This window comes from Aegilops tauschii, chromosome 3 (genome assembly GCF_002575655.3).
Source record: "Aegilops tauschii subsp. strangulata cultivar AL8/78 chromosome 3, Aet v6.0, whole genome shotgun sequence".
Taxonomy (NCBI): Eukaryota; Viridiplantae; Streptophyta; class Magnoliopsida; order Poales; family Poaceae; genus Aegilops; species Aegilops tauschii.
The window spans coordinates 402,051,858-402,122,016 of NC_053037.3; the positions used below are offsets into that span (position 1 = coordinate 402,051,858).

General features: G+C 51.9%; 5 protein-coding genes across 5 annotated transcripts; 3 read left to right on the forward strand and 2 right to left on the reverse strand.

The window, feature by feature from the left end:
- Positions 1 to 4,023: 4,023 nt before the first annotated feature.
- On the forward strand, positions 4,024 to 9,708 carry LOC109761507 (subtilisin-like protease SBT5.6). The gene is made up of 10 exons (XM_020320327.4): positions 4,024 to 4,176; positions 4,372 to 4,466; positions 4,635 to 4,732; positions 4,855 to 5,016; positions 5,118 to 5,229; positions 6,213 to 6,777; positions 6,881 to 6,981; positions 7,080 to 7,437; positions 7,542 to 7,755; positions 9,033 to 9,708. Exons 1-10 carry the CDS (start codon positions 4,078 to 4,080, stop codon positions 9,563 to 9,565), a joined length of 2,337 nt encoding a protein of 778 aa, XP_020175916.1. The 5' UTR covers positions 4,024 to 4,077; the 3' UTR covers positions 9,566 to 9,708.
- A 5,657-nt stretch (positions 9,709 to 15,365) lies between these two features.
- LOC141042978 (uncharacterized) lies at positions 15,366 to 15,989 on the reverse strand. Its single transcript, XM_073511893.1, has one exon. It carries the CDS (start codon positions 15,987 to 15,989, stop codon positions 15,366 to 15,368), a length of 624 nt encoding a protein of 207 aa, XP_073367994.1.
- A 2,252-nt stretch (positions 15,990 to 18,241) lies between these two features.
- On the forward strand, positions 18,242 to 19,029 carry LOC109761512 (protein S40-1). The gene has a single exon (XM_020320332.4). It carries the CDS (start codon positions 18,498 to 18,500, stop codon positions 18,789 to 18,791), a length of 294 nt encoding a protein of 97 aa, XP_020175921.1. The 5' UTR covers positions 18,242 to 18,497; the 3' UTR covers positions 18,792 to 19,029.
- Positions 19,030 to 30,497: 11,468 nt separating this feature from the next.
- LOC109761508 (protein S40-3) lies at positions 30,498 to 31,196 on the forward strand. Its single transcript, XM_020320328.3, has one exon. The coding sequence runs from the start codon at positions 30,584 to 30,586 to the stop codon at positions 30,944 to 30,946; it is 363 nt and encodes a 120-aa protein (XP_020175917.1). The 5' UTR covers positions 30,498 to 30,583; the 3' UTR covers positions 30,947 to 31,196.
- A 384-nt stretch (positions 31,197 to 31,580) lies between these two features.
- LOC109761509 (probable complex I intermediate-associated protein 30) lies at positions 31,581 to 35,501 on the reverse strand. The gene is made up of 7 exons (XM_020320329.4): positions 35,097 to 35,501; positions 34,314 to 34,427; positions 33,283 to 33,345; positions 32,673 to 32,764; positions 32,346 to 32,426; positions 32,168 to 32,266; positions 31,581 to 32,095 (listed from the first exon to the last, which is right to left on the reverse strand). The coding sequence occupies exons 1-7, from the start codon at positions 35,146 to 35,148 to the stop codon at positions 31,907 to 31,909; spliced, it is 690 nt and encodes a 229-aa protein (XP_020175918.1). The 5' UTR covers positions 35,149 to 35,501; the 3' UTR covers positions 31,581 to 31,906.
- Positions 35,502 to 70,159: the final 34,658 nt, after the last annotated feature.

Here is a 70,159-nt window from a genome sequence, read left to right on the forward strand (position 1 = left end):
GTTCGGTGATGTAGAACCACTCCTGTTGCCACACCTTGACGGCCTCCACGAAGGCCCCTTTAGGCCAAACAGTGTTGGGGAGCTTGCTCACCATGGCACCGCCGCAGTCCGCATGATGCCCGTCGACCACCTCCGGCTTCACATTAAAGACTTTTAGCCATAGGCCGAAGTGTGGGGGGATGCGGAGCAGCGCCTCGCACACGACGATAAACTCCGATATGTGGAGGAAAGAATTTGGGGCTAGATCATGGAAATCTAGCCCATAGTAGAACATGAGGCCGCGGACGAAGGGGTGGAGGGGAAATCCTAGCCCGCGGAGGAAGTGAGGGATGAATACAACCCTTTCGCCGGGCTCCAGGGTGGGGATGACTTGCTCCTTGGCAGGGAGCCTGTGTGCGATGTCTGCAGACAAATATCCCGCCTCCCGAAGCTCCTTGACGTCCTTCTCCGTGACGAAGGAGGCCTCCCACTTGCCCTTCAAACTAGATCCGGACATGGCTGGAGAGGTTGGCGGCGGTGGGAAAGATTGAAGTTTGGGCGCTGGATCTCGAAGATGGGAAAGCAAGGCGTGGGAAAAAAGAGGAATCTTTATCCTCTTATATAGGCAGTGAATATTAGACGCCCCCCCCCCCCCCCCTCAAGCCTTAAAACTCGCCTGTTCCTGAGGGGTCGTGCGAATGGCACGGTTGGATTACCCAAAACCGTATTGATGAGGATCCCGCGATAAGCGGACACGATCTCTGTTTTGACAAGACGTGTCAATAGAGGTTGTGCCTCGAAACGCGAAGTGGGAGGCGAATAAATGGTTCGAAATGTTAAAGAGGCCCGACATGACGTTTCGCCGAAAAGTTGTCAGTTGACAGACATTATTTTGATTAAGTATTTTGCCTTCGTGGCTGAGGGTTGTGACTATTATACAGAGCCGGATACGGTTCTTCCGTTCAGAAGATTGCTTTGAAGTATTCAGGAGGAGGAACCTGCCTTGCAATGCCGAACACAACCCGCGTGCCGAACATATCGTCATTGAAGACTGGTTCAGGGGCTACTGAGGGAGTCCTGGATTAGGGGGTCCTCGGGTGTCTGGGCTGTATGATATGGGCCGGACTGATGGGTCGTGAAGATACAAGGCAGAAGACCTTCCCCCGTGTCCAGGTAGGACTCTCTTATGCGTAGACTTGGTGCGCCTAGCCCAATAAGGACAGGGCACCTCCCCGCAGCACATGCTAGCCCTTGGGTCATGGCGAACCCACTTGTGGACTTCCGGACCCCTCTGGAATCCTGCGGAACCTTCTGGAAGCTTCCCGGTACAATACCGAAAAAACTGCACCTTTTTCGGAACCCAAAATATGACTTCCCATATATAAATCTTTACCTCTCGACCATTCCGAGACTCCTCGTGATGTTCGGGATCTCATACGGGACTCCAAACAACATTTAGATACCACTCATCAAATATCCCAATACTACTCTAGCGTCAACAAACGTTAAGCGTGCGACCCTGCGGGTTCGGGAATTATGTAGTCATGACCGAGACACCTCTCCGGTCAATAACCAATAGCAGGACCTGGATGCCCATATTGATTCCTACATATTCCACGAAGATCTTTTATCGGTTGAACCTTGATGACAACATACGTAATTCTCTTTGTATGTCGGTATGTTACTTGCCCGAGATTCGTTCTTCGGTATCTCTATACCTAGTTCAATCTCGTTATCGGCAAGTCTCTTTACTTGTTCCGTAGTATATCATCTTGCAACTAACTCCTTAGTCACTTTGCTAGCAAGCTTCTTGTGATGTGTATTACCGAGAGGGCCCGGAGATACCTCTCCGATACACGGAGTAACAAATCCCATTCTCGATTCACGCCAACTCAACAGGCACCTTCGGAGATACCTATAGAGCATCTTTGTGATCACCTAGTTACGTTGTGATGTTTGATAGCACACAACCTCCGGTATCCGGGAGTTGCATGATCTCATGGTCGAAGGAATATGTATTTGACATTAAGAAAGCAGTAGCAATAAACTAAATGATCATACGCTAAGCTAACGGATGGGTCTCATCTATCACATCATTCTCCTAATGATGTGATCTCGTTATCAAATGACAACTCATGTCTATGGTTAGGAAACCTTAATCATCTTTGATCAACAAGCTAGTCTAGTAGAGGCTCACTAGGGACACGGTATTTGTTTATGTATCCACACATGTATTTAAGTTTCCGGTCAGTACAGTTCTAGCATGAGTATTAAACCTTTATCATGATTAAGGAAATATAATAATAACCATTTTATTACTGCCTCTAGGGCATATTTCCATCAATAATTTATTTTTGCCAAAGACCCAAACTCAGCTAACGTCTCTCTTATCTTCTGCAATATTTGGACTAAACTAGAGATATAAGACGCGAGATAATGTTCAAATTTGCAAACTGTTGATTATACTTCAGATTTGCAGACACCATTATATTGACGTTCGCATGGCTAGGTCAGCTTATTTATCATTTGGCAGTTTTTCCCCTTTAACCTTTATACAGAACAGGAGGAAGCGAAAATGGTTTAAAAATGGTTCTTGTGATTAAAAAAATACATAGTCATCACCAAAATATCTTTATTCATAATCTTAATATGTCATTTGCCTTTATTCAAGTGATCATTTTATCATATTAAATTATAGCAACTTTTGCAAGATCAAAAGTTTGATATGAACAATGAAGCATTTTAACTTAAATCGGAGTAACCCAAGTGTTCACACTAAATTGACACTGCACTCATATTGTTTAGATAATTTATACATTTACTATCACTATTTCTCCATCACACGAATGATGTAGTTGATTTTCTTTTCTCTGGTATTTTTGAAACACCTTTTGCTTAAATGCTCGGTTCAACACACGCGGGGCATATGTTAGTAATAACTTAATAAGTGCATTTTCCCGGACTTCATCGGCATCCTACTCGGCTAGCTCATGCTACGAGGCACTCTTCCTTGGTGCTTGCGAAGACCCCCACTGGAAGCTGACTTGGAAACCGTGGGTGCTGTTGTGCATCAAGTTCTTCATATGGCTGGCAATGCAGGACCGTTGTTGGATGGCCAATCGTCTTGCTTGTCACGGTCTACCCCACGAGTCCACTTGTGCCTTCTGCGACCAAGAGGAGGAAACCATGCAACATCTGCTGGCGAGCTGCTCATTCTGTCAGCAGGTTTGGCACGACATTCTTGGTTGGGCTAGATCATCTTCTGATCTACCGCATGACGACACAGCTTTCCAGACGTGGTGGGCTACATCTTGCGCCCACACACCCGCTTCTGCTCGCAGGGGTCTGGCGTCCCTCATCATCCTCACTGCTTGGTGGCTTTGGAAGCACTGGAACAACTGCATCTTCAACGACGAGCGGCCATCGGTTACCTGTCTCTCCACCACCATCAAAGACGAGGCTTGTCTTTGAGCAAAGGCCGGCTCAACCGGGATAAAAAACATCATCCACGATAGTTGGCCTCTATCCGATCGGGGATGAGCAACCCCTAGCTACCATGCCTCTTTGTGTACATGGTCTCATGAGCGCTTGTAATCCCATGTTGTTACTCTCCTTCTATTAATGAAAAGATACACAACCGTTGCGTATTCACGAAAAAAGTGCATTTTTTCATGACATGAGGTGAAAGACACTATTCTTGTCTGAAAATAAGATACTGGTGGATGCGATATCAGCGCCAGACTAGCTATTTTTGTTGGTGGTGAAAATGCCAAGGTTGCAGAGTTTATGTATCCAATCCAGACCACAATATCCAAGTTAATTAGCTCATCACAGCTTCAAGCTGAAGCTAGACACTAGGACGAATACCGGGAAGATTCTTTCGCCAAAAGGGAAAAAAGAATACTGGGAAGAAAGCAGGAAATTACAAAGAATAAAATACAAGAAGCAAAAGATGGTATCGTCTCAGAGGGCTAGAGACAGTCAAACTATTCCGCCGTGTCCCTTTCGCCCTATCCATCGCCTCGCCACAGAATCTGTATAGTGTATATATAAACAGCCTCCAAGCCGTCGAGGCATAGAGGGAGGTACCGCGCTCCGATGAAGACGGCAGGAGGAGCCATGTCCGGACTTCTCTTCTTCCTCTTCCTCTGTCTCTTCTCCTTCTTCACTGCCTCTGCCTCTACCAAGCAAGGCCAGGTCATCATCTCGATCGATCATTCTATTTTTCGATGTTAATCAACAGATTTCTCAAGGGTCTAGTTTGACTTTGATTATTTCATGGCCGGCAGTCCTACCCTTCATGATGCTTGATGCAGTTGTTTTGTTAGCTCCCTCATATGCTTAATTTTCCATGAACTTTCATGTCGCCGTTGTGGATAATTGGATATACAGGTCTATATAGTGTATCTGGGCGAGCACGCCGGAGCGAAGTCGAAGGGGGCGATCCTTGATGACCACCATGCCCTCCTCCTCTCCGTCAAGGGCAGGTACGTACGTACACGTCCATTAATCGATATGCATATGATACATGGCGCCGCCGTGCACTGCTCATATATACATCTATCGTCCTCGACATTTGCTGTGTGCTGCCTGCTGATAATGGATACTAGCAAGTCGCAGCTAATCATTCAGACGCTCTCTCTGTGGTTCACCAGCGAGGAGGAGGCACGGGCGTCGCTGCTGTACAGCTACAAGCACACCCTGAATGGCTTCGCGGCTCTTCTCTCCGAGGAAGAAGCCACAAAGCTTTCAGGTAATACATGTGCACTCACAGTGACACTAGGGATTTTCTCAAGATAATACTGTTATTTGTCCACCACTGTTGCCTATATGTCTTTGTGCGCGTTTGGCTGATGCATGTGGCATGACCTGCAGAGAAGACTGAGGTAGTGTCTACCTTTCGGAGCGACGGGAGGTGGTCCCCCCACACCACGAGGTCTTGGGAGTTTGTGGGCTTGGAGGAAGGGCTCAGCAAGGGCTGGCAGCCGTCCGGCGCTCACGCCGGCGAGAATGTCATCGTAGGCATGCTGGACTCCGGTGAGAAGGCTCTCTACTGACTTGCGTGCTTCCGGCCAATCAACTAAAGACTTCACGTGTCGACGTTTCGTTTGACAAGAAGCGGCTGTTTGAAACTGCAGGGATCTGGCCGGAGTCGAGGAGCTTCAGCGACGAGGGGCTAGGACCAGTGCCCGCGCGGTGGAAGGGAGTGTGCCAAGGAGGAGATTCCTTCAATTCCTCCGCCTGCAATAGGTAATTAAATCGGCTGCTTGTGGGCTTATTCGGGTATAATCAGCTCTTAGTACTAGTTAATACTAGATGATACGCATTCATATGTAATTATGTACTTGTGCGCACCGCATCATGCATTCGTGGCCCTGCTTTTCCGTGGGATTCCATGGACGCCTTGCTGGAACATATTGGTTAGTCGGTCTATTCAGGCTAGTATTTTCTGTGTGTTGTTGCTGAAAATAGGGGTCATATCCCATGGCGTCTTGCCATCTTCCATCATGCGACCTTATCGATCGATCACTTCGTCAGACTAAAAATCATGACAATACCAAACTACTCCATGCAACTTGAGATACAAGTATGTAGATACAAGTTAAACAAAAGGCAGACATACATGCAGTGCATCAACCTATGATTGAGATGACAAGACAGTGACGACTGACGACCAAAGGAGAACCACCGCCACCACACACACACACACATAGCCGGTCTACGATGTCGATGTATCCAAACTAGAATCTCCGGCGTGGGTGCCTGCACGCTTCAACCGGGACCAGACCGTGCACGTCCGAACAAAAACCCGAGATGGTGGGCCAGCTCGGGGGCAAGACTCCAGCTTGGCGCCTTCTCGACTCAGTGCAGTGCACAGCTTGTTTTATAATCTCTGCCTGCATGGCTTAGCAGACGTACAAACAGTCCGCCGTAGAGTAGTTTTCTATCTGATGCAACTGCGGCGGCAGATTAGGTAGAACCCCGTGACGCCTTCCTCGCAGTCCGTGTAAAACGAGATCCCTGTCAGCCTGACAGTGTCAGATGTTACTCCCTCGAGAGTTGCAGAAAAATCGTCGTGATATCGTGCAAACTTGTTTAATCACATGCTGTAAGCATAGGCCAAATCAGATGATTGTTAACCCCGATTTGCGTCACTGACACTGTGCTTGTCGATACGTACGTACACCTTTTTTTGAGATACAGTGATAATCATACGTACGTTACGTACACAGGAAGGTCATCGGCGCGCGGTGCTACCTCAAGGCGTACGAGGCCCACCACGGCAGGCTGAACACCACCAACGCGTACCGCTCGCCGCGCGACCACGACGGCCACGGCACCCACACCGCGTCCACCGTCGCGGGCCGCACCGTGCCGGGCGTGGCCGCGCTCGGCGGGTTCGCGGCCGGCACGGCCTCGGGCGGCGCGCCGCTCGCCCGCCTCGCCATCTACAAGGTGTGCTGGCCCATACCGGGGCCCAACCCCAACATCGAGAACACCTGCTTCGACGCCGACATGCTCGCGGCCATGGACGACGCGGTCGGCGATGGCGTCGACGTGATGAGCATCTCCATCGGGGCCACCGGGAAGCCGCCCCGGCTACCGGACGACGGCATCGCCGTGGGCGCGCTGCACGCCGCCAGGCGCGGCGTGGTCGTCGTGTGCAGCGGTGGGAACTCTGGCCCCGCGCCGGCCACCGTGTCCAACCTTGCGCCGTGGATACTCACGGTGGGCGCCAGCAGCATCGACCGCTCTTTCAACTCCCCGATCAGGCTTGGCAATGGCATGGTGATCATGGTAAGCGCCTAAGGAATTTGCATGTCACGTAACGTACGTTATTCTTGTTTTTTCTTCTAAATAAAAATGGACTGACGCGAGATTTACCGTTCTTTCATATCAGGGACAAACGGTAACACCATATCAGCTGCCGGCGAACAGGACGTATCCAATAGTTTATGCAGCACACGCCGTGGTTCCTGGCACTGCCGCCAACGTTACCAAGTAAAATATCTTTAAAAATATACAGCACTAGTACTAACAATCACTGAAGAGTCACACTTGCTAATCGAACAAGGTTCAAATTTCGTATTTGGGCGCAGCCAATGCCTGCCAAATTCACTCTCGCCAAAGAAGGTGCGAGGCAAAATCGTGGTGTGCTTTAGGGGGAGCGGCCTGAGGGTGGGCAAAGGCCTGGAGGTGAAGCGGGCGGGCGGCGCGGCGATCGTGCTCGGCAACCCGCCGATGTACGGCAGCGAGGTCCCCGTCGACGCGCACGTGCTCCCGGGAACGGCAGTCTCCATGACCAACGTTAACACCATCCTCAAGTACATAAACTCCAGCTCGAACCCAACCGCTTACCTGGACCGCTCGAGGACAGTCGTGGACGTGAAGCCGTCTCCGGTGATGGCGCAGTTCTCGTCGCGTGGCCCCAACGTCCTCGAGCCCAGCATTCTCAAGGTACTCCCGTGCGCAAACGGCATCCATTTGCATTTGCATCTTCTCAAGATGACTCTTGTCGAGCATCTGTGCTAACTGCATCTGCATGCAATGTGTGCGTGCAGCCTGACGTTACGGCGCCAGGGCTGAACATCCTGGCGGCGTGGAGCGAGGCGTCGTCGCCCACAAAGCTCGACGGCGACAATCGCGTGGTGAAGTACAACATCATCTCCGGGACATCCATGTCGTGCCCGCACGTCTCCGCCACCGCCGTTCTCCTCAAGTCAGCCCACCCCGACTGGAGCGCCGCCGCAATCCGATCAGCCATCATGACCACCGGTAATGTCTGCTTTTTTTTGGAAACTTGGGTAATGCCTTTTTTTTTGAGAAACCGGTACGCAACGTCATTTGTATTGGGCCAAGTTCTGATTTTCTTTTCCTTTGATTGAGAATGCAATTTGTGTAGTGATTTCGGTTTGGGAGCAACTAGTTAACGAGCGCTCCTTCGAGAGCCTCGCAACGATCAGCGCCACTTGGCGCGCTCTCAGCCATTCGCCACGTGTCGCGCTCTGGACGCTCCCTCCAGATTTTGTTTTTTTTATTTTTCCGCATGCGTTTTCGGCTTTTTAAACGGTTTTTTTGGGTTTTTCGACGTTTTGGTTTTCCCCCGGTCTTCCTTAACTTTTCGACCAAATTTTTTTTTCAAAAAAATAATTCTTACGCGAAAAAACGTGTTTTCTTTTTTTTTCTTTTGCGAAAAGTCACGGTTTTTCTTCCATGAGAGGCACGGTTGTGCTTTAGCGAGAGTCACGGCCGTGCCTTTTGGAAACAAAAAAAATGCGTTTTATTTTTTTTCTTTCTTGAGAGTCACGGTTTTGCTTCCGCGAGAGGCACGGTTGTGCTTTCGCGAGAGTCACGGCCGTGCCTCTCGGAAAGGGAAAAACAAAACGCGTTTTCTGTTTTTTTTCTTTCGCGAGAGTCACGGTTTTGCTTTCGCGAGAGGCACGGTTGTGCTTTCGTGAGAGTCACGGCCGTGCCTCTCGGAAAGGAAAAAAAATACGCGTTTTCTTTTTTTTCTTTCGCGAAAGTCACGGTTTTGCTTTCGGTAGAGGCACGGTTGTGCTTTCGCGAGAGTCATGGGCGTGCCTCTTTCGGAAAAGGAAAAAAAATATGTTTTTTGTTTTTTTCCTTCCACGAGAGTCACGGTTTTGCTTTCCCGAGAGGCATGGTTGTGATTTCGCGAAAGGCACGGGTGTGCCTCTTTCAGAAAGGGAAAAAAACCGTGCTCCCGGTTTGGTTTTTTCGTCCGGTTTTTTTGGTCCGGTTTTTTTCATAAAAAAATTCATCAAAACCTATCAATATGGGATCTAGTTTTGAAGATCTCGACGCGAGGAATCTAATGGTGAAAACGGTTTGAGATTTGGACACACGGTTTAAGAAATAAAACGTTTTGAATAAACGGATCTACGAAAAAAGGGAAAACTATCAGGTTGCAACAAGTGACGCGCTGCATGTGCGCCACTTGTCGTGACCTGGGAAGGTGAAGTGTTCTTTGCAAGGAGTACTCCTTAATTGCTTAATTGGTGATTTCGGTTGTGCGTGTGTCGTTTTTACAGCAACAGCAAACAACGCGGAAGGCGGCCCAATAATGAACGCGGACGGAACGGTGGCGGGGCCCATGGACTACGGCTCGGGCCACATCAGGCCCAGGCACGCGCTGGACCCGGGCCTGGTGTACGACGCGTCCTTCCAGGACTACCTCCTCTACGCCTGCGCGAGCGGCGGCGCTCAGCTGGACCGCTCGTTCCCGTGCCCGGCGAGCCCGCCGCGTCCGTACGAGCTCAACTACCCTTCCGTCGCCATCCACGGCCTCAATGGGTCCACCACCGTGCACCGGACGGTGACCAACGTCGGCGAGCACGGGGCTCATTACAGGGTCGCCGTGGTCGAGCCCATGGGCTTCTCCGTGAAGGTCTCGCCGACGAGCCTCGCCTTCGCACGCACCGGGGAGAAGAAGAGCTTCACGATAAAGATCGAAGCGACGGGGAAGAGAAGTCGGCGTCTGAAGAGGAAATATCTTGCAGGCTCGTACACGTGGAGCGACGGAGTCCACGCTGTGAGGAGCCCCGTCGTTGTTCTCGTCGCGTGATCGTTCGTTCTTGCCATTACTGGCCAATTTGAAGAATAGATGAACACGTACAAGACTATTGTGAAATCTATCGAAGTCACCAGTCAAAACTACTCCGTCGTTGTGCATATGCTATACGCCAAAAGGATGGTGGGTTCGTGTCCCGTTATGGAGTCTCAGGATGCCAATGGCTGCGCGCATCGGCATCCTTATCCACACCGTGCGTGCGCCACCGTCAGTTTTCACCGGCGCCCGTGGCCTGCAGGCCAACCACACTCATTGTCCAAACTGCGCGGCGTTACAGGTGTATGACCGGCAGCAGTAGTTCACGCCAACACGACACAGTCCGCGTGCTTTCGTGCATGCTGCCACAGTAGAAAGCCGTGGACGCGGGACTCGTCACTAGAGTCCAGGATCACAGGATATACCAAGAGCCCACGCATGTACGGAGCGCTGGTAGCCTGTCTTTTTCCACTCCAACGCGCGGTGAAAATTCAGAGGCTGCTTGGATATTCGCTGTCGACGTAAAGTTCACGAAAACGATGGGAAAGGGTGATGCTCCACTTTGTATTCACTTGCACAAGATTTTTACCAAGTTCATATACCTAGTACGCATATACCTAGTACTGCAGTAACATGCATGGTCCTTCAGTGTAATTTCTGAAAGAAAAAGAGAGCTGCCAGAAACTTTCGGCGCGATGATTTGGTGTCGGGATTTCTCAGTTCGTAGTGTCTGAACCCATCAATAACAAGCTTACACAGGCTTGCCAGCACTTGGAACTTTTGTTGAACTAGTTAAGCAAAACAAAGCACACGTATGTCCCGCCGGGCAAGCCTAACGTGCAGTGGCTTGCAGTTTTGGTAGGTCCGTACGTCAAGCCAAGCAGCGTGACGCGATCCTTTTGCTTTCGTTTTTCGGCCTTGGATATTGACGTGTCTCTTTCCCTTACTTGCAGTTAGCTGGTTGATTGCCACTTGATATACGTTAAGTTCGTTCCAGCTAGGCGGGCGTGTGAAGTGCAGCAGAACAAGTGTTCCTGTCATAATCACTACTCTGTTCATCAGAAAGTTGCGTGTTTGGTATGCTGCACGGAGAGCTGTGCAAATCCGACCTGCTGACACCTGTTTTCTTATTACTCAAATCAGTTTGTGTTAGATCTAGTTTATCTTAGATTAGTATAATGTTGCGTACAACCAGATACAGAGTAAATGAACCCACGAACACAAAAACGACTCAAAAATGAACAACTATGACTATATGACCAGAAATTCTTGCCAAAGGCGCAACTGAATTTGTAGTTGTTGCATAACCATAGTTCTCGTCAAATATGAGCAAAATCAAGAAATCCAGCCACTCGAGTACCCGCAAATATCTATAGAGGAACACATGATCTTGAAGGAGAGCCCTGTTGACATCAGGTTTCACAATGTTTTTTTTTTCGAGGAACCGATAGAAGCACTGTCTTTTCATATAAAAGAAAGATGAAAGTCCCATATTTACAGAGATGCACACGTTTTGAAGGCAACGTGGCCAACCCTAGGAAGATATCTGACCCAGTCTTAGCCCACACCTACAGTGGGCACTTCGACACAAAACGCCCTCTCTCATTGCTTGATGTCGTCGAAGGCTAGCATCGCAACCTCATAGTGCGTCATGCGGGACCCCGTGAAAATGCGCCGGTCTCTTTCCTTCCAAATATTCCACAACGCGTAGATAAGCCTGTTAGATTGGATCGATGGAAGCGTTCCTACTCCTCCGTAGAGGAGCCGCGGGTATTTATTGATTGTAGGCAGAAACAACCTCTGCGTGGTTTACAAGGAGTCCACCGATCGCAAGGATCCAGCGGGATAGAGATAGGAAGTTACACGGGAGAGAGAAGGATAGAGATGGTAGTTGAGATTACATAACGTAAATATCTCTAAGTCTAACACCCTTCCTTAATCTGAACTACCTATCCTAAATTGAGATTGTTCTTGAATGCTTCAAATGGCTTGTATGGTAGAGCTTTAGTGAACCCATCGGCCACTTGATCTCTGGAAGGAATAAAGTGGATCTCCAGCTTCTTCTCTGCAACTATTTCTCGTACAAAGTGAAAGTCTATCTCAATATGCTTGGTTCTGGCATGAAAGACAGGATTAGCACTTAAGTAAGTGGCACCCAAATTGTCACACCATAGGCATGAAATACGATGTTGTCTCACACCCAATTCTTCAAGAAAAGATTCAAGCCAAATAATTTCAGCAGTAGCATTTGCCAATGATTTGTACTCAGCTTTAGTACTTGACCTTGACACTGTTGCTTGTTTCCTGGCACTCCATGAAATAAGATTAGAACCAAAGAAAATAGCAAAACCACCTGTTGATTTTCTATCATCGCTGCAACCTGCCCAGTCTGCATCAGAGAAAGCACTAACAAGTGTAGAATTGGACCGTCTAAAATGAAGTCCCAAACCTACAGTGTGCTTGACATACCGTATGATCCTCTTGACAGCTGTCCAATGAGCAAAAGTGGGAGCATGTAAGTATTGACATACTTTGTTAACAGCAAATAAAATATCAGGTCGTGTCAAGGTTAAGTATTGCAAGGCTCCAACAACACTTCTGTATCTGGTGCTTTCTTCCTCCTTAAGTGGCTCTCCTTCATATGCTGACAATTGTTCTGATGAAGACAATGGTGTGGCTGAGGCCTTACAATCCTTCATTCCCATCCGAGCCAAGAGTTCAATGGCATATTTTTCTTGTTTCAACACTATACCATCCTGAACCTTTTTAACTTCAATGCCTAAAAAGAAGCACAAATCACCAAGATCCTTTAAAGCAAATTCTGAGCTTAGATCATGCAGAAGAGCATCAATAGCATTTTGAGAAGAGCTTGCAACTATAATATCGTCAACATATATGAGCACAAAGATAACAGTGTTTGCCTTATTGTATATGAAGAGAGATGTGTCAGCCTTTGATGCAATAAAACCAAGATGTTTTAACTGCATACTTAACCTGGAGTACCATGCTCTAGGTGCTTGTTTCAGACCATAAAGAGCCTTGTCAAGTTTGCATACATAATGAGGTTTTTGTTTGTTTTCATAACCTGGTGGTTGCCTCATGTAGACTTCCTTTTTCAGAACACCATGCAAAAACGCGTTCTATACGTCTAGCTGCCTTAGGCTCCATCCCCTAGACACAGCAATAGCTAGCACAAGTCTGATGGTTGCAGCTTTTACCACAGGGCTAAATGTATCCTCATAATCAATACCATAAAGCTGCTTAAAACCTTTAGCAACGAGACGTGCCTTATACTTGTCAACGGAGTCATCTGCCTTTTTCTTGATCCTATACACCCACTTACAATCAATAATATTTTTACCTTTCGGGTTTGGTACCAAGTGCCATGTTTTGTTTCTCATTAAGGTTGTATATTCCTCATCCATAGCCTTTTTCCACTTCTGATCTCCAAGTGCATCATCCAGTTTTGTTGGCTCGCCTGAAATACACAACATGCCATACGAAATAGTGCCATCAGTTCTTTTTTTTGGATTTTTAATACCTTTTTGTAGCCGAGTTGTAACTCTTGATGTGATTGGTGGAGGCTGCTGTACACGCTGGCGCACGGCATCGCTGGTCGCAGAAGATCCTGGAGAGGAACCAAGAGATGCCACATTGGATCCAGTGGCCACGGGTGTGGCTTGCTCATTCAGCGCCGCACCGTTTGTTGCCGCAGCAGATCCCGCGCCAGGTGAGCCTGTCGGCCGCATGTGCGAGTCGCGCCTCGCGGTTGGCTGCATGCGCGAGCCGTTCGAGGGGGATTCCCCGCGTGGAGACGTGGCGGCCGCGGATTGCGTCGCCCGCGCCTGGTCATGCAGGTTGGCTGGCTCGCGATCCGGGACGGATATCCGTGCCCGATCCGAGGAGGATTGACGCGCAGGAGTGGCAGGCGCAGCCAAATCGCCCTCATTCGCCGCGCCAGCTTCGTCCTCTTCTTGCACATGAAATATAGCATCGTTTTGAATGGGATTTTGATCATTTTGATCGTTTTGAACTCCATTTTCTTCAGAAACCTGCACACACGAAAGACAAGGACTGGTTCGAGTAGGAATATTATCATCATGTTGGTTAGTGCAATTGTTTCCCCCGTGATCAAAATCTTGAAGTGTAGATGGAAGAAGAAGAATCTCTTGACGAAGGAGAGCGCCGGCATTAGGATGAAGAGATTCAAACGGAAAAACTGATTTATCAAACACAACATCGCGAGATATATAAACTCTGCCTGTGGGAACATCTAGACACTTCACTCCTTTGTGCATAGAGCTATATCCCAAAAACACACATTTTTTTGAACGAAACGCAAGTTTGCGTGTGTTGTATGGTCTTAGGTTTGGCCAACATGCACAACCAAATACTCGAAGAGATTTGAAGTCTGGTTTGACACCAAAAAGGCGTGTGATGGGACTCTCAAATTTGATGACTTTGCTTGGTCGAATATTTATGAGATATGTGGCAGTGAGAAACGCTTCATCCTAGAATTTTAGGGGCATGGAAGCATTACTAGTAGTGCTAGTCCTACCTCAACAACATGACGGTGTTTGCGTTCAGCCGACCCATTCTGTTGGTGAGCATGGGGGCAAGAAACATGGTGAGAAATTCCAATCTTTTGAAAAAAGGAATTTAGTTTTTCATACTCACCACCCCAGTCGGTTTGCATAGCAAGAATCTTTGAGTCTAGTTGGCGTTCAACAAGGTTTTGGAAATTGAGAAAAACTTGGAAAACATCAGATCGTTTCTTTAGCAAATAGATCCAAGTGAACTTGCTATAACCATCAATGAAACTAACATAATAAGAAAATCTGCCAACTGATGTGGGAGCTGGTCCCCATACATCTGAAAAAACTAACTGCAATGGAGCAGTGGATACACTTGTAGATATAGGATAAGGTGGCTGATGACTCTTAGCTTGCTGGCAAGCATCACAAATTGACTCAACACTAGACTCATAGGGAAGATTATTCTTGCTAAGGACATGCTGAACTATGACTGAAGAGGGATGACCAAGACGACTATGCCACTTTGCCGAGGAAGGTTTGGTGACACTCCACGCTTGTTTATTCGACCATGATGAAGATGAAGATGATATGAGTGGATATAGGCCTCCCTCACACTTTCCTCTAAGGATGACTCTCCTCGTTGCCAAGTCCTTGATCACAAAAGAGTAGGGATAAAATATTATGAGAACATTGTTGTCAAGGGCAAAACGATGAACAGAAACGAGATTTTTGGAAGCATGTGGAACATGTAAGACATTATTAAGGTGTAAATCTTTTACGGGGTTTTTAACAATTGATTTACCAACATGAGTAATGTCCATACCGGTTCCACTTGTCGTGTGTATCTGATCACCGCCATGATACCTTTCCCGCATCGTCAGCTTGTCAAGTTCCCCGGTGATGTGCTCAGTAGCACTGGAGTCGGCATACTAGTTGGTGTCAATGACGTAGTTGTTGGTGACGAGGTTGGCTGCCTTCTTCTCCTCATGATCATCATCATAGCGATGCCAACAAGCTCTTGCGCCACCAATATGAAACTTGTAGCAGATCTGGCACTGTGGATAGTCTCCTTCTTGCTGTTGTTGCTGTTGTGGTTGGGGACGGAGTCGTTGCTGCTGATAGCCGCCACCATCACCGTGGCCAGGAGAGGGAGAAGAGCGGTTCCCTCGACCGCGTCCTCCTCTGGTGCTTCGGCCACGGCCTCCCCTGCCACGGGACTGCCCACGCCCCCTGTAGACGGCGTTGGCAGAGGAGCGGAAGCCTGCTGGTCCGTCCCCCATCATCTACATCCGCTGATCAAACACAGAAATCTGCGCGAAGAGATCGTCAATGCTGATGGAGTTCTTGATTGCGCCGATTGCTGCCACGATGGGATCATAGTCCCAATCAAGGCCAGCCAAGTCCACCATCTCTGGATCGGTTACTGGACGCCCAGCCGCAGCTAGCTCGTCCCCGAGGTTCTTCATCTTGGCGATGAAGGCGTTGCTCGACATGTTGCCCTTCTTGGTGTTGGAGATGGCCATCCGTAGATTGGTTATGCGGGATTGCGACTGCGTGGTGAATATTGTGGTAAGAGCAGTCCACAGATCAAAGGTGTTGTCCTTACCGATGACTTGTGCAAGGATTTCCTGGGTGAGAGAGTTCAACAGGTAGCTCAGAACCCGCTGATCCTTCGACAACCACGGGTCGTACAGAGGGTTGGGCTCGATGGCCGTGGTTTTATCCGCCTTGGTGACTTCTACCGTCTTTGGCGGTGCGGCGTCGCTGCCGTCGAGGAGGCCGGTCACTTGCGCGCCTCGCAGTGCCGGCATGACCTGCGCCTTCCACAGGAGGTAGTTCCCCCTTGCGAGCTTCTCTGTTGGTGGAGCACCTAGGTTGAGGCCGACGACGCTTGAGCTCGTAGCCATGGCGATGGAAGGGTGTTTAGGGTTTTGGTTTTGCTAGACGATAGGAAGAGACTTGGCTCTGATACCATGTTAGATTGGATCGATGAAAGCGTTCCTACAAAGCCTTCCACTGCGACGCTTGCGGTCTTGCTTCGTCTAATTTGCAATCAGCTCGTCCCACCATCCCGAGACATCGCCGGGTTCCAGAAGGTAACCGAGGCCGGTAAGTCCTCACGTGTCCACGCAGACACATGATTCCAGACGGCAACCACAAAAGGGCAATCCCTGCAAAGGTTGATTTGTGCGATGAAAATAATCGTTAAAGAGTAGGACATGGCCCCGTTCTCGATTCAACGCAGGTGCATGGCCCTCGATCGACCCCTGAACAATGGCGTTGCCTCACAAACCCGCAACATCACTCTCATTTTTGGATGATTCTTCGGACGATGATTAACATATTATGTTATTGTAAAGAAAAACTCATCTGAGCTATCCGTTGTGATCGTTCGAAGTGGTGAATCCATACCTTACAAACAGGCCGGATAAACGGCCGAACACCTAGTAGGCGTCGATGACCACAAGCATGGACGAGTCTCAGCCGGTGAAGACCCCATCCTATCCGGTTCCGGGAGCAGGGCCATCGAACTCCACGGCTTGCGGCGGTGGTGTCCCAAGGGGCAGTGGCGGCCCCTGAGTAGGGTGCGGTACACGAGCTGCACCGTTGACGGCAAAGAGGTGGAAACAACGCTGGTGGTGCGGTGTCGGCAGTGGCTGGGCCTGGGTGGGGGCGCTGGGGTGGCGGCGGTGAGGGCGAAGCGGACGGAAAGTCGAGCTCGGAGGGTTGGGGTGGGTTGGCCTGTGTGCGACCGAGAGGCGAGCCATGAAAGGATTGTGCAGGCATCCGCGGCATGTCCACGCGAACGCAAACCAAGCCAAAATTTAAGCCGGAAACGGATCGAAGCGGACATGAAAACGGGCAACAGTCCATTTGCGTCAGCGCGCTGGGCCATAGTATTTTTCGAGCGAACAAAAACGAACGCTTGCGGACAAAATTGGTCGGCCTGTTGGAGTTGCCAAAAACGTAGTTCAAGAAATCGGTAATTGGTAGTTGCTTGGTCTGCTTGGGAGTAACGATTAATCGATGAATCGGCCTATTAACTGGATTAATCGGTCGACCATTAATCCATACATTAAATAGGAACTTGTCAACATATATCTAATTTTCGTATTATACCATACATACTCTCATGCTCTCAGCTATGTAATATAGCAACATATGCTACTGTTTGGTCGAATATAGCTATTGAGGAGCGAGAGAGGGATGGGAGGGGTTACTGGCCAAAATTTCGAGCTTTGTTTGCCCACAAATTAATGGGCCAGCAGCGATTAATCGGCCTAACAACCGATTAATCGGTCTGACCGGCCAATTTCGGCCTGACAAGTTAACACGACGAATAAATGTTATTTGATTCGGTCACTAACGATTAACTGGCCCGTTAACTGATTAATCGGATGAATTGTGTGAAACACGGTGATGCGAAAAATCATTTGACGAGCCGTTCACAAGTTCATCGAACCTAGCCCTCTGGACGTCTACTTCCTCACCGTTTCCCGCTGCATGTGAGCATCGTCCTAACTGATGCTACCGTACCAAAGTATAGCAGTGAGTGAAGATCAATTTTCCGATAAAGCGGTCCTTTTGATGTTGGCTATGCTATACGCATCGCTCAGAGCGAGCGATCGAATACCATGCATGAAGCATGTGCCACTGCCAAGTGAAGCAGAGTTTCTGCCGGCGCGTCCACCCACAGAATCTGGCCGAGAGCAGCATGGCATCCTCGGCGCATGCCACGCGTGCAAATCCTTCCCCGGACGTCAGTGTTATCCACAAACGTGCACGTGCACGCTGCACGCAGACACACAGACCAAGAACACGTGGGGTATGCCACAGAGGCAACACAACCAATCAAGAAACGTGCACGTGCACGCTGCGACAAAACGCATGATCGCCGCAAATCACGTCCAGGTTCATTCAAGCAAGCGCCAAAACGAGCGATCAGATCAAAATCAAAATCAGGAGGTGGAGTGGTCGAGCCTGAAAGGCAAAGCCAACCGGCCACACCGATCCTACTAATTGAGCAACGCGATTACGTGAACGTACGGGGGAATATGAAGTGCCTTAATTTTGTTGCGTAGCAAGCCCAGCCGCCCAAGCCAGGCAGGCACTGGGGCTGGATCGCGGACGGGATTATGGAATTATTCCTTCCCTTCCCGTCAAAGCTCAAAACCGCATACTTATCTGTCACACAATGGTGCAGCTCCACACGGAACGTGCCTAGCTTAGCTTCGCCTACCTAAGGTAGCTGCCTGCCGGGCCCTATAAATCCCTCGCGCCGCGGCGAGCTGCGGAGGGAATATCTCGGCGAGCTGTCTGCCTGTCCGTCGTGTTTCGCAAGCTCTCGTCATTGGTTGCCTCATTCACAGCTAGCTAGCCCCGAGTTCGTCCTTTGCACAGCCGGCCGGCCGGTCATGTCGTCGACGACGCAGAGCGCGGCCCTGTCGGCGAAATGCGCGGCGTGGGCGCAGGAGCGGCGGCCGTTCACGCACCCGATCGAGATCCCGGCGGCCTCCGGCGCGCCGGACGAGCGGAGGGGCCGCGGCGAGGAGGAGGAAGGCGGGGAGGTGGAGCCGCCGCACGTGCTGATGGCGCGGCGCAGGGCGGCCTCCTCGGTGTGCTCCGGCCAGGGCCGGACGCTCAAGGGCCGGGACCTCACGCGCACGCGCGACTCCGTCCTCCGCATGACCGGCTTCATCGAGAGCTAGCCCGTCCTTGCCGCGCGCCCATCTTGTTCGCGGCCGACGGCGCGCGGCCGGGCTGCCCTGCGCGGCTTGCCGGCTGCAGTGATACATGCTGTCTGCTTGGGTCGTTGATCCAGTTTGTAGAGTAAATAAGATAGCTACGGAGCATAGGACGAATGTCGATGAATTTTCTTCAATCGGTCTCATTTGTGAATTGGTTGGAATTGGAAGAGCGAGATGAAATTTAATCCGTTGGTGTAAACTTACTCTGTGTGTACGTGTGTGTGTGTGTCATATAAATATAATACATCTGGTCAAAATGCAAATGCAATGTGGTTTCTTGATACTACGCTCCATCTACACATCGCTGACTCGCTGCTGATTCAGTAACTGCGACGCGCGCGCACCCTGCACCGGCATCTCTGTGGACTCATTCAAGCAACTACTTGATCAGGTGGTTACATGGGTAACTTCTGGAAATCCCCATGAAAGATAAGACAAAAATGGCTGGATGGGTAGTTGGGTAATCAGCTTAGAGAGTCCTACATATATACCCCATCCACCATGTAATACTACTCTACTACTACTTAATTCGTACTTATACCCTATCCTAAGTACACCAAGCTAGCTAGGGGGTCAAGTCAAGCCCAGCAAAAGACGATGCTACGGGAAGATCAAGATGAAGAATTCCATGAAGCAGACATACTGTGGCCAGATGCAGCCCAGGATCCCGTGGTAGCTCAGGTGCACTACTCTCAGGACGACGGCGATGAAGACGACGACGAGTACTCCGGCGAGGACCGCCGTCCGACCAAGGCGCCCAACCGGCAGAAAGCTTCTTCCCCCATCGACATCCCCGGAAAGACCGGTAGGGCTACTGGTGCAAAAGCGCCGGCTCAGCAGGCCGGGTTCAGCAAGTTCGGCGCGAGCCTTGCGGGCGCCGGCGGCGCCAGCGTGATGATCGGCAGCCAAGTCTTCGTGCCGCCGCACGTCATCGTCGATCGGAGGGCCAAGAGGGACACGGCGATGCTGATGCTCCTCGACGCGCCCAAGGTCGGGAGAGTGAGGGCGATGGTGATGCTCGAGTAGCACCGAAAGTTTTTTTTCCCACCCTACCGAAAGTTTTCGTCGGAAATGTTCGCTTCATTTCAAATAATTTTGAGTCATTTTGTGGAATTGACGTGAAAAAAGCTGAAGGGCTGAAGAAATGCATGTATCCGTGGTCACACCTACGTCTATTTGAAAGAGAATTCTACTCATGCTTATCCGTTCACTATCTGTTTTTTTTTGGACCACTATCTTATTTTCACATACGTGTGGGCACAGAGGAAGATGGCAGTCATCTGTCATACAGTCAATAATGCCATTCTTAATAGCTGATTAACCTTCATGAGAAGTTAATATTACACTCGTTATTAACTTGATCCACACAAGTTTAACACAGTATCTCTTACTTCCTCGCCAAGGAAAACTCTGGGCATGCCCCCGGACAGGAGCAGTACCATGCTTGGACGCAAAAGGAAAGTAATCCCCCACTCCCAGCGAGAAATAATTAAGTAGAGTGCAAACTTATCCTTCAAGAAGGGAGGAATATATGTGCGTTGAACATTTCCAATTAAACCTAACCTCTCCCCAAGATTTACAGCTGTTGGAGGGCAAGCATATACATGAGCGCAAGCACCGGCGAACCCTATATCATTTCATTTCCTCCGGAGCATACAATTGGACACGTCGTATATAACCTTATCTTCTTCCTCCTCCTCTCTCCCTTGATTACGTGTGCAAATGCCCTCAAGCAACCTCTCCTACTCGTCCGGATGTGCACGTCAGTACAGGTGTCTGCATGCCATTGTTGGTGCAGTGCACGAGTTCCTCTCTGGATTTTGTTGGGTAGCTGGCTTGCGAGCTGTGACCACTTGCATGAAATGATGAAAGACACTATTCTGTGGCTGACCTTGTGGTGGTGTGGGTGGTCTGGCCAATGGAAATGGGAGCACTCTTCTCCGGTTTCTTGCGTGACATTTATATTTCTCACAGTTTGTAGCCCACCTGTTCACTCTCACGGCCTCATGTTCTCGTGCGACAGCCACCGTGCCAGTATAAACAACTCAGCAATCAATCATTGACTTACCAGAAGAGTCTAATTAATTCCCCTATCCAAGATGACACGCCCATTGGCTTGCGTGGCAGAATGACAGATTTTGTACTACTTGTCATCCCGGCAGTACTACTACTATTCGGCTTTTATTACGAAAGAGAAAAAAGTGTGTGAGAGAGAGATGCGAAAATCCCTTTTAGAGGCCGAGCTTCAATAAGGACGGTTTTTGAAAAATTTAAAATTCATCAAAATTCATATTTTTACATTTCAAAAAATTCTGAAAAAAATATAGATATACATGAAGGCGTAATGCACAAGTGTGTAAATTTTCAGTACGAAATGCGTTGAAATAAGGGTTGTGCAAAAAAGAAAAATATGGGGCTTTTTAACACATGGTACTATTCATCCTTCCAGGTCATAAATTTATCTTTTTTGTACACATTGCATTTCAAGGTATTTTATCCTGACAATTTACACACATATGCATAACATCCTTGTTTACTTGTACATATTTTTTCAGATTATTTTTAAAACTGAAAAAAATTTGAATTTTGAACATTTCAAAGAAAAAGGCCTCCATGGAGAACCTCATGCGACTTCTTTTTTCTTTGAGAAAACTTCCAATCTATTCATTTTCAATCATTGTAGTACAACGAACATCAGAGATAATAAAAATTACATTCAGATCCGTAGACCACCTAGCGACGACTACAAACACTGAAGCGAACCGAAGGCGTGCCGCTGTCATTGTCCCTCCTCGCCGGAGCCGGTCAAAACTTGTCGTAGTAGACAGTCCGGAAGTCATCGTGCTAAGGCCCCATAGGACCAACGCAACAGAACAACAACCGCCGCCGAGGAAGAGTAGCGTAAATCGGAAGGATCCAATCTGAAAACACATGAACATGAACAACCACTAGTAGAAAAAGGGCCATTTGTCCCGGTTTTTAAGGGCCTTTTGTCCCGGTTGTTGAACCGGGACTAAAGTGTCGTTACTAATGCCCTGGGCCTTTAGTCCTGGTTCTTACATGAACCGGTACGGATGGGCCTCCACGTGGCCCGTGCGGCGAGCCCAGGAAGGAGGCCCGTTGGTCCCGGTTGGTGGCACAAACCGGGACCAATAGGCATCCACGCATCAGCAGCTGGCAGGAGCTGAGGTTTTTTTTTAAAGAGGGTGGTTTAGGGGTTTTGGGGGGTTAATTTAGGTGTTTCATATATTGTGTTATGTAGCTAATTAATAGAGAGAAGTGTCCTCTCTTATCTCCGTGCTTCGTCGACGTACGCTACGTATTATACGTATAGAGAGGACTCGACACGCTAGCTAGTAAGCAAATGAAGGAAACAGAAGATCGTCATGAACATATGCATACAGAGAGAAGTGATATCGACCACCTCTCCTTCTCCGAGAGATTGGTCGAACAACAAGTTCTCGTATATCTATCCGACACTACTGACTACATATATACAATATAATTATCTCTTACAATATAATCTCCTAATTATATATGAAGTCAAGGTCCACATGGTATTCTCCGTCTTTAGCGATCACGTGGTCAAGGAAGAATGCCGCCAATTCCTCTTGAATTGCTCGCATACGATCTGGTGGTAGGAGTTCTTCCCGCATCCGAAAGATCTAATTTGAAGAAGGGGGTCTATATATATATATATATATATATATATATATATATATATATATATATATATATAGATAAATGAAACTCAACACAAATGATGGTAATAAAATAAAATTGTGAATATTATTGCTTACGCACTTCATATTGTTCGTCAGAGTAGCCCCGCTCACAGGTCGTGTGACGGATGGACTCGCAAACGTAGTATCCACAGTAATTATTCCTGGCTTCCTGCCACAACCACTTTATAAGAAATAGAGGTCAATCAAACTGATAAGCAAGCATGCTATAAATGGTATTGATGAAACTAGCGCTTGAATCACTAGGAGATGCGCGGAACATGCTAGTAGTACTTACTTTCGGGTGTCTAAATTGCAGCTTCTTCGGCAGTCCCGGAGCTTTTTTGGTGAATTTTGTCCAAACCCTGCCAGACAAAGAAAACAATTACTTGATATTAGGAAATGAACAAAGTTGCTAATATGGTGCGATAATGATCGATTTAACTTACTTCTCGAGCATTTCAGTCATGTCCGCATACTCCTTAGGATCTTTTCGTCTCGGGTCTAAGACGGTTACTAGTCCCTGCTCAAGCTTAATCTCTAGGAGAATATAGTGGAAGCTGCGGACACATGCATAACTCATCAATTACATTACTATAACCTGGACTAATAAAGGAAACCGAATATGCACAAGACAGTAACACTCACTTGAAGTTGTAAGGAAAGAGTATTATATCTTTGTTTTCATTTATTACGAACGATCGTAGCAAGTTGGCCTCGGTATTTTTGGCATGAAATTTAACCTCATTTGCATCTATGAGATTTGTGTTAATGAACCCAATATCACCGATTTGTCTTTTCTTCAATTCGGCGATCTTCAATCTGCATAATATAGTGAGGATAATTATAAATACATGCAATGAAAGAGCTGACCTATATATAGAGACTTAATGACAGAAGTAGTACTTACAGACAGTAGCAAGTGATCGTTGATTTATCGAGGGCCTGTTGATTGAAAAACTGGAAGAACTCCTCAAATGGAACATTCAACAGTTCAATTCCAAGGAGGTCATGCTCCTCTTTAACTCTCAGCGTCAAACTATTCGTCCCCCAGACTCTCTGTAGGTTTTCATGTACCATCATGGAATCTTCGCATCATCGTTGTTAGAGATTTTTCATCTTTGACGAGAGGCTTCCCGTACTCGTATCTGTGTTCGTCCACCTCTAAGAAATCATAATGTACATCGCCGGGCAGGTAATCTCCAAGATTGCTATAACCGGGCACCATCCTCGGATCATTAGCGACGATGTCGCTAGACACCTTGAGCGGGGGGGGGGGGGGGCACGATTGGTCCGCTTGTTCGCCGAGCTGGGCAATTTTTTCCCAGCTCGTCGTTCTGCTAACCTTTGATCACTGATCGTACTTCCCCACCGCTTCGCTTTGATAAATGACTTTTCAATAATGCGGTCATAGTTGGCTTTCGACGAAGACTTTGGTGGTTTCTTCAGGGCATCCAGATGCGCTTCGCTTTCACCGGATCTATCTTCTCCTCCGGAGGTGGATGTTTCTTTGCTTTCACCCCTTCAAAGAATTTCGTCACTTCGGCTCGCACGATATTCCTGTTTTCCTCCTCGGTCCTCTCGTATGGTAACTTCTCTGGAGTCTTCAGAGAAGGACCGAATCTGTATTGCCTCCCGCCTCTGGCTGTACTGCTAGACGCCGGAGCAGACGGAGTGGCTGCGGCTGTCTTCTTTCGTGCTTGCTTATGAGGCGGATGAGAAGGACTACGACGCTCCGGAGCAGCCGGAGCGGCGGCGAGTCTCTTCCGCCCTTGCTGGCAAGGCGGAGAAGGAGGAGGCTGGCTGCTCGAGCGCGCCGGCACAGGCGGAGAAGGAGGCGGAGTGCCGCCACGCGCCGGAGAAGGAGGCTGAGTGCCCTGATCACTCGCCGGAGGAGGAGGCGGACTGCCCTGACTCGCCGGAGGAGGAGGAGGCGGAGGCGTCCAGTTCGGCAGGTTGATGAGCTCCTTCCGCCATAGGCATGGAGTCTTCAGAGAAGAACCCAGCCGAGTCTCCCCTTCACCCGTAAGGTGGTCAAGCTGGAGGTCCTCAAATCCGTCGTTATTTGATCCACCATCACCCTAGCATATCCTTCTGGAATCGGCCGCAGTGGTAGGTTGCGCCAGGTTCAGTAGGTAAAACAGAGCCAACAGCCGCCTTGACTTTGAAGTTCTGCCATTGCGTCATAAGGTGGCAATGTTGAGACTCTGTGATAGCATCCACGGGGTAGCTAGCAGGAGCCGTGAAGACAGGCTCCTGCTGAAGCAGCTCGGTGGAAGCCACGCTGCTTCTCCGCTAAGATGGCAGGGTAGCTTCGGGGGAAGCTTCGGCAGGTCGTTTGCTGCGATTTTCTTCTCGTTCATCTATCGCTAGTACCCTTGCGTGCATCGCCTGCAGTTGGGTATGCTCCTGTTTCTTCCTCCTGTCCTGGCATTTGTAATCGCCTGCGTCCGGAAACCCAGCCTTCCATGGAACGGAGCCTGGCGTGCCTCATGTCCGTCCAGGGTGCTCAGGATTCCCGAGGGCCATTGTGAGCTCGTCGTTCTCTCTGTCTGGAACGAACGTCCCTTTCTGGGCTGCATCGATATACTCCTGAAGCCTCGTGACTGGTATTCTCATTTGCTCGTTCGTCCAAACGCACTTCCCTGATACAAGGTCCAAAGTTCCGCCAGCCCCGAAGAACCAAGTCCGGCAATGGTCTGGCCACCTGAATGTCTCTGGTTCGACCCCTTTATCAAGAAGGTCATTCTCAGCCTTGGCCCACAACGGCCGGGCTTTGAGGTAGCCACCTGGCCCCTTGCGACGGTGAAGCTTCTTCTTCGCAGCATGCTTCTTGTTTGTCACTGGCATCTTCTTACTCTTGTCCGATGTCTTGTGGGCCACAAATGCGGGCCAGTGATCTCTGATCTTCTCATACCGGCCGATAAATTCTGGTGTCTCTTCTTTGTCGAAAATCTTTTCAGCTCATTCTTCCACCTCCTGAATAGTTCTGCCATCTTCTTAAGAGCATGAGACTTGATCAATTGCTCTTTAACTGGCTTCTCTGGATCCTCCTCTGGCGGTAGGGTGAAATTTGCCTTCAGCGCGGTCCAAAGATCTTCTTTCTGCATATCGGAGACATAAGACACCTCAGGTTCTTCTTTAGCCGGCTTTAACCATTGGTAGATGCTGATCGGGATCTTGTCCCTAACAAGAACCCCGCACTGAGCAGCAAATGCTTCCTTTGTCCGGATGGGTTCAATCGGCATGCCATCGCGCGCGATTTCTATGATCTCAAACCTTTCATCCGAGCGCAAATTTTTCTTCGGGCCTCGTCTCTTTACCGAAGTTGTGCTCGATCCGGAGGACTAGAAAAAAGAAGAAAGACGAGGGTTCATTAATATATGTGTACATACCAAAAACAATTAATGCATCAATTAGCTAGCTATATATAGTCAGCACATGCTTAATTAATATATATACCTGGCCGGACTCCGTTCGGTCCCCGGAGCCGTCATCACGGTGTCCTTCTTGCACCGGCATTGGGTCACCGGAGCCATCATGATCATGTCCTTCCTCCTCCATTGTTCGATCACCGTAGTATGCTTCTTCACCCTCTCCTTCCAGACCATCCGTGTCGTTGAGAAACGACAAGACGGCCTCACTTCCTTGTGCGGTTATGTCCCCCGACATCGCTTCTTTTGCTTCGTCTCGGGGGTCCATAGTTTCTGCTAATTTTTACAACATGGCAATTATTATTCAAACGGTGCCGGGGGGTGCTCCCGTGGTATAAGTTATCACGGTCGAGAGGGTATATATATCGACCGCCCCTCATGTCGAAGTTATCCGGGAGGGGGTTATATCGACAACGACGTACGACATACATACATTGGAAAATAATGTTATCGGGGAGGGGGTATATCGAACCCCCCCCTCGTGTTGAAGTTATCGGGGCGGGGTATATCAACAACGACATACCCGATAAAAAAATAAGAAGACGAAGAAGAAATAAAAAGAGGAGAAGAAGAAAGGAATAGAGGAGAAGATCGAAGAAAAAAAGAAGAAAAAAAAGAGGAGAAGAAGAAAGGAATAGAGGAGAAGAAGAGAAAATAGAAGAAAATAGAAAATTTTCTATTTTCTCTTCTTCTCCTCTATTCCTTTCTTCTTCTCCTCTTCTTTTTCTTCTTTTTTCCTCTTCTTATTTATTTCTCATCTTCTTCCTCTCCTCTTCTTCTCCTTTCTTCCTCTTCTTATTTTCCTTTTTCCTCTCATTCTTTTTCTTCTTCTTCCTTTCCTAGCTAGATATATAAAACTTTTCTAAAAATGTAATTTTTGCATATATAAAACTTTTTCTTCTTCCTTATTCTTCCTTCTATTCCTTCTTCCTAAATATATAAAACTTTTCTAAAAATTAAACTAACCTAAAATGTACTAAATCAGAGAACATATATAGATAAAACTTTTCTAAAAATCTAACTTTTGCATATATGTATTTTTAAAACATCATTACAATTGAAAAAATACATACATACATACAAAAAACATGTAAAAAATACATACATACATATATGAACATACATAAAAAAATAAATATATCTAAAAAATACATACATACATATATGAAAATCTAAAAACATGTAAAAAAATAGCATGTATAAGTAAAAAAATAGCACGGCGGCGGCAGGGCCGGCAGAGGCGCGGTGCTCACAGAGGGAGGAGTGCGCGGCGGGCGGCGTCGGGGCGAGCAGGGGCGCGGGGAGTGGCGCGGTGACGGCGTCGGGGCAGGAGCGGCGCGTGGCGGGGCAGGGGCAGCGCGCGTCGGGGCAGGGACGGCGCGCGGCGACGACGTCCGGCGAGGGTGCGGCGACGGTGACGGCGGGGGCGTCAGGCAGCCTGGCGGCGTCGATGTGCTCGGCGTCGTCGGGGGCAACTGTGGTGATGAACTCTGCAAAATTGCTAAGTGCTACTTATATACCAAGAGCATTGGTCCCGGTTCATCCCACAAACCGGGATCAATGCAACCTTTAGTCCCGGTTGGTGCCACCAACCGTGACCAAAGGTCAGTTTTCGGCAGCCCAAAGGGCGGGAAGCGGCGGCCTTTGGTCCCGGTTTGTGGCGCCAACCGGGACTAAAGGGGGTGCACTGGTACCGGTTCGTGCCACAAATTATGTAAAACATTTCAATGCAACAAGAAATGCGATCATAATCGCAACCAAGGTAACAATTGATCCAACTGCATAATGATACCAAGCCTCGGTATGAATGGCATATTTTCTAATCTTTCTAATCTTCAACCGCATTGCATCCATCTTGATCTTGTGATCATCGACGACATCCGCAACATGCAACTCCAATATCATCTTCTCGTCCTCATTTTTTTTATTTTTTCCTTTAAGTAATTATTTTCTTCTTCAACTAAATTTAACCTCTCGACAATAGGGTCGGTTGGAATTTCCGGTTCAACCACCTCCTAGATAAATAAAATATATGTCACGTTGGTCGGCATAATTGTCATAAACAATAAATGAACCAAATAGTTATAAAAAGATATTATATACCACATCCGAATCATAGACAGGACGAGGGCCGGCGGGGGCGGATACCAAAACCGTCGCACTGTATAATAATAAGGAATAATAAAAGTAAGAAAATTAGACAAGTATCTATCTCAAGTAAGAATTTTTTTTTCTTTCAGAAAGAAGATAAGAACAAGAGGCTCACCACGGTGGTGCCGGCGACGAGATCGGCGCGGGCGATTGACGGCGGTGAAGACGGGGACGGGACGTGACGGACCGCTAAACCTGGACAAATCTCGGGGGAAATGGAGCTCGGAGGTCGAGTTTCGAGAGGAGAAAGATTAACTAGTGTGGCTCAGACATTTCATCGAACACCTCATGTGCATAGGAGGTGAGCTAGAGCACCCAAATGCCCTCCCCTCGCCGGCCAGAAAAAACAGAGCAATCTGGAGTGCTCTGCTATGGCGATGGGGTATATATAGGCAGCTCATTTGTCCCGGTTTGTGGCTGAAACCGGGACTAAAGCCAAGCAATCTGTCTCGGTTCAAGCCAAGAACCGGGACCAATGGTTGTGGGCCAGGAGCGACGCACATTGGTCCCGGTTCATGCCTAGAACTGGGACAAATGGGTCCCCACGAACCGGGACCAATGCCCACGAGGCCCCGGCCGGCCCCCATGGGCTAACGAGTCGGGACGAATGCCCCATGGGTCCCGGTTCGTGACTGAACCGGGACTAATGGGCTTGCCCTGCCCGAACCAAAGCCCTGTTTTCTACTAGTGAACCTACGACCAGATCCGAGCAAATCCACAAAGGACAGATCTGCCAGAGACACACCTTCACACGCCCACCAATGATGCTAGACACACCATCAGGACGGGGCTAGGTGGGGAGAACCTTATTCCATCTTCAGGGAGGCGCTGTCCTCTCGTCTTTCTGAGCAGGACACAAACCCTAACAAAACGCGAAGAAACATTTGAAAACAGAGCCCTCCCGCCAGCAAGGGCCGAGATCCACCTTGCTGCCATGGCCCTAAGACCAACAGAGACGAGGCAGGAAACCCTAGACTTTTCTTGGAGAGGAGGCAGCCCGCTTCTCATGCGACTTCTTTTGCTATGTGAAATTTTTACCTAGTACTACTTGTGATATTTGAACAGTTTCATGTGAGTTCTAGGCCAAAAGTTTTTGTACAACACGGAAATACCCGTTGGAACGCTCAAGGCCCCAACACGTTGCCCTAAGCTAGTGTGGGAGGAGAGATTTGGTAGCAAGTCGTCATTGACTTCCAAAACTATACACGAAGTACCAACGTCCAACGATAAATAACGGACGGATTGGGCATTCGGCCTACGCGAGCAAATCCTGGGATTCCCATCCTTTAGCTTTGCCTGCAGTGCACACGGCAATGACGAAACCAATGATCGCACTCGTAATGGTGTGACTGCAACCGGTCCGATGGCGCAGCAGCAGCAGTACACACGCGTCCTCGAAATGATTAGCAAAGCGCAGGCCGATGGATTCCGTTTGCTTCCAAGCCAGAGGACCAAAGGCTACACGAGTAGGTCCGTGAGAGCGTCGCAGGGGACGCGTGTGACGCGGTCGAGGATTAATTAATCTGGATCAAGCCTGGCGTAATCTTGACGTGCTTTAAAAATGGGATCTCGCGCTCGTGTATTCGGCGAGTCTCGTCAGAGCTGCTGCGCGCCGTGCTTTAGATAATGATATAACTTTCAAAGAATTTCACCACCTTGTTTGTAAATCTTATATTCTCTATCTGAAGGTGTATGTGGCACCTTGGTCACCTGCCACCAATGATCGGATCCATGATTAGTAGTACTCCCACCATCTTAAATGTAAGTTTTTCTAGAGATTTTAACAAGTGATTATATACGAAATAAAATGAGTGAATCTAAATTCTAAATTGGCAAGTTTATCGTCATATCGGCTGATTTATCGGCCGAATTATCTTATCGGTCAGACACCGGTAAGCAATGAATCGGCCGATTTATCGAATATCGGAAAATATCTTAAACAGTGATCTACATACATTCGTATGTTGTAGTTCATTTAAAATGTCTAAAAGGACCCGTATTTAAGAACGGAGGGAGTAGTACATTAAGTACCAAATGGAAGAAAGAAAATAGAGGGAGAAACTGATCGCTCGCGCTTGTATATATACGACCAAAATAGATTGCAGCTTCTTCCTTTAAAATCTGAAAAAACAGATTGCAGCTTCATGTCGACCAACTTTATTTCTATTTTTTTTTAGTGGTACTTTATTTCTATGTGTGTGACCCTGTGGATTGGATCAGCCTTTATTTGACCTGGCTCGGTAGGCCCGCGATCCGGTTCCGGCCTCATCCTCCACGCGGCTGCCGCCGCCGTACGTGGGAAGCTACACCTACACACACGGCATGGTGCCACACCGCCTATATATACGCGCTTCCCCGTCACAGGATAGACCAAAAAGATCACCGAGCTTCCAATCCAATTCCTCCCCAGTGTAAAATACCTGCGCGAGCACAAAACCGCACAGATATGTCGACGGTGGAGGAGGAGCTGTCCGAGTGCGAGGTGCTGTGGCCGGAGACGCGCCACGGCGCTCCGGGGAGCGCGTGGGGGTCATCGACGGCGGCTCCCAGGGCCTCCAGGGACCACCGGCAGTGCTCCGCGCCGGTGGACATTCCCAGGGCCGCGCACCTGCCCGGCGGGCGCGCTGGCCTGGACGACGACGAGGAGGACGGCGCCATGGTGCCGCCGCACCTGATGGTGTCGCGAAGGTGGTCGGAGGGGAAGGCGGCGGCGGCGTTCTCGCTGCGGTCCGGGCCCGGGCGGGCGCACCGGGACCTCAACAACCTGCGCAACTCCGTGCTGCGGATGACCGGCTTCATCGAAGGGTGACGAGGCGGACCCGTCATTTGTGCATATGAGAGAAAAGTCAGTCACCACGCGTTTTCTCGACGGTGTTGGCCAGTCAATTTTGTTCGGCTCATCTTCCCCGTCGTCACCAATCAAATTAATTAGTCTCCCTTGGTTGATGCAAATCAGCCAGTAGTGAGTTAGGATTTATTTTTTTTCGGAATGAAATAAGTAGTGATTTCACGTTTGTACTACGAGTATGAGATTCTTCAGATTAAACCGTCCATTTTAACATCCTTGTCCGGAGAAGTTTCTGTTGCCGTCGCATGTCGGCACGGGCTTTTGATCAATCCTGTGGAATTTTTTTTACTGTTTGACAACAGAGCAAGCCTGATAGGTCGAAGTACCGAGCAAAAAACGTGCGATTTAGCAGGTGAACAATTCAAAAATGCTAAAGAAAACATCAACTAGGCTTCACGGAAACAGGCAACAGTTTGTACAGAATGAGCATCTATCATCTACTCCCTCCGTTCCTAAATATAAGTCTTATAGAGATTTCACTATGCACCACACTATGCACCACACACGGATGTTTACACATTTTGGTCCGTATGTAGTCCATAGTGAAATCTCTACGAAGACTTATACTATTTCGGAACGGAGGGAGTAGACGGTAGCACGAAAAGGTCCATGACATGAAGGAAAAATCTTTATTCAATGGCGCTGAACCGACAACTATTTCCAAGGTTACTGCTCTGATACAAAGTGAAGCATTTCATGCTACAATGGATGCAGGAGTCGACAATCTGCGGTGTGATGGTTTTACCGGTAGTACTCTTCGTTATTGACGACACTCATCTATCGCCGTAGGACAAAGTAGCTGCATACAGGATGAGATTCTCTTTTGTGAAGGAGGTTGGCAAGCAAACTGGAAGGAAAACGCTTGGAATTTTAGGCCCAGAAACATCTATCCTGTGAAAGCCGAAAGACAAAATGCGCAAATCACAGTGACCTCATCGCCTTGATCCAATCAACGTCTAATCTAAAATCGCCTGGCCCAGTCTTAGCACCAGGAACGCCGCCTTCTGCATTTAACGAGAGAGACATTCCCACGACGCGAGAAGGATTCATTTCCATGTTCGCTTCGATCACATTTCCTTTCCATGTAGGTAAGTAGCTATCGAGAGGGATCTGGATGGGAAAACAGAGTGGTGTTTTATCATGAACAAACACATAATTGCCAGTTGCGACAAGAGAAATTACCTTCAGGATTCGCCAGCTACCATGAGGCACGTACACGAAAGCCTGCCACGAGTTATCTTCCTCTTGTCCAGGTGAATTTACCCAGTTCTCTGTGTATATCTGCACAAAAATTCAGATTATGGAACATTATATTGACTGGACATCAATAGTTCATTATTTTTGCTAGGCGTATACGTACAGTAGATATGTAGGTTCTCCCATCCCCTCTGAGCTTCATTGCTATTGTATCATATGAATCAAGATCGATGTAACCATCAAACTGAAACAAAGAATCGCATGAAGTCAGCAGAATAGTATCTACATACTGCGACTGCTCAAAATTAGAAATCCTTGTTATTTCGTGGATAGCATTATGGTGTCTATTTAAAGATACAATACTTTCTACTTTTTAAAATTAACAGACCATCATTCTCAATTTAACAGCATCATTTTACTAGTGTTGTGATTAGCTAGTCCATAGACACCCTTCACCAGCTACATCCCTAAGTGCAGACAGAACGCATACCTTCTTTGATCGCATTCCACAGAAACCACTCCGCCTGATCCTCCATGGTGATCCCTCGGACATATCCAAGGAGAGGTTGCCAGAAAAGACACCTTCCCGAGTGCACATGTTGGTTAAATCGTTGCAAAAACTGTCAAGCTAAAAATTAATCTGAGCTAGTAAGGAATACGGTCTACGGAAGTCATGAATAAATGGATTTCATGTTTCATATTCAACTGCTATTAACCAGTACATACAAAAGATAGCAGTTGATATTCCCTGCTACACTAGACTAGTACAGACAAATGACAATGAACAGTACTACAAGGCATTCCCTTTTTTAGACAGCAAATAAATGGATTTCATGTTTCATATAATTATATTCAACTGTTATAACCAGTGCATAGAAAAGATAGCAGCTGATATTCCCTGCTAAACTAGACTAGCACAGACAAATGACAATGAACAGTACTACAAGGCATTCCCTTTTTTAGACAGAGATTAAGCGTATTTCTCCTCTTAGATTCTACATGACTGCAGTTACATACCACATACGAACTGGAAAATAATGCGAGCTATACTTCAAAAGATTGGGCCAGCTGGAAAATTAAGCATGTCAAAAACATAGTACCAGTTGATGAAGTATCTCCACCAGAAACACTATCAGTTATCTCCAGTGATGCAGATGATAAACCTGGAGAACAACACCGTGCAATCATATTATCTCATAGATGCAATTACAAGTTTGATATAAGTTCCGTTTTACAAAAAGGTGTCAGAGGGACGGTATATAAATTTAATACAGATGTCAGAGAGATAATCATCTGTGGTGAAGAAAACAGGTTATCAAATTTCCATCATCAGACGTAATCATCTGTGGTGGAGAAAACAGGTTAATAAATTTCCATCAGACGTAAGAAGCAATCCCATGAAAATTACTGTAAGCCATGAGGCACTACACAGTCTTGATGTTTTACTCATCTATAAAGAAAGTAAACTAGTACAATACATTGGTATCAGATATAATACTCTACAGTATGCACAAAGGAAATGGACAGTGATGCTCTACTGTAGCACATATCCTTACAAAGGATTAGACCATACATCAGGAAGATTCTAAGTACCAGAACTCAATAGCAAATCATTTTATGTTGTTCTCCGGAAGAAGAGAGCTTTTCCTGACTTTATTCATTTTTGCTCGAAACAAGGAAGATACAGTGGTATTAGATATAATACTCTGCGGTGAGCACAAATGAAGTAGACAGTAATGTTCTACTGCAGCACATAACCTTAGGAAGGACTACACTATCTAAGTACCAGAACTCAATAGCATATCATTTTATGTTCTCTGGAAGAAGAGAGTTTTTCTTGACTTTATTCATTTTTTGTTCGAAACAAGGAAGTACCATGGGCGCCTAAATCAGTAACATATTCATCTAAAGACAACATTCTTCAGCAACTGAACATGTCACCTTCTTTGCATATTCCGAGAATAAAATGAGAATAACATTTTTGGTGCCAGGCAGAAATGTTGGGAATATAAATCTTTCATGAGTATCTCACAATAAAAAAGAACAAACATGCTTTACTCTATCATATCAGTTATTCAGAGAAACTGTGACAACTATATTTAAAGAAGAAAACATCAACTTGATGCATTACCTCCATACTCTGAATCCGAGTACAAGTGCCACTTCTTCACCTCATCTTTTGAATTGAAATTGAAGATGAATCTTTCACTTGGTGGAAATAAATCTTCTGAATTCCATACAACAGCTGCCAATTTGGTATATATAGTACAAGATTAATGCATAGGCCCAACATAATATGTATACTGTGATGTACTACTGTTATAAAATCCGAGCGTAATGCCATCAGAGATAAGGGGTTAAAGATGCCAAAAGAGTTGTTCAGATGACTTAGGGGAAGGTGTGAAAATTCATTGGATACATGTTGCCAATTAGAGGAGAAAATATTTGGCACCATTTTCCCTTTATATAGAAATATGATAAATTTATTTACCATACCATACAGTTAGCGAAATGCATGAGTAGTAAGTTCTTAAAAATCAACAACTAAAGGTTTATATATCAGTTTATGTTCGGAATGAAATTGAAATAGTGAATATATACTCTGGTTAGTGGTCTATTGTATTGGACTGATATCCATGGTAATTCCTATCCCAATTCGTCAGTACAAAATAACCTTGTGTGCAGTGCATCGCAGTAATCTTCAGGCTCCTAGTGAGCAAGCTAAGTTCTTCACACTGACTTGTGAGAGTAGGCATGATTCCTAGTTTCCTACGTTGACCTCTTCCAGTTAACATTTTGCACGCAACAAACAGTTCAAGATTATCATAGGCAAGACAACTATTGGTTTCGTTGAGGAAATGAACCGAATAGGCACAGCGTACCAACAAAATTGGGGTGTGTAATAGGGACCTACCTCGCTTGGTAGCGTTCACGGAAGCTTGCCAGAGCGCCCGCAGCCTCGACATGGCGAAAGCTCACTAGTACCTTTGGATCCGGAGAAGGCGAGCTTAGGATCCGAAGGGACTGGCCAGCGGACGGTGACCTGGATTGGAGGAGGAGGAGACGGGTCGGAGGTGGAGCACGGCCCGACGGTTGGAGGTGGAGCCGCTCTAGCCGGAGGAGCAGCACAAGGATGGTGGTGGGGATGAGTACCACGAGGATAGCCGGACGCGTACAGCCTTGTCCGGCGGCTAGGACCAATTTGTGGGGGAGCGCCACTGGCGTCGCGGAAAGGGGCGGCGGCGGGTCGGCGCCAGCGGAAGGGGGACGGAGGGCCTTGTCGAGGGCCAGATGGGTTAAAGGATTCAGATCACACGGTGAGAAGTGGCGTGGCCGCTGTAAGAGTTTCTTTGACCAACTCCTACCTGCCGACTCATTTCATCCGCGCGTGTTCGTTTGGATCGTTGCGGAAAGAAAAAACAGCCCAACGCACCGACCTAAACGGACACACATTAGCTTTTCGTCCACCTGCCAACCCGTTTCCGGTTCAAATTTGAGTCTCGTTTGCGTCGGCGTGGACAAGAAACGGACGCACGCGACGCGCGCTTGCTCCGCCGGTCGGTGGCACAACGACCATCATTTCCCTCCACTTGTCCAAAACCCTCCTGGCTGCTAGCGCTCCCGGCCGCTCGCCATGGACGACACGCCGACCCTCCATGCCGCCGCCGGCCTCGCCTCGTCCAGCCTCACCTCCGCCAAAGGCAAGCCCCACGCGCCCCGCGAGACCACAGTGTCGCCCAAGAAGAAGCAGCTGACGCCTGAGGAGCGGGCCTTGCAGTCGGCCAAGAGGAAGGGCCGAAGGCACACGCAGGGCGCAAGGGACGAAGCGGCGGCCAACGCCGCCCTCATCGCCGACGCACAGCAGGAGGAAACCAATGGTCGAGTCGCCGCGGCAACAAAGGAGGCCCTGGTCTACCTAGGGTTAAACCCTAGCCAGCAAGGGCTCGTCCACGCCGCCGTGGCCGCGGCCAGCACAGGCTCGTCGGCATTTCCTCGGATGATACTACCAGAGTCGCCGCGCGCATCTGCCATGTTGCCGATTCCCGGCTTCCACGTCTATTCGCAAGCCTCCCGCATCTCCAGGGAATGCTCGCCGGAGGTGGGCGTGGTGGCGCCATCCACACCCGAGCCCACTCCCCGCGGCCATCGACCTCAACGCCACGCCGGTGGCCGGTGCATCATCCTCCGGAGGGGTGAGGAAACGCCCGCGGGAGATGCCAGCCGACATGCTCCCTGGCGACCGCAACCTGTTCGACAGAATGTCGGTGGCCAGCGACGACGAAACGGCCAACCGTTTCATCATCGAGAATACCATCTTCGAAGGTGGTGCGGCGGCCGCTGCCTCCGTTGGCGGTGCCACCGCTGAGGGAGCCCTGGATTAGGGGGTCCTCGGGTGTCCGGTCTATTCGATATGGGCCGGACTGCTGGGCCGTGAAGATAAAGCAGAAGGCTATCCCCCGTGTCCGGGTAGGACTCCTATATGCATTGACGGCAAGTTTGATGTCCGGATGTACTATTTCCTTCTTCCGCAAACCGACTCTCTACAACCCTAGGCCCCTCCGGTGTGTATATAAATCGGAGGGTTTAGTCCGTAGAGGCTATCAGAATAATCATAGACTAGACAGCTAGGGCTTAGCCATTACGATCTCGAGGTAGATCAACTCTTGTAACCCCTATACTCATCGAATACAATCAAGTAGGACGTAGGGTTTTACCTCCTTTAAGAGGGCCTGAACCTGGGTAAACATCGTGTCCTCATTGTCCCCTTGTTACCATTGATCCTTAGACGCACAGCTTGGGCCCCCCTACCTGAGCTCTGCCGGTTTTGACACCGACAATGGTGCTTTCATTAAGAGCTTCGATGTGTAGTCACGAGAAGCGATCTATGGCTCGCCTTGTCATCAATGATGATATCACTTATGGAAGGAGCCTAACTTCAGGACAGGTCCTCCAGCTCGGCAGTTTCACCGTGGGTGCCCGCATGGCCATCAAGCCGACAGTGTCCCACGTGATCGTCAAACTGTTGGAAAACGTAGCATGCAATTTCAAAAAAAAAACGTACGCTCACGCAAGATCTATCTAGGAGATGCATAGCAACGAGAGGGGGAGAGCATATTCATACCCTTGAAGATCACAAAGTGGAAGCATTTATCAACGCGGTTGATGTAGTCGCACACCTTCACGATCTGTCCCGATCAAGTACCGAACGTACGGCACCTCCACGTTCAGCACACATTCAGCTTGATGACGTCCTCGCTTTCTTGATCCAGCAAGACGGACGAAGTAGTAGATGAGTTCCGGCAGCACGACAGCGTGGTGACGGTGTTGGTGAAGAACAATCTCCGCAGGGCTTCGCCAAGCACAACTGAAACTATGACAGAGGATAAACTAGAGGGGACGGGGTTGCCGGCACACGGCTTAGTGATTCTTGATGTGTCTTGGGTGCTAGCCCTGCCCCTCTATTTATATGTTGAGCCATGGGGTCGAAACTTGGAGTAAAAGCCTCCTCAAAGTCGGCTTTGCCCGAAAGGCAAGAGTCGTACTCGGACTCCAGGGCTAGACGCCAGGGTTCCCGGCGTCTACCTCCTAGACGCCAGGGTTCTGGCATCTAGCCTCTGGTCTCCGCAAAACTCCCTTTTGCACTTTACAAAAGCCTCGTGGGCTTTCCCCTTTGGCCCAAATAAAGTGTTCTCGTACCCAAACATTTCGGGAAACATCCGAAACCCCTTCCGGTGAACTCTGGAACCCTTCCGGAGACCAAACACTATTATCCCATATATCAATATTTACCTCCGGACCATTCCGGAGCTCCTCGTCATGTCTGTGATCACATCCGGGACTCCGAACAACATTCGGTTACCAACATACATAACTCATATAGTACTATATCGTCAACGAACGTTAAGCGTGCGGACCCGACGGGTTCGAGAACTATGTAGACATGACCGAGACAGTTCTCCGGTTAATAACCAATAGCGGAACCTGGATGCCCATATTGGCTCCTACATATTCTATGAAGATCTTTATCGTTCAAACCTTATGACAACATACGTAATTCCCTTTGTCCATTGGTATGTTACTTGCCCGAGATTCGATCGTCGGTATCTTCATACCTAGTTCAATCTCGTTACCGGCAAGTCTCTTTACTCATTCCGTAATACATCATCCTGCAACTAACTCATTAGTCACTTTGCTTGCAAGGCTTCTTATGATGTGTATTACCGAGAGGGCCCAGAGATACCTCTCCGATACTCAGAGTGACAAATCCTAATCTCGATCTATGCCAACCCAACAAACACCTTCAGAGATACCTGTAGAGCATCTTTATAATCACCCAGTTACGTTGTGACGTTCGATAGCACACAAGGTATTCCTCTGGTATCCGGGAGTTGCGTAATCTCATAGTCGAAGGAATATGTATTTGACATGAAGAAAGCAATAGCAATAAAACTGAACGATCAATATTCTATGCTAACGGATGGGTCTTGTCCATCACATCATTCTCCTAATGATGTGTTCTCGCTCATCAAATGACAACACATGTCTATGGTTAGGAAACTTAACCATCTTTGATTAATGAGCTAGTCTAGGAGAGGCTTACTAGGGACATGGTGTTTTGTCTATGTATCCACACATGTATCAAGTTTCCGGTTAATACAATTCTAGCATGAATAATAAACATTTATCATGATATAAGGAAATATAAAATAACAACTTTATTATTGCCTCTAGGGCATATTTCCTCCAGTCTCCCACTTGCACTAGAGTAAATAATCTAGTTCACATCGCCATGTGATTTAACACCAATAATTCACATCTTTATGTGATTAACACCCATAGTTCACATCGCCATGTGACAAATACCCAAAGAGTTTACTAGAGTAGACAATCTAGTTCACATCGCTATGTGATTAACACCCAAAGAGTACTAAGGTGTGATCATGTTTTGCTTGTGAGAGAGGTTTAGTCAATGGGTCTGCCACATTCAGATCCGTATGTATTTTGCAAATTTCTATGTCTACAATGCTCTGCATGAAGCTACTCTAGCTAATTGCTCCCACTTTCAATATGTATCCAGATTGAGACTCGGAGTCATCCGGATCAGTGTCAAAGCTTGCATCGACATAACCCTTTACGACGAACTCTTTGTCACCTTCATAACCGAGAAACATTTCCTTAGTCCTCTTTAGGTACCTAAGGATAATTTTGACCACTGTCTAGTGATCTACTCCTGGATCACTATTGTACCCCCTTTGCCAAACTCATGGCAAGGTACACAATAGGTCTGGTATACAGCATGGCATACTTTACAGAACCTGTGGCTGAGGCATATGGAGTGACTTTCATTCTCTCTCTATCTTCTGCCGTGGTCGGGTTTTGAGTCTTACTCAACTTCATACCTTACAACTTAGGCAAGAACTCCTTCTTTGACTGATCCCATTTTAACTCCTTCAAAATCTTATCAAGGTATGTACTCATCGAAAGTCTTATCAAGCGTCTTGATCTATCTCTATAGATCTTGATGCCCAATATGTAAGCAGCTTCACCAAGGTCTTTCTTTGGAAAACTCCTTCCAAACACTCCTTGATGCTTTCCAAAAAATTCTACATCATTTCCGATCAACAATATGTCATTCACATATACTTATTAGAAAGGCGGTAGTGCTACCACTCACTTTCTTGTAAATACATGCTTCACCGCAAGTCTCTATAAAACTATATGCTTTGATCAACTCATCAAAGCGTATATTCCAACTCCGAGATGCTTGCACCAGTTCATAGATGGATCGCTAGAGCTTGCACATTTTGTTAGCACCTTTAGGATTGACAAACCTTCTGGTTGCATCATATACAACTCTTCTTTAATAAATCCATTAAGGAATGCAGTTTTGATATCCATTTGCCAGATTTCATAAAATGCGGCAATTGCTAACATGATTTGGACAGACTTAAGCATCGATAGTGAGAAAATCTCATCGTAGTCAACACCTTGAACTTATCGAAAACCTTTTGCGACAAGTCGAGCTTTGTAGATAGTAACACTACCATCAGTGTCCATCTTCCTCTTGAAGATCCATTTATTCTCAATGGCTTGTCGATCATCGGGCAAGTCCACCAAAGTCCACACTTTGTTCTCATACATGGATCCTATCTCAGATTTCATGGCCTCAAGCCATTTATCGGAATCTGGGCTCATCATAGCTTCTTCATAGTTCGTAGGTTCACCATGGTCTAGTAACATGACTTCCAGAACAGGATTACCGTACCACTCTGGTGCGGATCGTGCTCTGGTAGACCTATGAGGTTTAGTAGTAACTTGATCTGAAGTTTCATGATCATCATTAGCTTTCTCTCTAGTTGGTGTAGGCATCACTAGAACGGTTTTTTGTGATGAGCTACTTTCCAATTCGAGAGAAGGTACAATTAACTCATCAAGTTCTACTTTCCTCCCACTCACTTCTTTCGAGAGAAACTCCTTCTCTAGAAAGGTTCCATTCTTGGAAACAAAGATCTTGTCTTCGGATTTGTGGTAGAAGGTGTACCCAATTGTTTCCTTAGGGTATCCTATGAAGACGCACTTCTCCGATTTGGGTTCGAGCTTATCAGGCTGAAGCCTTTTGACATAAGTGTCGCAACCCCAAACTTTAAGAAACGAAAGTGTCAGGGGAACGACACCTATGGGATCACGAGGATCCCTTCTACGGTTGGCGGGCGCGAGGCTGTGCAAAGAGCGGGTTTAGGAGATCAACACGGGGGAATTTTATCCAGGTTCGGGCCGCAAGCGATGCGTAATGCCCTACTCCTGCTGGTTTGTGTTTATCTGGTGTTCTTGGACTAGCTACAAAGCGTGCGGGGTCCAAAAAGTCTGAATACTTCCTCAGTACGCCTCGGGCCTCCTTTTATAGTCAAAGGGGTCGCCACAGTGGCACACAGGAGGTGGAAAGTATGTACAGTGTACAAGCTTATCGCCTGACATCACAGGACAAAACACATTTTATGCGCTACTTAGGTGTCATCTTGCTTTATCGGGGACTGCAACGAAGCCCGTCCCGTCCGTCGCCGCTTAGCCTCGCTCCGACGCGTGTCCAGGCTGACGAGCCGTTCAGCGCCACGCTGACTGGCTGGCTGCTGAGTTGGTGCGGTGGCAGTCTTCACGAAGATCTGCATGCCACCACGCAGGTGCTTGCTGAGTTGGCCTGGAAGCTGCACGTCGCCACGCAGGTGCCTGCCTTGTTGGCGGGCTGACTGCTGTGTTGGAACGGCGATGGAGCCTTGGCAGGTGTGGGCCTGGCTGCGGCCCCGCAGATGTCCCCGGCAAGGGTCTTTCCGGGGTCTCGCAGGTGTCCCCGGCAAGGGTCTTCTGGGGGTCTTGTGGGCGTCCCCGGCAAGAGATCTTGCCGGGGGTTTTCGTCTTGTGGTTCTCATCTAGCCTTGTATGTTTTTGGTCTTCACAAAGATCTGCATGCCACCATGCAGGCACCTCCCGAGCCTTGGTTCCAATGTCGTTCATGGTGTTGGAACTCTTAGGCTCAAGGGTGGCGGCCTCGCTGGTGTTGGGCAAGTTGCCCCAGCAAGGCTCTTGCCGGGGAAGGCCCACCTTGCCCCTTTACTCCTCGTGCCTCTGGCTTGGCGCTGCTCTGGTTATCTTGTGTCTTCGCTTCCTCTGCCCCACCAAGCGTGGCCGCAGGAGTGGCTACAACTGCCCGTGCACAAGTAAAGGGGTACAGGAGGCCCACCTACTTTTGTACACCGACAGGAGCCCCCGGGCCTGGGCCACACATAAGCGCAGAGCGTTGTTGGGCCAGGCCCAGAATGGTGCGCTGGCATGTGTGGCAGAGTCTTTACTGCGGTAATTCCTGTTGGAACACGCGGTACGCTACGCTAGCGCCAAATAAAATTTTCTACCGCGCACCCAAGATCATGCTGCTGGAAATAGATCATGGAATCGGGTTTACCACTAGACGCGCAGTCACCACAGCGGAAGTAGAGTTGGTGATGCGTGTAGCCGATCTCCCGGGCCGTCTCCTCCTCGCGTTGCCGATCTCCCGCGAACAGCGAAGACCCGTGAACGATGATCTCCCACGAACGGCACCTCGCGGTTCCCTCGAACGGTTCATCCAAGTACCGAATGCGATGCCTCCAAGGTATCCACACGTACGGGGAGCAGCGTCGAGCGGCGGACTGCTAGGTCCGGTCGCGCGACATGGGCATGGGGAGTGGCGGTGGCTAACCAGGGTTCAATCCGATCAACCCTAAGTGGTGTGCCCACTCCCCTTTATATAGACCTCTGAGGTGGGCTCAACACTTGAGCCCACTAGGAGTCCACTTCCATTTTCCACTCAGATCCAATCCGAATGGGATGCAGCCCCTTAAGTGTGCGACTCTATAGGTTGACATACACATGGACACGACCAGAGTCGATAGTTGGTAGCGGCTCCTAGCAGAACGTGCCAACTCCCATGTGGGCGTAAAGTCGTTTGACGAACCTCAACAATGTGGCATATGCAACATTCCTTTTGCCTCACGATATTTGTTGTCGAGCTCAAGGCGAGTACTTGTCACCCTTGTGTTAGCTCGACCTCTCTTCTCGAAACCATGATACAGATTCCCGAACTGGGTCAACACTTAACCCAAGTCGCATGGCCATGCTTTTCGAATCTGATCACTCGAGAGGGCCCAGAGAATATCTCTCCAAATAGGAGGGGCAAATTCCATCTTGGTCAACCATGTCTCGCGGCATGTCTCACGACTCACCTTAAAGCTACCTTTATAACTACCCAGTTACGGAGTAGCGTTTGATAGACCCTAAGTGAGTCGATCCTCATCCCGAGAACATGCGAGGACCTCAGGTCTAGGACATGGCATAGACATTGCACTTGAGACTAACAGATGACTATATCTCGCTGCGTCTCAAAGTGGGTCTGTCCGGCTCGGTGATCTCCATCCCCGAGCCCATACTATCGGTTTAGCATCCCCATGCACATGACTTGTGAAACATAGTCATCAACCGAGTCGTATACTAGTCAAGGATATGTGTCCGCATAACCTTATCAACTAGGGACCATTAAAACAATCATCATACAATACATAGTTCCACAAACAAGTCACATACTTATTGATACATATCATTGATGATGTTCAAGGACAATACAAAGGACTCATGAATACATATGGAAATATCATCATCACATGATTGCCTCTAGGGCATATCTCCAACAGTCTCCCACTTGCACTAGAGTCAATCATTTAGGCATCGTATGCCCATGGAGCTCATGTGCGCCTCATGCTTCGGACATGGGAGAGGCTTCGTCAATGGATCAGCAACATTTACATCACCTGGATCCCGAGGTCTCAGGAGAAGGGCACGCACCCGGAGGGCACCCAGAAGGAGAGGTGGGAGGAGTGGCGGAGCTGGTGGTGCTGGATCGAGGAGAAGGGCCCACGGGAGTTCTACCGGGTCCACGGGAGTCCGCCGGTCCGCCGCAAGGACTGGAGCGACCTCGACGCCAACGACAAGAAGCTCTCGGTCGCCACCACCAGGATCCATCGCCTCACCCTGGCCGGGCTCACTCTCGAAATGATTGGGGCCGATTTCATCCGCCGCCGAATTGCCCCACTGCACAATAAGGGGAGGCCGGCCTGGGACTACAGGAATGCGGCCGACATCATGAGGCTCCGCCCTAGCTTGAAGCATAACTTCACGGTGACGGGGCATGCTCATTTTTGCCGGAGGCTCTTCCAGCTCAAGGTGGGTGACAACGGCAGGGCTGAGAGGACCGGCAGGGCCGAGAAGGCCGGCAAGGCCGTCAAGGTGTCTCTGTTTGGGTTGCCGGCGGGAGTGGTCCCATTGAGCAACAACTCTCGCCAGACCGCCATCATCGCCATGATGCCAGACTTCAATGTGCACGGCCTCGATTCAACCTGGGATGAGCCGAAAGCGTGGGAGGGGCAGGCATTCTTCGACAATCTGTCGGAGAAGTACATCCGTGATGAGCCGCTGCTCATCCGCGACACCACCAAGGAGGAGCTAGACTACATCACCGCCAGGGCGGCGGAGGCGGCACTTGCCAAGGAGGCTGGTAGCGCCGGCACCGTGGAGGACGAGGCTGACATGGCCGCGGAGGAGAAAGAGCTCGCCGGATGGGCGGAGTCTGCTGGGGGAGGCCAGCAGCATCGGCGTCGGGGTCCCCCTCGTCGAAGATGTGGTCGAGGAGTCGGCCGAAGAGGAGGCCAAGACGGATGACCCCCCGGCCACGGGGAAGAAACGCGTCCTGCGGCGGGCTAGCTCTGGTGAGCCGGTCCGGCCCGGCAGGACCGTGCAACGGCAACAGGCTCAGGAGCAGCCCGTGCACCAGACAAGGGCGATGAAGGCTGCGGCAGCGATAAAGACGGCGAAGGCCGCGACAACGAAGAAGACGGCGCCTGCCTCTTCTTCGTCCAAGCGGCACAGGACCCCATCCCCTTCTCCTCCTCCTTCGGAAAACACCCTGGAGGCTAAGTTCAACCTCGGGTCCTTTAGCCCGAAGAGGAAGAGGAAGCTAGTGGAGGAGGAGGTGGAGGACGAGTAAGTACCTCGCCCCCCCCATCATCTGCTGACCCCATGCCTGTGTTATCCTCCTTTGACTTGATGTTATCTTCATAGGGACATGGAGACGCTGGCCCAGAGGGTGGCGAAGAGGGCCAGGGCCTCGACGAGCGACAAGCCCCTGGCTGGCGCTCCACACATGCCGGTGGTGGTGGAGATCAGCCCGGACAACAGCCCTCGACGCAGCCCCCGCTTCAGCCCCCAGCGTGAGTTCATCACTCACTCTTCGTTGACGGGCATCGGGACACGAATTCTTGGTGCTGACCTTGCCGGGTTTGCAGGAGGAGAGCGGCGGTAGGAGGAGCCACTGAGGGCCACCCCCAACACGCCACCCCCATCGACCACGCCACCCAGAGGGGCATCCCCGGCAAGGGCACCAAGCACTAAGCTCATGCGCACGGAGGAGGAGGAGGCGAACTTGGGTGTCGGTGGCTCCGTCCCGGCGACGAACGTTGGCGGGGAGGGAACCACTTCTTCCCAGCTCGGCACAGGTAAGTGGCCTGCTCCTCGTCCCCGTTTTTTCTTCTTCTTTTTTTTGAACCTTGATTTTGGCTTCATCTCATTCTCCTTCCCAGCTTCTAGACCCTCCCCCGACGGACCAGGAGGATATCGACACCATCATCGAGGAGTTCGCCAAGGACGCCGAGGCCGAGGCCGACAAGATTGCTGCTGAGGAGGCCGCCAAGACCACCGCTGAGGAGGCCGCGAAGGGGCCTGCCGGAGAGGCCGGCAAGGCCGCTGCCAAGGAGGCCGACAAGGCTGCTGCCGAAGAGGCCGACAAGGGGCCTGTCGGGGAGGAGGTGGCTGACGACCAACCTCCCTCCCCTGCTGCCACTGCCCCGGGCAAGTACTTGAAGGTGGGCGACGACCTGTTCGTCCACCTTCTAGGGACGACGACCACCAGGGCGCCAGCCGAGGGGGAGGTGTTCGATGACGAGGCACTCGCCACCACCGGGCTCCAGGTTGTCGATGAACCGAGCGCTGGCGGTGGAGGTTCCCAAGAGGAGCAGCTTCTTCGGGACATGAGCGTCAACTTTCGGAAGCTCCAAGCGCTCCATCGCGCCCGCCTGGACAAGGCGAAATCCAGGATGGTGGCAGTGGACAAGGCGGAGGCGGATCTCGAGGAGCGCGTCACTCAGACGCAGGCCTGGTTTGACGAGGATCGGGAAGAACTGAAGGATGCTCAGGACGAGCTGCCTGAGCGCAAGCAAGAGCTCATCCTGAAGCAGGCTGATGTCGAGAAGGCCCAGGAGGTGGCGAAGGAGCAGGCCGCCAAGGACGAGGCTGCTCGGCAATAGCACCAGGCTCTGCTGGACTCCCAGCAGGAGGACCTTGCCGCCCATGAGGAGGTGCTTGCCGCCACACTCCACGGCAAGGACGAGGAGGTCGAGAAGCTCGTCGCGCAGCGAACCCAGGAGCTGGAGCAGAGGCACAAGGACGCACTCGATGCTGGCTCGGGTTCATGCCGGTGAAGTGAGAAGCTGGAGCTGGAGCGGGATGGGCTGAAGAAGGTGGACTCGGAGCTGACGGAGGAGAGGGACATGGCCAACCGCGCTTCAGCGGATGCGCATGCCGCCGTCTCCGACAAGGCCAAGCTGCTCTCCGAGGCCAATGGCTCCATCAATGATCTGAAGCTAAAGGCGGACGGCTTGGAGGGGACGCTCTCAGAGGTCAGGGCCTGAGAGGAGACCCTGACCAAGGCCCTCGAGACTGAAAAGCGGCTGCGGAGTGATGACGCCACTGCCCACAAGGAGTATGTGGACAGCGTCAATCTCTGGATCAGCCGTCTTGTCAACGTCGCAAGGAGGCTCACCGCACAGCTAGCCGCCATGGGCCTGCCAGATGTCAGGTACTCCCAAGAGCCGAACGTGAGCCCCAATGCCAGGTTGACCCTGTTCTTCGAGGGCGTCCTCGAAGCCCTGGAGCGGCTCCACTCCAATTGAGCAGTTTATCTGGCCAATGAGTCCCGGAGGATCTGCCGGGGTGCCCTGACCAAGGTGCTCACCAAGATGTCGTTCTGGAACCCCAACGTCGACTTCGCCGATGCGCTGGAGAGCTTGCCGGAGTATGCAGACCTCACGGCGCTCAACGAGCATATCGAGCCCATCATTAGTTGCGTCGACGGAGTCCAGAGGGTGGAGGGACAGCGCTAGGACTAGGCACCCCATTTCTCATCGCTGCTGCGGGTTCATGACCAAGACAATTTTATCTTAAGTTAGAACCACAACAATTATTGATGTAATATAACTCTGCAGTACTTTAAGATGAAACTTTCTATCTTCATGTGTTGATCTTTCTTTGTATGTATACATCCTACGCCCAGCGGGATAGGTTTGCCGGCGCGTAAACCCATGCTATGGCTCTTTGAGGACGGATCCTTAGCAGCCTGCCGGGGGGCGCTTGCTGCCGGGCAAACCACCTTGCAGCTCTCAGCGCGGCCGCTTGAACTGTTGAGCGGACTCGAACCAGAACAAGGGCGTTGCTAATAGCGGGCAGGTCACCTTGCCGTTCTCAGCGCGGCCGCTCGAACTGTTGAGCGGACTCGAAATAGAACAAGGGCGTTGCCAATAGCGAAAGGGTCCCATTGCGTGCAGGTTTTCCATACAAAGAGCAAGATCTTTCGAGGATAATAACCTCATATAAAAAGGAATTGCCCAAAGTTGTGCGTGTCTTAGCTTTTCGGTCGCCACGCAGATGGTTGTTGCGGCTGCGGACAGCATCGCCCCGCCTAGCCGATGGCACCAGAGCGTGGCTGATCGTCGTCGCCTTCCTCTCTCGAGCCATCGCGACGAAGAAATCGATGAGCTGACTCCAGAACCAGATTTTCACAGCTTGCGCCCTCTACCTGGCACGCCAAAGATGTAGGGGGAACGATACCTTTGGGATCACGAGGATCCCTTCTACGGTTGGCGGGCGCGGGGCTGTGCAAAGAGCGGGGTTGGGAGATCAACACGGGGGAATTTTATCCAGGTTCGGGCTGCAAGCGATGCGTAATGCCCTACTCCTGCGGGTTTATGTTTATCTCGTGTTCTTGGACTAGCTACAAAGCGTGCGGGGTCCAAAAAGTCCGAATCCTTCCTCAGTACGCCTCGAGCCTCCTTTTATAGTCAAGGGGTCGCCACAGGGGCACACAGGAGGTGGAAAGTATGTACAGTGTACAAGCTTATCGCCTGACATCACAGGACAAAACACATTTAATGCGCTACTTAGGTGTCCTCTTGCTTTATTGGGGACGGCAACGAAGCCCATCCCGTCCGTCGCCGCTTCGCCTCGCTCCGACGCGTGTCCAGGCTGACGAGGCGTGTAGCGCCATGCTGGCTGGCTGGCTGCTGAATTGGTGCGGTGGCAGAGTCTTCACGAAGATCTGCATGCCACCACGCAGGTGCTTGCTGAGTTGGCCTGGAAGCTGCATGTCGCCACGCAGGTGCCTGCCTTGCTGGCGGGCTGACTGCTGTGTTGGAACAGCGGTGGAGCCTTGGCAGGTGTGGGCCTGGCTGCGGCCCCGCAGATGTCCCCGGCAAGGGTCTTGCCGGGGTCTCGCAGGTGTCCCCGGCAAGGGTCTTGCCGGGGTCTTGTGGGCGTCCCCGGCAAGGATCTTGCCAGGGGTTTCCATCTTCTGGTTCTCCTCTAGCCTTGTATGTTCTTGGTCTTCACAAAGATCTGCATGCCACCATGCAGGCGCCTCCCGAGCCTTGGTTCCAATGTCGTTCATGGTGTTGGAACTCTTAGGCTCAAGGGTGGCGGCCTCGCTGGTGTTGGGCAAGTTGCCCCGACAAGGCTCTTGTCGGGGAAGGCCCACCTTGCCCCTTTGCTCCTCATGCCTCTGGCTTGGCGCTGCTCTGGTTATCTTGTGTCTTCGCTTCCTCTGCCCCGCCAAGCGTGGCCGCAGGCGTGGCTACAACTGCCCGCGCACAAGTAAAGGGGTACAGAAGGCCCACCTACTTTTGTACAACGACACAAAGCTTAGGTTTCTTGCCAAACCACAGTTCATACGGTGCGGTCTCAACGGATTAAGACGGTGCCCTATTTAAAGTGAATGCAGCTATCTCTAATGCATAACCCCAAAACGATAGTGGTAAATCGGTAAGAGACATCATAGATTGCACCATATCTAATAAAGTACGGTTATGACGTTCGGACACACCATTACGCTGTGGTGTTCCAGGTGGTGTGAGTTGTGAAACTATTCCACATTGTTTTAAATGAAGGCCAAACTCGTAACTCAAATATTTGCCTCCACGATCAGATCGTAGAAACTTTATTTTCTTATTACAATGATTCTCCACTTCACTATGAAATTCTTTGAACTTTTCAAATGTTTCAGACTTGTGTTTCATTAAGTAGATATACCCATATCTGCTCAAATCATCTGTGAAGGTCAGAAAATAATGATACCCACCGCGAGCCTCAACACTCATCGGACCGCATACATCGGTATGTATTATTTCCAATAAGTCAGTGCCTCGCCCCATTGTTCCGGAGAATGGAATCTTAGTCATCTTGCCCATGAGGCATGGTTCGCAAGCATCAAATGATTCATAATCAAGTGATTCCAAAAGTCCATCCGCATGGAGTTTCTTCATGGGCTTTACACCAATATGACCTGAACTGCAGTGCCACAAATATGTTGCACTATCATTATCAACTTTGCATCTTTTGGCATCAATTATCAATATGTGTATCACCACGATCGAGATTCAACAAAAATAGACCACTCTTCAAGGGTGCATGACCATAAAAGTTATTACTCACATACATAGAACAACCATTATTCTCTGATTTAAATGAATAACCGTCTCGCATTAAACAAGATCCAGATATAATGTTCATGCTAAACGCTGGCACCAAATAACAATTATTCAGGTCTAAAACTAATCCCGAAGGTAGATGTAGAGGTAGCATGCCAACGGCGATCACATCGACCTTGGAACCATTCCCGACGCGCATCCTCACCTCATCCTTAGACAATCTTAGTTTAATCATTAGCCCCTGTTTTGAGTTACAAATATGAGCAACCGAACCGGTATCAAATACCCAAGCACTACTACGAGCATTAGTAAGGTACACATCAATAACATGTATATCAAATATACCTTTGTTCACTTTGCCATCCTTCTTATCCGGCAAATACTTGGGGCAGTTCCGCTTCAAGTGGCCAATCCCTCTGCAGTAGAAGCACTCGGTTTCAAGGTTAGGTCCATAATTGGGCTTCTTCCCGGGATTGGAAACTTGCTTGCCATTCTTCTTGAAGTTTCCCTTCTTTCCTTTGCCCTTTTTCTTGAAACTAGTGGTCTAGTTAACTATCAACACTTGATGCTCCTTATTGATTTCTACCTCCACAGCTTTGAGCATTGCGAAGAGCTCGGGAATAGTCTTCTCCATCCCTTGCATATTATAGTTCATCACGAAGCCTTTGTAGCTTGGTGGCAGTGATTGAAGAACTCTTTCAATAACACTATCATCTGGAAGATTAACTCCCAGCTGAGTCAAGTGGTTATGATACCCAGACACTCTGAGTATTTGTTCAGTGACAGAACTATTCTCCTCCATCTTGCAGCTATAGAACTTGTTGGAGACTTCATATCTCTCAACTCGGGCATTTGCTTGAAATATTAACTTCAACTCTTGGAACATCGCATATACTCCATGACGTTCAAAACGTCTTTGAAGTCCCGATTCTAAGCTGTAAAGTATGGCACACTGAAAGTGCGTTATATCGACTAGAGGGGGGGGGGGTGAATAGGCGATTTTTATGAATTCTTCACTGAGGAATTTGTGGGTGAGGAAATTCCTTAGCGAATAACTACTTGCAGCGGAATAAGTACTCAAGAGGAAGCATAACAGAACATAGGTATGGTCATCATGATGAAATGAAGACAAGCACAAAGTACAGAAAGCATAAACACAGGATAACACAAGATGAAGACAAACAGACTGAAGAAATTGAACTGAGGAAATTGAGAAAGTCTTCAGTCAAAGTCTTCAAACACAGATATGAACAAGTGCACAACACAGTTATGAGGAAATGAAAGAGTTGTGGAAATAGAACCAGTAAGCTCGGTGAAGGCAATGATTTGGTAGACCAGTTCCAACTGCTGTCTCAGTTGTACATCTGGTTGGAGCGGCTAGGTATTTAAACCTGAGGACACACAGTCCCAGACACCCAGTCCTGAACACACAGTCCAGGACACCTAGTCCTCACCGTATTCTCCTTGAGCTAAGGTCACACAGACCTCGCCCAATCACTCATGGTAAGTCTTCAGGTGACTTCCGAACCTTCACAAACTCGGTCACTCGGCGATCCACAATTCCTCTTGGTTGCTCTAGACCATGACGCCTAACCGTCTGAAAGAAGCATAGTCTTCAAAGGTAACAAGCGTCAGATCCACGCAGGATCAATCTCTTCAGTGATGCTCAATCACTTTGGGTTTGTAGGTGTTTGGGTTTGGGTTTTTCCTCACTTGATGATTTTCGCTCAAAGTCCTCGGAGGATGGGATGCTCTCAAATGACAAATGTCAGTTTCTCTCGGAGCAGCCAAGCAGCTAGTGGTTGTAGGGGGCGGCTATTTATAGCCTAGGGAGCAGCCCGTCATGATAAGAAGTAAATGCCCTTTAATGATATGACCGTTAGTTGGGTAGATATTTTGGGACAGCTGGCGCATAGCACAGCAACGGTTGTCGGGTGGTAGGGTGCGACATATGCCAACGGGTGGCTTATCATTGTGGGAGCCAGTAAGACGTCGCTGGTGCCTGGAAACGGGATGAGGCGAAGACATGCTCGCCGACGAATCTTACCCAGGTTCAGGGCTCTCCATGGAGATAACACCCCTAGTCCTGCTCCGCGGGGTCTCCGCATGATCACTAGATCAGAAAGAGTAGCTACAAGTGCTCCTTGAGCTGTCGGGTTCAAGGGAGAAGAAGAGCAAGTCTAGCTCTCGCTTCCCTCTCTATATGGTGTGTGTGTAACTCTAAGAAGCCAACCCTTTGCATGGGTGCCCCGGGGGGTTTATATAGGCCTACCCCCTGGGGGTACAATTGTAATCCGGCTGGGCGCGGGTCCCAGTCGTCAGCATCTGCGCTCGCCTGCTTCTCCGCCGGCCATTGGGGCCCGCCGATTGGTGGGTCCCGCCGGCTGCCGGCCTCTTGGTCGACAGGCCGGCCCCACCGCCTAGGGGTCTTGTCGGCGGCTGTTTACTGTAGCCTCGCCCCTGATGACGAGGGCTTTGTTGAGGTAAGCGTGGCTACAGTGTGCCGCCTCGAGGGCTCTCACTGTGGCCTTACCTCGTCTTGTCTCCTTAATGTGGCACATGTTTCGAGGGAGGGGGTAGCCGGCTTCTGGGGGCCGGCTACGCCCCTGGCCGACTGGGGGAGGCCGGGCCGCCTTCGTGCCTCTCTCTGGCTAAAGGGGCCCGCCGCCCGCGGGCCTTACTGGCGTCTGTCGTGGATGACGTTGAGGCCAGCATGGCTACAGTGCCGAGCCGGACGGGAGATGGCTAACCCGTACGGCGTCCTGCGGCCACGCCTGCCTCGGGATTCGGGGGTAGTGGGCCGCACTGTAGCCACACCCCATCTTGTCACTGTTATGGGGGCGTAGTTTTGGTGGGTGCGGTCTTGGCCGGCTTCTTGGAGTCGGCGTTCTTCATGGCCGACTCTTGGGAGTCGGCGTTCTCCGTGGCCGGCTTCCTGGAGTCGGCCATCTCGTAGTTATCTTGGGGTAGGTTTCTGAGACTGGGTCGCCTTCTGAGAGTCGGCTCCGGGGGTAGCCGGCCGGGGAAGGCGGCCCAATGCCTTGAATGCTTGAAGGCTCAAATGGCCTGATAATTTTTGAAGAGCCAGGGGTAGTCGGTTAGGCTACCCGTGGCCATTTACTCCGACAGTAGTCCCCGAAGCTGATTGAGCTTCGAGGTTGGGTGGGAGTCGAGAAGCTCAGTCAGCTTCCTATCTTGACGAGACGGCAGCTGGGAGCCGGCTTCGGTTGGGTGCGCCGTCTCGGCGAAATTTTTTGGAGTCGGAGGGCGGGAGCTTGCCAGCGCGCGCACGGGGCCACGGGCCGGCCACTTGCCGCCTGCGAACCACGTGGCATCCCTTGGCTAAAAAGCCTGCCAGCCCACGCGCACGACGGGACGTCGCCGCAGGTCGGGGGCCCGCCGCGCCTACGCCCGGGCCCAGGCGCGGATTCTCTACGGCCCGAAGTCGCCCGCACGTCTTCCTGCGGCGGTTTCGGCACGCCTTTAGGGCGTAATAATCGCGAGGCGTGGGGGGAGTGGGTGCAGTTAATCCCACGTCTCACCCCACCCCCTGCCTCCCCGGCTTCACCGTGCGAAGCTATAAGTAAGGGGAGGGGGAGAGCGGCAGGCGCTCGCACGCCCCTCCCCTCTCCGCCATCTTCTTCCTTCTGCTCTTTCTTGCGACAGCGCCTCGCCGCCGCACTGCTCCACCACTCGATCCTCCGCCGCCGCGCTCATTCTCGCCAGCCCTACGCCATGATGCAGTTCCGCGGGGATTGGGACGGCTCCAACGTCCATGAGGATCACGTCGAGTTCCTCCGCAAGACGCGGCGGCTGCCCGGTGCGGACAAGGTGGAGGTCCGTCTTGCGCCGGCGAAGGAGATTACGCCGGAGCCGGAGGAAGGCGAGCGGGTAGTCTTCCGCTCGCATTTCTTGCGCGGTATCGGCTTGCCAGTGAGCGCCTTCTTCCGCTCCTTTCTCGAGTTCTACCAACTCCAGCCGCACCACCTTACCCCGAACACGGTGGTGCTGCTGTCCGCCTTCGTCACCTTGTGCGAAGGCTACCTCGGCGTCCTCCCCACCCTCGAGCTCTGGGGGGAGTTCTTCCAGTCCAAGCTGGGCACGCGCATGCAGGGCGTGCCGGCTCAGACTGGCGCCTTCGTCACGATGTGGAGGGTGGCTGCCGACAACCCTGTCAGGACCCCGACTCCAAATCACATCGATCTAGCTGGTAACACCCCATATCACTTTGTGGCCTCACGCACGGTATTCCCACGGGTGTCGCCTTACCATGGCCCGGGACCGTTTGCGCCTTTTGGCTCACGTATATGATAGTGTCGCTAGCATCCATATGACAGAGAACCCGGGCCGACATGACTAGTCGTGAACCCAAAGTGGCACTAACTTACGGGGACAGGCATACATGAATCAACATCGAGCATGTCGGTCAGCAGCGTGCGAATCCGGGCTGTAGCTCTGGGCTAACAGGACTCCGGGAACCCGGGCTGTAGCAGGCTAGGCAGGACTCCGGATGTCACCGCGTGACATTTCCCCGAAGGGACAGACACAGGAACGAAGTGAATCACATGCCGGCCAGTCAAATGTTCCGTAGCAGTAGTGCTGGGCTAGCAGGACTCCGGTGAACCAGGCTGTAGCGGACTACTATGGCTCATGGGAGCACAAGACTACATTTCCCCATAAGAGAGGCTACCAAGGATAAACAACTAGGTTGTTGGATCCCACACATACCAAGCATTTCAATCATACACACAATATGCTCGATATGTGCAAATACAACATGGCATCACAACAAGACTCTATAACTCAGAGTATTTATTCATTAGGCTCCGAAGAGCCAGATATTACAAACATGGGTCTCATGACCCAACATTCAGAGCATACAAGTCAAACACATGCGGAAGCTTAACATGTCTGAGTACAGACATCTACAAATGAAAAAGGCTGAGAAGCCTGACTATCTACCAGATCCTGCCGAGGGCACAAGATCGTAGCTGAGGTATCAAGCTAAACGTCGAAGTCCACACGGAACTACTAGCGAGACTGACGTCTCTCTGCAAAACATAAAATAGGTAAACGTGAGTACAAATGTACCCAGCAAGACTTACATCAGAACTAGCTACATATGCATCGGTATCAACAAAGGGGGGTGGTGGAGTTTGACTGCAGCAAGCCAGCTTTGACTCGGTGGCTATCCTAAACTATGACTGCAAGTAACTCTTTTGAGGTGGCGCACACGAGTCCACATATTCACCATATCAATACACCACTATGGATCCGCTCCCGTCTCCCTAGGAGAACGCCATCCATAGCACTCACGCTTATCTTGCGCATTTTAGAGTATCCACTTTCACTTGTCTATGAACTGTACAGGCAACCCAGAAGTCCTTTACCGCGGACACGGCTATTTGAATAGATGATGTCAACCCTGCAGGGGTGTACTTCCTCACACACGCTCTCGCCACTTACCACCATGTACACGTCGTGTACCTCGGCAACCTTCAAGCGGAAGCCTGGCGAGGGAGTCGGCCACGACCTGACTAACCACACAAGTCTCTCGTCCAGGTTTATCGCCTATTCGGGTTCCATCCGCAAGGAGATCCGGCCTGGGTGTCGCTCACGGCCCCAAACGATGTGTGCAGGGTTCCCGAGCCCACCATCCGGGTGCCACTCGGTACACCGGGCCACATGTGCCTAGTCTGTCCCAAGCCCACCTGTACGGGGTGCCACTTGGTAGACTACTAACACTACCTACAAACACCAGAAACTAGTTGCAACTCCTGGACAGAGATCAAGTTGATTAATAAGTCGAGAGGGGCACTTAAGTATTCCAATGTGTGGTAGTAACTGTTCATGGATCACAAACACAGAACTCAGTTCCTGAGGATGGCTTCAATGAGACAACCCACCATGTACTCCTACATGGCCACTCACCGCTACCTTTACCAAATCGTGTTCACACACTTAGCTCTTACACAGTAGGACATGTTCATCACACCTCCGATTCATCCCTGATGAATCAGACCGGACACAACTCTAAGCAATAGCAGGCATGACAAACAAGCATGAATGAGTAGGCACATCAGGGCTCAAACAACTCCTACTCATGCTAGTGGGTTTCATCTATTTACTGTGGCAATGACAGGTCCTGCAGAGGATAAGGGGTTCAGCTACCGCAGCATGTAACAGTTGAATCGTTGTTGTCCTAATGCAGTAATAGAGAGCAGGAGCGAGAGAGTGGGATTGTATCGGAATGAACAAGGGGGTTTTGCTTGCCTGACACTTCCGAAGATAGTATAGCTCTTCATCGGTGTCATCGATCGCATCGTCGAAGCAACGTCTACTGAGAGGGGACAACACCGGCAAACAGAGAAGAAACACGATCAATGCAATGCACAATATGATGCATGCTATGACATGGCAATATGGATGTGTTTTGAGCTAATGCAACTAGCAACATATTAAATGGAGTTGGTTTGAACCTTAGGTTCAAATTCAAACTTCATATGTGAGGGTTTAAATGCCTTTATATGATTTGGTCTAAACAGCAGCCATAAGTTGTTCTAACATGCATGGAAATGGTACAGATGGATAGATTGGATTTTTCTGATCATTTTTCATATATAAATCTTTTCATTCTGAGCTATAGATTATTTTCTATGATTTTTTGAAGTTTGGGGTATTTTCTGGAATTTATAAATCATTTTTGATTTATTTTAATTCTAGAAAACTTTACTGCGTTAGCATTAAGTCATGCTGGTGTCAGCTGGTCAATAGGACCGTCCAGGTCAAACCTGACAGGTGTGGCCCACCTGTCATTGACTCAGTGCTAACCAGGGTTTAGTTAAATCCTAACTAAAGTAAATAGAAGGGCTGGGGCCCACAGTCAGCGAGTCAGTGGGTTGGCTAAAATTTAATTAGCATCTAAACTAAATTAGCAGGGCCTCGGGCCCACATGTTAATGATCCAGGGGGGTCAAACCCTGGCCAACTCGGTCAAACATGCCGGCGACTCGACGCCGGCGAGGCCAGACGCGGCGGGGCACCTCGGGTTTTGCCTACAGGGCACGGCTTGCGACACAGTTGGGTTCTACGGCGAGCTGGGCTCGTGCGCATCCAGCGGTGGCAGTGAGAGGGCGCGAGGTGGTCTGTAGTGGCGGCAGAGGCGAGTTGGGCGGCGACCGGAGCTCTGGCGTCGACGGAATCGACGACACGGCGCGCGGGAGGACCAGCGTTTTGTACCTACGTGATCTACGAGAGCTCACGAACCCAACGGAGGCACGCACGGGACCAAATGGCCACCGGAGCCTCGTCGGCGACGGGCTCGTGCGGCGGCGTGCTTCGGCATCAATGAAAAATGCAGCTACAGCGAGCGCTAGGCCGCGGGATTAGGGGGAAACGACGGCGAAGCTCACAGTGATCACGAAGAGGGGCTCGGCTTGCTCTGGGACGGCTTGGCGACGGTGAATCGACGTCGGCCGTGACCGGCTCCCGAGGTTGAAGACGGTGGCGATGACGACGCTACGGAGCGTCCCAGCTGGCTTGGCTCGGTGGAGATGACGAGGAAGACGACACGGAGCTCGTGGGCACAACAGAGGGCGAGGGGGTAGCTGTGGCCGTGGTGGTTCTCGTCGGCGGTCTCAGGTGCGTACGGTCGGTCACGGGGGAGAGAGTCAGAGAGGGGATGGGGACGAGCAAGCGGTCGAGGGACGCGCGGGAGAGTGCGTGGCGTCCGTAGCCATCGCTAGGCATTCGGCGGCAAGCATGAGGTGGCCAGGCGCGTGCCAGCGAGCCGCGGCCACGCGCTCCTGTCCTCCTGGCGTGAGGAGGGAGACGGCTGGCAGCGGCCAGCTGGTTTGGGCCGTGCTGGGCCAGGCCAGGTAAGCGCCAGGTGAGTTTGCTCTCTCTCTCTCTCTCTTTTATTTGTTTCTGTTTTCTAGTTTTTTGCTATAGTTTGAGCTTAGGAAAAATACCAAGGCATTTCCTAAAATCCTGAAAATATTTTTGGGCCACTAGAGAACCCGGGCCGACATGACTAGTCATGAACCCAAAGTGGCACTAACTTACGGGGACAGGCATACATGAATCAACATCGAGCATGTCGGTCAGCAGCGTGCGAATCCGGGCTGTAGCACTGGGCTAACAGGACTCCGGGAACCCGGGCTGTAGCAGGCTAGGCAGGACTCCGGATGTCACCGCGTGACATTTCCCAGAAGGGACAGACACAGGAACGAAGTGAATCACATGCCGGCCAGTCAAGTGTTCCGGAGCAGTAGTGCTGGGCTAGCAGGACTCCGGTGAACCGGGCTGTAGCGGACTACTATGGCTCATGGAAGCACAAGACTACATTTCCCCATAAGAGAGGCTACCAAGGATAAACAACTAGGTTGTCGGATCCCACAGATACCAAGCATTTCAATCATACACACAATATGCTCGATATGTGCAAATACAACATGGCATCACAACAAGACTCTACGACTCAGAGTATTTATTCATTAGGCTCTGAAGAGCCTGATATTACAAACATGGGTCCCATGACCCAACATTCAGAGCATACAAGCCAAAGCACATGCGGAAGCTTAACATGTTTGAGTACAGACATCCACAAATGAAAAAGGCTGAGAAGCCTCACTATCTACCAGATCCTGCCGAGGGCACAAGATCGTAGCCGAGGTATCAAGCTAAACGTGGAAGTCCACACGGAACTACTAGCGAGACTATCATATACGTGAGCCAAAAGGCGCAAACGGTCCCGGGCCATGGTAAGGCGACACCCGTGGGAATACCGTGCGTCAGGCCACAAAGTGATATGGGGTGTTACCGGCTAGATCGATGTGATTTGGAATCGGGGTCCTGACAAACCCCTTCCCCGTCATCACGCTGAACCAGTCGGTGAAGCTATGGCAGAAGTCATACTTCTACGTGAAGAACGTCGCCCCGCAGGGCGACTACGTCAATCTGCCGGCTTACGTAGCCGGCCCACCGGTGGGCAGGCGGCCCCAGTGGTCCTATCGGGCCATGACGCTGACGCCGGCTGGAACCGCAGCTGTCGCCCGAGTGCGGGCGATGATCCAGTCGGAGGGCTTGTCAGGACCCGACCTGCTGGCCGCCTTCGTCACGCGCCGGGTGCTCCCGCTCCAGAGCCGCCCTTATCTGATCTGTCAAATGAGCGGCCAGCTCGATCCGAGTCGGATGTGCACCAAAGACATGCCGCACGACGAGGTGGCCTATATGGTGAAGTACCTTGCGAACTGCAAGCTCTCCGCAGAGTGGCAGTTCGGCAAGGAGCCATATTGCCGGGCCCATCCGCCGCCCACGGTATGCTCTCTTTTTCTCTTTCTCTCTTCTCAGTTTTGTCGCCGAGTTCCTTTTGGCCGACTCTGACTAGTCGGCTTGTCTCGACAGAGCCCTCTTCTTCGGCCTGCAGGCGGGTCGGACGCGGAGCGCCGCTTTGTCCCCGACCGGACGGAGCACGATCTGGAGGACCCCGACTTGGGGGCGGCCGCCATGGACGACAACACCGAGGCGGGCGGTGGCCAAGCCGGTGGCGAGGCAGGCGGCTCCGGGCTTGGAGTCAGCTTCAACGACTGGCCGGACGATGACGAGGCTGAAGTCGTCCCACGCCGCCAGCCGGCGCCTGGCCACGGTGCGGGTTTCTCTGCCGCGCCGCCTGCTCGGGGCGGCGGGCAAAAGCGTCGTGCCGCGCCGGGCTTGTTCGGCAGTCGGCCGAAGAAGCCCAGAGGCGGGGCAGCGGCGACCAGGCGGGAGGAGGCGGCCGCGAAGGCGGCCCGCTTTCGCAAGGCGGTGAAGCAGCCGCAGACGGTGTCAGCGTAAGTATATACTCCTTCATGTATTCTTTTTTCTTTTCTCTGGTAGCTCCTGAGTCCTTGTCTTTTCTCCAAAAAACCAGGGCTCCATTGTCGCTCGAGCGGGCTGCTGCCGCCTCCGTCGTTGGATCGTCGGGAGGATCTGGGAGCACTACTCGCCGCGTGGACCCCCGTGCCGATCTTCTGGCGGCGATGGAGCGGAACGCGCGGGAGGCGGAGGCATTGAGGGCGACCGCCGCCAAGGCGGCACAGGAGGAGGAGGCGGTGAAGGCGCGCGCTGACGTCGCGGCCAAGGCCCAAGCGGAGGCTGCGGCTGCGGCGATGGCGGAGGAGGCCTTGCTGGTCACCCCACTGCGCGTTGCGGCGCCTGGGGCCCCAGAGCCCTCGCCAGAAGAAGCCGGCAGTGACCAGCCGGGGCTGGAGAGGGAAGACGACATCATCATCCTGGAGAGGGTGGCGGCACCGGCCCCGCCGACTGGGGCGGCTCAAGGCGGCTGGCCTGATCTGCCGCCTGCGTAGTCGGCCGGGGGCGAGCTGGCCGCGAGGATTGATCTGGCGGTCCGGTCGTCGTCGCACCAGTGCACGGGGAAGGCTGCCTCAGAGCCGCAGAAGGCTGCATCGGAGCCGCAGCCGGCCGCGGGCTCCAGCTCGTCGGCCCAGGATATGGAGGCGCCCAGCGCCAGCTCGGGGTGGACGCCGGGCGGAGGGACAACCATGATGAATGTGGCCGCGCAGGACGTCCGGACCCGGCTCCAAGCCCAGGCTACGGCGCTGAGGAAATACAACGACGAGTTCCTTGTGACGCGGGCGGCCATCCGGGTTAGTCTTCTTATCTTGCTTCTTTTTGATCTTGGTTTTTTCCGTGGGGGCGCGTCAGCGCACCCACTGGGTGTAGTCCCCGAGTTCCGAGTCGGCTGCTGAGCAGGCGGCTTGGAACTTCTTAGTGGATCTAGTTTTGCTATTCTTGCTCTTACTTCGCTCTTCTGCCTGTCTTGCAGGACTACCACAATCTTCACGCGGCTGCCATCAACTCCCAGGCTCGGGAGCTGACCCAGAAGACCGCCGACCTATCTGAGAGCCGAGGTAAGTGCTTCGTCCTTTATCTCACATGGGGGCGCGTCAGCGCACCCACTGGGTGTAGTCCCCGAGATTCGGGCCGACTGCTGAGCAGTCGGGTCGGATCTTCCTTGACGACTTCTTCTTATTGCTTCTTCTTTCTCTGCCGTCCCTGCAGCGGCCAACGCCAGTCTAAGGGAGCAGCTGGGAGGGTCTCAGGCCGCCCTTCGTGCCAAGGAGGCCGAGTTTTCCGCCTTGGTGCAGGAACGTGACCGCCTGGCCAAGAGGTTGGCCGACCAGGAGGAGAGCCACAAGGCGGCTCTGAAGGCGGTGCAGGACAGCGAAGCCGCCCTCCAGGCCGAGTACGAGACAGAGGCGGCTGGCTGGGCCGAAGCAAAGCAGACGCTGATCAATGGCTATTGCCAGATCGAAGATTTGGTTGACGGTAAGCCGCCTACTTCTTCGTCCTTTCTTGCCGCCTGCCGCTTTTGGCTCGTTTTCTGACTTGGTGTTTTCTCTTCTTTCTCTTTCTTTCTTGCGCAGAGTACTTCCCTGGCTACTCTACCGCCGCCAACCAGATCATCGAGGCCCGCCGCGAGGCACGGAGGCAGGCTGGCGCCGAGATTGCACCAAACGCTAACCGGTCGCTGGAGGAGCAGCTCTTGGCGATCCAGGCCCGCCTCCAGCCGGCTCACCGACTGCTCCGCTGGCTTCAACGTGCTGGGGCGCAGGTGTTGGCCGCCCTCTGGCCCGGCGAAGCGGTTCCCCGCACCCCTAGTCGGACTGCCGACTGGCTGGAGGTGGCGGTCGGCCGCTTCGAAGTCTGGAAGGCTTCGGCGGCTCGGTCCGGCGCCAGGCGGGCACTGGAGTTCGTCAAGGCCTGGTATCCCGGCCTGAGTCTGGACCAGCTGGCTACCTGGCGGCAGCAGGCCGACACGGAGCTGGAGTCGGCGCGGCCGGCTATCATCCGGCGGGCTTCGGCGATCGCCGACTACAACGACACCAGCGCCTTCGCCCCTGAGGTAGATGACAACGGTGTTGCCCAGCCGGAGGAATGGTTCGGACTGAACCCGGCAGACGGTGAAGACTCGGCGGAGGAGATCGGCTCCAGCGACGAGGGCGAAGAAGAGGAGGAGGAGGGTGAAGACGCCGGGCCGGATGGTGGGGCGGCCGGCCAGCCTCAGCTTGACCGTGCCTCCAGCAACACATCACGCGCGGGTGCGCCGCCTGCCACCGGCGGTGATCAAGCAGAGACTCGCCAGCCGGCCACTCCTTCAGCCGGCGACGCCGTCTCCACCGACCAACCCGGCTCCCACATCGCACCTTTAGTCTAGTCTGCTATCTTTTATTTTCCTGTCTTATCACTTTTGGAACAATATTCTGTTAAGTTTACACAATTCCACCCACTGGGGGTGTATTCGAACTATGTCGATTGTCGGCCTGTTGGGGGGCTTTATATGTATATATGACTATGCAAGTGTTTGGCTTTTCCTTGTTCTTTGCTTTTCATCCTTCTGCTGTTTCCTTTGCCGCCCTCCCTTGGTTGCCGCCTCCCCAGTCAGGCAGTTGCTCAGCAATCTGTGCCTCGAGAAGTGCTTGGCCGATTGGGAGGGCAAGTACTCTAGCTTTTTTGGATTATAGCGAAGTGTTTGGAAAGCCGGCCAGCCGACTGTTCTGACAGCCGGCAAGCGTGGTCGGAGGCCGTCTTTTCGTTATACAAGTTCATTAGTCCTTAGCCGTTTTTCGTGTGGGCATCCTTTCTGCCTTGGCTCTTGCTAGTCGGACAGTCGGTTCTTCGAGCTGCGACTTTCAACAAGAGAGGACTCGGGAGCCGGGACACTACTTGTCTGACTTCGGGTAGAACTTTAATATAGCTTAAAGGCGGCCAGTCCCCGGGCCGACTAGTCGAACCCGGTGCCAGACAGGAAATCAAATGTAATAATACATTAATGGATATGACACTCGTCACTCATAGATAAATGAAGGCAGTCCCCGAGCGCTCCTCGGGGGGCCTGTTGTTTCGTACTTTGTCGGGTGGTAGGTGCGACATATGCCAACGGGTGGCTTATCATGGTGGGTGCCAGTAAGACGTCGCCGGTGCCTGGAAACGGGATGAGGCGAAGACATGCACGCCGGCGAATCTTACCCAGGTTCGGGGCTCTCCGTGGAGATAACACCCCTAGTCCTGCTCTGCGGGGTCTCCGCATGATCACTAGATCGGAAAGAGTAGCTACAAATGCTCCTTGAGCTGTTGGGTTCAAGGGAGAAGAAGAGGAAGGCTAGCTCTTGCTTCTCTCTCTATATGGTGTGTGTGTAACTCTAAGAAGCCAACCCTTTGCATGGGTGCCCCGGGGGGTTTATATAGGCCTACCCCCGGGGGTACAATTGTAATCCGGCTGGGCGCGGGTCCCAGTCGTCAGTGTCTGCGCTCGCCGGCTTCTCCACCGGCCGTTGGGGCCCGCCGACTGGTGGGTCCCGCCGGCTGCCGGCCTCTTGGTCGACAGGCCGGCCCCACTGCCTAGGGGTCTTGTCGGCGGCTGCTTACTGTAGCCTCGTCCCTGATGACGAGGGCTTCGTCGAGGTAAGCGTGGCTACAGTGTGCCGCCTCGAGGGCTCTCACTGTAGCCTTACCTTGTCTTGTCTCCTTAATGTGGCACATGCTTCGAGGGAGGGGGTAGCCGGCTTCTGGGGGCCGTCTACATCCTTGGCCGACTGGGGGAGGCCGGACCGCCTTCACGCCTCTCTCTGGCTAAAGGGGCCCGCCGCCCGTGGGACGTACTGGCGCTTGTCGTGGGTGACGCTGAGGCCAGCATGGCTACAGTGCCGAGCCGGACGGGAGATGGCCGTCCCGTACGGCGTCCTGTGGCCATGCCTGCCTCGGGCTTCGGGGGTAGTGGGCCGCACTGTGGCCACACCCCGTCTTGTCACCGTTATGTGGGTGTAGTTTTGGTGGGTGCGGTCTTGGCCGGCTTCTTGGAGTCGGCGCTCTTCAAGGCCGGCTCTGGGGAGTCGGCGTTCTTCACGGCCGACTCTGGGGAGTCGGCATCCTCTACGGCCGGCTTCCTGGAGTCGGCCATCCCGTGGTTATCTTTGGGGGAGGTTGCTGAGGCTAGGTCGCCTTCTGAGAGGCGGCTTCAGAGGTAGCCGATCGGGGAAGGCGGCCCAATGCTTTGAATGCTTGAAGGCTCAAATGGCCTAATAATTTTTGAAGAGCCAGGGGCTGCCGGTTAGGCTACCCGTGGCCATTTACTCCGACAGTAGTCCCCGAAGCTGATTGAGCTTCGAGGTTGGGTGGGAGTCAAGAAGCTCGGTCAGCATCCTATCTTGACGAGCTGGCAGTTGGGAGCCGACTTTGGTTGGGCGCGCCGTCTCGGCCAAAAATTTTGGAGTCGGAGGGAGGGAGCTCGCCAGCGCGTGCACCGGGCCGCGGGCCGGCCACTTGCCGCCTGCGAACCACGTGGCCTCTCTTGGCTAAAAAGCCTGCCAGCCCATGCGCGCGACGGGACGTCGCCGCAGGGCGGGGGCCCGCCACGCCCACGCCCGGGCCCAGGCGCGGATTCTCTGCGGCCCGAAGCCGCCCGCACATCTTCCTGCGGCGGTTTTGGCACGCTTTTAGGGCGTAATAATCGCGAGGCGTGGGGGGAGTGGGTGCAGTTAATCCCATGTCTCACCCCACGCCCTGCCTCCCCGGCTTCACCGTGCGAAGCTATAAGTAGGGCGAGGGGGAGAGCGGCAGGCTCTCGCACGCTCCTCCTCTTTCCAGCATCTTCTTCCTCCTGCCCTTTCTTGCAACAGCGCCTCGCCGCCGCGCTCTTCCACCACTCGCTCCTCCGCCGCCGCGCTCGTTCTTGCTAGCCCCACGCCACGATGCAGTACGGCGGGGATTGGGACGGCTCCAACGTCCACGAGGATCACGTCGAATTCCTCCGCAAGACGCGGCGGCTGCCCGGCGCGGACAAGGTGGAGGTCCGTCTCGCGCCGGCGAAGGAGATTACGCCGGAGCCGCAGGAAGGCGAGCGGGTAGTCTTCCGCTCGCATTTCTTGCGCGGCATCGGCCTGCCCGTGAGCGCCTTCTTCCGCTCTTGGCTCGAGTTCTACCAACTCCAGCCGCACCACCTCACCCCGAACACGGTGGTGCTGCTGTCCGCCTTTGTCACCTTGTGCGAAGGCTACCTCGGCGTCCTCCCTACCCTCAAGCTCTGGGGGGGGGGGGGGGTTCTTCCAGTCCAAGCTGGGCACGCGCATGCAAGGCGTGCCGGCTCAGAGTGGCACCTTCATCGCGATGCGGAGGGTGGCTGCTGACAACCCCTTCCCCGTCATCACGCTGATCCAGTCGGTGAAGCGATGGCAAAAATCATACTTCTACGTGAAGAACGTCGCCCCGCAGGGCGACTACGTCAATCTGCCGGCTTACGTAGCCGGCCCACCGGTAGGCAGGCGGCCCCAGTGGTCCTACCGGGCCATGACGCTGACGCCGGCTGGAACCGCAGCCGTCGCCCGAGTGCGAGCGATGATCCAGTCGGAGGGCTTGTCAGGGCCCGATCTGCTGGCCGCCTTCCTCACGCGCCGGGTGCTCCCGCTCCAGAGCCGCCCTCATCTGATCTGTCAGATGAGCGGCCGGCTCGATCCAAGCCGGATGTGCACCGAAGACATGCCGCACGACGAGGTGGCCTATATGGTGAACTACCTTGCGAAGTGCAAACTCTCCGCAGAGTGGCAGTTCGGCAAGGAGCCATATTGCCGAGCCAATCCGCCGCCCACGGTATGTTCTCCTTGTCTCTTCTTCTTCTCTCAGTTTTGTCGCCGAGTTCCTTTTGGCTGACTCTGACTAGTCGGCTTGCCTCGACAGAGCCCTCTTCTTCGGCCTGCAGGCGGGTCGGACGCGGAGCGCCGATTCGTCCCGGACCGGACGGAGCATGATCTGGAGGACCCCGACTTGGGGGCGGCCGCTATGGACGACAACATCGAGGCGGGTGGTGGCCAAGCCGGCGGCGAAGCATGGCGGCTCCGGGCATGGAGTCACCTTCGACGACTGGCCGGACGATGACGAGGCTGAAGTCGTCCCACGCCGTCAGTCGGCGTCTGGCCACGGCGCAGGTTCCTCTGCTGTGCCGCCTGCTCGGGGCGGCGGGCAAAAGCGTCGTGCCGCGCCGGGTTTGTTCGGCAGTCGGCCGAAGAAGCCCCGAGGCAGGGCAGCGGCGACTAGGCGGGAGGAGGCGGCTGCGAAGGCGGTGAAGCAACCGCAGACGGTGTCGGCGTAAGTACACTCTCCTTCGTGCATTCTCTTTTCTTTTCTTTGGTAACTCCTGAATTCTTGTCCTTCTCTCCAAACAACCAGAGCTCCATTGTCGCTCGAGCGGGCTGCTGCTGCCTCCGTTGTTGGGTCGCCGGGAGGATCTGGGAGCACCACTCGCCGCGTGGACCCCCGTGCCGATCTTCTGGCGGCGACGGAGCGGAACGCGCGGGAGGTGCGGGAGGAGCGGGAGGCGCGGGAGGCGGGGGCTTTGAAGGCGGCTGCCGCCAAGGCGGCGCAGGAGGAGGAGGCGGCGAAGGCGCGTGCTGATGCCGCGACCAAGGCCCAAGTGGAGGCTGCGGCTGCGGCGATGGCGGATGAAGCCTTGGTGGTCACCCCACTGCGCGTCGCGGCGCTTGGGGCCCCGGAGCCCCCGTCAGAAGAAGCCGGCATTGACCAGCCGGGGCTGGAGAGGGATGACGACGTCGTCATCCTGGAGAGGGTGGCGGTGCCAACCCCGCCGACTGGGGCGGCTCAAGGCGGCTGGCCTGATCTGCCGCCTGCGCAGTCGGCGGGGGGCGAGCCGGCCGCGAGGACTGAGCTGGCGGTCCGGACGCCGCCGAGCCGGCGCGCGGGGAAGGCTGCGTCAGAGCCACAGAAGGCTGCGTCGGAGCCACAGCCGGCCGCGGGCTCCAGCTCGTCGGCCCAGGATGTGGAGGTGGCCAGCGTCACCTCGGGGTGGACGCCAGGCAGAGGGACGGCCGTGATGAACGTGGCCGCGCAGGACGTCCGGACCCGGCTCCAGGCCCAGGCTACGGCACTGAGGCGATACACCGACGAATTCCTTGCGACGCGGGCGGCCAGCCGGGTTAGTCTTCTTATCTTGCTTCTTCTTGATCTCGGTTTCTTCCGTGGGGGCGCGTCAGCGCACCCACTGGGTGTAGTCCCCGAGTTCCGAGTCGGCTGCTGAGCAGGCGGCTTGGAACTTCTTAGTGGATTTAGCTTTGCTATTCTTATTCTTACTTCGATCTTCTGCCTGTCTTGCAGGACTACCACAATCTCCGCGCGGCTGCCTTCAACTCCCAGGCTCGGGAGCTGACCCAGAAAACCGCCGACCTAACTGAGAGCCAGGGTAAGTGCTTCGTTCTTTATCTCACGTGGGGGCGCGTCAGCGCACCCACTGGGTGTAGTCCCCGAGATTCGGGCCGACTGCTGAGCAGTCGGGTCGGATCTTCCTTGACGACTTCCTCTTATTGCTTCTTCTTTTTCTGCCATCCTTGCAGCGGCCAACGCCAGCCTGAGGGCACAGCTGGGAGGGTCTCAAGCCGCCCTTCGTGCCAAGGAGGCCAAGTTCGCCGCCTTGGTGCAGGAGCGTGACCGCCTGGCCAAGAGGTTGGCCGACCAGGAGGAGAGCCATAAGGCGGCTCTGAAGGCGGTGCAGGATAGCGAAGCCGCCCTCCAGGCCGAGTACGAGACGGAGGCGGCTGGCTGGGCCAAAGAAAAGCATACGCTGATCACTTGCTATGGCCAGATCGAAGATTTGGTTGACGGTAAGCCGCCTACTTCTTCGTCCTTTCTTGCCGCCTGCCACTTTTGGCTTGTTTTCTGACTTGGTGTTTTCTCTTCTTTCTCTTTCTTTCTTGCGCAGAGTACTTCCCTGGCTACTCTACCGCCGCCAATCAGATCATCGAGGCCCGCCGCGAGGCACGGAGGCAGGCTGGCGCTGAGATTGCGCCAAATGCTAGCTGGTCGCTGGAGGAGCAGCTCTTGGCGATCCAGGCCCGCCTCCAGCCGGCTCATCAACTGCTCCGCCGTCTTCAACGTGCCGAGGCGCAGGTGCTGGCCGCCCTCTGGCCTGGCGAAGTGGTTCCCCGCACCCCCAGCCGGACTGCCGACTGGCTGGAGGTAGCAGTCGGCCGCTTTGAAGCCTGGAAGGCTTCGGCGGCTCGGTCCGGCGCCAGGCGGGCGCTGGAGTTCGTCAAGGCCTGGTATCCCGGCCTGAGTCTGGACCAGCTGGCTACTTGGCGGCAGCAGGCCGACACGGAGCTGGAGCCGGCGCGGCCGGCTATCATCCGGCGGGCTTCAGCGATCGCCGACTACACCGACACCAGCGCCTTCGCCCCTGAGGTAGATGACAACGGTGTTGCCCAGCCGGAGGAGTGGTTCGGGCTGAACCCGGCAGACGGTGAAGACTCGGCGGAGGAGATCGACTCCAGCGACGAGGGCGAGGAGGAGGAGGAGGAGGGTGAAGACGCCGGGCCGGATGGTGGAGCGGCCGGCCAGCCTCAGCCTGACCGCGCCTCCAGCACCACGTCACGCGCGGGTGCGTCGCCTGCCACCGGTGGTGACCAAGCCGAGACCCGCCAGCCGGCCACTCCTTCAGCCGGCGACGCCATCTCCACCGACCAACCCGGCTCCCGCACCGTGCCTTTAGTCTAGTCTGCTATCTTTTGTTTTCCTGTCTTGTCACTTTTGGAACAATGTTCTGTTAAGTTTGCACAATTCCACCCACTGGGGGTGTATTCGAACTATGTCGATTGCCGACCTGTTGGGGGCTTTATATGTATATATGACTATGCATGCGTTTGGCTTTTCCTTGTTCTTTGCTTTTCATCCTTCTGCTGTTTCCTTTGCCGCCCTCCCTTGGTTGCCGCCTCCCCAGACAAACAGTTGCTCTGCAATTTGTAGCTGGAGAAGTGCTTGGCCAATTGGGAGGGAAAGTACTCTAGCTTTTTTGGATTATAGCTAAGTGTTTAGGAAGCCGGCTAGCCAGCTGTTCTGACAGCCGGAAGGCGTGGTTGGAGGCCGTCTTTTCGCTATATGAGTTCATTAGTCCTTAGCCGTTTTTCGTGTGGGCGTCCTTTCTGCCTTGTCTCTTGCTAGTCGGACAGTCGGTTCTTCGAGCTGCGACTTTCAACAAGAGAGGACTCGGGAGCCGGCACACTACATGTCTGACTTCAGGTAGAACTTTTAATATAGCTTAAGGCGGCCAGTCCCCGGGCCGACTAGTCGAACCCGGTGCCAGACAAGAAATCAAATGTAATGATACATTCATGGATATGACACTCGTCACTCATAAATAAATAAAGGCAGTCCCCAAGTGCTCCTCGGGAAGCCTGTAGTTTCATACTTAGTACAAAAAAGGGTAGCATGATACATACTGCTTTCAACTGTAAAATCTTCTCAGGAGGTTCGCGTTCCATGGTCGCTCTGACTCCTTGCCGGAGTCATCTCTCTTGCGTGCTCTTGGTTTTTGGGCGTCGATCAAGTAGTAGGAGTCGTTGCCTCGTGCCTTGCTGATGACGAAGGGGCCTTCCCAAGGGGCTGAGAGCTTGTGCTGGCCGGCTGTTCTTTGGATCAGCCGAAGCACAAGGTCGCCCTCTTGGAAGGATCTTGGCTTGACCTTGCGGTTGTGGTAGCGGCGCAACCCTTGCTGGTAGATGGCGGACCGGCTGAGTGCTAACAGCCGGCCTTCTTCTAGTAGGTCGACGCCGTCTTCTCTTGCTTCTTTGGCCTCCGCCTCCATGTACATGGTGACCCGAGGCGAGTCGAACTCGATGTCGGTTGGGATGACAGCCTCAGCACCATATACAAGGAAGAACGGAGTGAAGCCGTTTGACTTGTTGGGGGTAGTACGCAGACTCCAGAGGACAGCCGGCACCTCATCGAGCCAGCAGCCGGCCGATCGCTCCAGTGGTACAACCAGTCGGGGCTTGATGCCGGAGAGGATGAGTCCATTTGCTCCCTCGACCTGGCCGTTTGACTGCGGGTGGGCAACGGACGCTAAGTCCAGTCGGATGCCCTGCGTCGCGCAGAAACGTGCCAGTGCTCCTTTGGCAAAGTTTGTGCCGTTGTCGGTGATGATGCTGTGCGGTACTCCGTACCGAGTAGTGATGTCGGTGATGAATGTTACGGCAGTCGGCCCGTTCAGCTTCTTGATTGGCTTTGCTTCGATCCACTTTGTGAACTTGTCTACGGCGACAAGTAGATGTGTCAAGCCGCCGCGGGCTGTCTTGAAAGGGCCCACCATGTCCAGTCCCCAGACGGCAAAGGGCCAGGTGAGGGGAATGGTCTTGAGTGCAGAAGCCGGCAAGTGTTGCTTGGAACTGAAAACTTAGCATCCTCTGCAGCTCTTGACTATCTCTTTGGCATCTTCCAAAGCAGTCAGCCAAAAGAAACCATGGCGGAAAGCCTTGGCCACAAGTGATCTTGGGGCTGCGTGGTGGCCGCATTCGCCTTGATGGATATCCTTGAGGATTGCCACTCCTTTTTCTGGCTCGACACAGGTGGGAGACTCCAGTGACGCTGCGCTTGACAAGCTCTCTGTTGATTATTGCATATGCTCCGGCTCGTCGTTGCACTAGTCTTGCTGAGATCTCATCAGCCGGCAGCTCTCTGCTGACTAGGAATCTTAGGATGGGCTGGGCCCAAGATGGAGCTGTAACTTCTTCTTCTGTTAGTGCGGCCACCATGACTCGGGTGGGTGGGTCAGGAGGCGTAGAATTGGAGTCGGCCACCGCTTCTTGCGT

Bases quoted from the DNA above. Each gene is read 5' to 3' on its own strand.
- LOC141042978 (XM_073511893.1), bottom strand. From the start codon at position 15,989: ATGGCTACGAGCTCAAGCGTCGTCGGCCTCAACCTAGGTGCTCCACCA.
- LOC109761509 (XM_020320329.4), bottom strand. From the start codon at position 35,148: ATGTCGAGGCTGCGGGCGCTCTGGCAAGCTTCCGTGAACGCTACCAAG. The intron at 34,428-35,096 runs GTAGGTCCCTAT...CCAAATTGGCAG, and splicing joins CGTGAACGCTACCAAGCGAG to CTGTTGTATGGAATTCAGAA. The intron at 32,427-32,672 runs GTATGCGTTCTG...TCTTTGTTTCAG, and splicing joins GTGGAATGCGATCAAAGAAG to TTTGATGGTTACATCGATCT.
- LOC109761508 (XM_020320328.3), top strand. From the start codon at position 30,584: ATGTCGACGGTGGAGGAGGAGCTGTCCGAGTGCGAGGTGCTGTGGCCG.
- LOC109761507 (XM_020320327.4), top strand. From the start codon at position 4,078: ATGAAGACGGCAGGAGGAGCCATGTCCGGACTTCTCTTCTTCCTCTTC. The intron at 6,982-7,079 runs GTAAAATATCTT...ATTTGGGCGCAG, and splicing joins ACTGCCGCCAACGTTACCAA to CCAATGCCTGCCAAATTCAC. The intron at 7,756-9,032 runs GTAATGTCTGCT...TCGTTTTTACAG, and splicing joins ATCAGCCATCATGACCACCG to CAACAGCAAACAACGCGGAA.
- LOC109761512 (XM_020320332.4), top strand. From the start codon at position 18,498: ATGTCGTCGACGACGCAGAGCGCGGCCCTGTCGGCGAAATGCGCGGCG.